The sequence below is a fragment of the Mustela nivalis genome (assembly GCF_964662115.1).
Source record: "Mustela nivalis genome assembly, chromosome: 10".
NCBI classification, from domain to species: Eukaryota; Metazoa; Chordata; class Mammalia; order Carnivora; family Mustelidae; genus Mustela; species Mustela nivalis.
The window spans coordinates 7,138,897-7,199,844 of record NC_139029.1 but is presented as its reverse complement, the minus strand read 5'-3'; the positions used below and the strand labels follow the sequence as shown (position 1 = coordinate 7,199,844).

General features: G+C 50.2%; 3 protein-coding genes and 1 long non-coding RNA gene across 15 annotated transcripts; 3 read left to right on the top strand and 1 right to left on the bottom strand.

Annotated features, from left to right (window-relative positions):
- Window positions 1-293: 293 nt before the first annotated feature.
- SRM (spermidine synthase) lies at window positions 294-6,525 on the top strand. The gene is made up of 8 exons (XM_082687600.1): window positions 294-560; window positions 1,131-1,251; window positions 1,770-1,862; window positions 2,677-2,830; window positions 3,467-3,550; window positions 3,671-3,816; window positions 3,924-4,046; window positions 4,157-6,525. Exons 1-8 carry the CDS (start codon window positions 394-396, stop codon window positions 4,175-4,177), a joined length of 909 nt encoding a protein of 302 aa, XP_082543726.1. The 5' UTR covers window positions 294-393; the 3' UTR covers window positions 4,178-6,525.
- Window positions 6,526-10,216: 3,691 nt separating this feature from the next.
- MASP2 (MBL associated serine protease 2) lies at window positions 10,217-27,015 on the top strand. 5 transcript variants are annotated; one of them, XM_082686312.1, is made up of 11 exons: window positions 10,217-10,328; window positions 10,419-10,647; window positions 10,788-10,965; window positions 11,783-11,914; window positions 13,775-13,971; window positions 14,045-14,192; window positions 17,303-17,421; window positions 18,834-18,912; window positions 21,154-21,288; window positions 21,792-21,866; window positions 23,111-27,015. In XM_082686312.1, the coding sequence occupies exons 1-11, from the start codon at window positions 10,282-10,284 to the stop codon at window positions 23,872-23,874; spliced, it is 2,103 nt and encodes a 700-aa protein (XP_082542438.1). In that variant the 5' UTR covers window positions 10,217-10,281; the 3' UTR covers window positions 23,875-27,015. The 5 variants fall into 5 exon arrangements, 4 of the variants coding, with proteins under 4 accessions (XP_082542438.1, XP_082542439.1, XP_082542440.1 ...); XR_014299603.1 differs by lacking the exons at window positions 18,834-18,912; window positions 23,111-27,015; XM_082686313.1 differs by lacking the exons at window positions 13,775-13,971; window positions 14,045-14,192; window positions 17,303-17,421; ... (2 more) ...; window positions 21,792-21,866; window positions 23,111-27,015 and adding an exon at window positions 12,242-12,517.
- On the bottom strand, window positions 25,138-34,758 carry TARDBP (TAR DNA binding protein). 8 transcript variants are annotated; one of them, XR_014299606.1, is made up of 9 exons: window positions 34,423-34,757; window positions 33,179-33,430; window positions 31,322-31,485; window positions 29,788-29,928; window positions 28,903-29,073; window positions 28,408-28,534; window positions 27,325-27,464; window positions 26,304-26,593; window positions 25,138-25,527 (listed from the first exon to the last, which is right to left on the bottom strand). XR_014299606.1 is itself a non-coding variant. In XM_082686318.1 (7 exons), exons 2-7 carry the CDS (start codon window positions 33,414-33,416, stop codon window positions 27,409-27,411), a joined length of 897 nt encoding a protein of 298 aa, XP_082542444.1. In that variant the 5' UTR covers window positions 33,417-33,430; window positions 34,423-34,757; the 3' UTR covers window positions 26,614-27,408. The 8 variants fall into 8 exon arrangements, 4 of the variants coding, with proteins under 4 accessions (XP_082542444.1, XP_082542445.1, XP_082542443.1 ...); XR_014299604.1 differs by having other exon boundaries at window positions 25,138-26,593; window positions 33,179-33,426; window positions 34,423-34,758; XR_014299605.1 differs by having other exon boundaries at window positions 25,138-26,593.
- Window positions 34,759-36,231: 1,473 nt separating this feature from the next.
- Window positions 36,232-39,931, top strand: LOC309843202. Its single transcript, XR_014300006.1, has 2 exons — window positions 36,232-36,382; window positions 39,812-39,931. It is a non-coding gene; the product is annotated as an uncharacterized lncRNA (long non-coding RNA).
- Window positions 39,932-60,948: the final 21,017 nt, after the last annotated feature.

The window sequence follows — 60,948 nt, the reverse complement described above, 5'->3', positions numbered from 1 at the left end:
TCCCCTCCGCCGATCCCGCCCGCCCCTAGCCGGAACCCGGGCCGGGCCGCCCGGCCCCGGCCCCGGCCCCCACGTGGCCCCTCGGAGCGAGCCGCACTACCCTGCTGCCGCCGACGGACGGTCCGCCCCAGCCACTGGGCACCGCGCTCTGCACCGGCAGCCAATGAGCGCGCTCCGACTGCCGGCGGGGGCGGGGCCTCGGGGGTCGCCGCGCGCCCGCGCTCGCGCCTCCATTGGCTGGGCTGGGTCCCGCCCCCTACGAATGGGCCCCGCCCCGCCGGCCGCGTTAGGTTGCCGCACGGGCGGCGGGCGGAGCTGGTCCCGTTGTGCTGCGGCTCCGCGCGGCCTGCAGTCCCGGGCCCGCGCCCCGCGCCGCCCGCCCGCCCGCCCGCCATGGAACCCGGCCCCGACGGCCCCGCCGCCTTCGGCCCCGCTGACATCCACGAGGGCTGGTTCCGCGAGACGTGCAGCCTGTGGCCCGGCCAGGCCCTGTCGCTGCAGGTGGAGCAGCTGCTACACCATCAGCGCTCGCGGTACCAGGATATCCTTGTCTTCCGCAGGTACCACCGCCGGCCCCGGCCCCCGAGCGCCTGCGGCGGCCCTCGGCCCAGACCGCGCGCTGCCCGCCGCCCCGGAGCCAGCCGGGACTCTTCCTGCCCCGGTCTCAGCCCCGGGCTGAGCCCCTCTTCCTGCCGGACCCCTTTACCTCCGGGCGCCCCCCGGGCCGTCTCTGTCCCCGCCCCTCCCCCTGCAAAACTGTCAGAAGTTCTGAGGAACTAGGCCCGGCCCCTCCCGGGACCCCCTCCCCACCCTGCATCCCGTCTCTCCGGGCAGGGGGCCCGCGTTTCGGGCGGTCCTCTCCGGCGGGGCGGGAGCCGGAGTCTGCGCCGGCCCCACGCGCCGAGCTCCACGTGTCAGTCCGGGACACGTCAGAGCCGGGACCCTGAGTCCACCCCCACCCCCCACCCAGCGGGCCTGCCTGCCGGTCCTCGCCACGTGTCATCCCCCAGCACTTACTCCTGGGACCCCTTGGCAGGTTGGGGGAGATTCTTCTCACGGAGTGGGGGGAGTGGGGGCCCATTGCCCCCACTCCAGGGACCCAGGTCCCTGACTGTCACTCCCGCCTTCAGTAAGAGCTACGGCAACGTGCTGGTGTTGGACGGCGTCATCCAGTGCACGGAGCGGGACGAGTTCTCCTACCAGGAGATGATAGCCAACCTGCCCCTTTGCAGCCACCCCAACCCTCGCAAGGTACCCCGGCTCCCACCAAGATGCAGCCCCCAGCTTGGAACCGGGAAGCCCTACTCCTCAGTGTCCCGCGGAACAGGGCAGAAGGCCTCAGCTGTGCCCAACTCAGCCCCGGGGCTTCCTAAATGGTTGTCAGAAAGTGCTAGCAAGGACCGGGGAGGGAAGTGGGGCCCAGTGGCCCACTTCACAAGGGGTGGGGGCTGCCACAGCCTCTGGGAGCAAAGGGTTCTGGCTGAGGCCTGCTTCATCAGAAGGAGCAGCCCTGGGAGGAGTTTCCAGGAAAAGGGGACACCTCGTGCCAGGTTCCTGGGGCAGGAAAGCGTCTCTGAGAGTAGCAAATGAAGTAACGAGGTCTGTCTGTGCATCAGAGGAGTTGAGAAACCATCTGTTCGGGTTGTGTTGTGCGAGTGCCTCTGCCCTGTGCGCGCCCAGGCCCCCCCCCAGAGTCCTGCCGGAGCCTGTTTGGTGGGGCTGGTGCTCAGGCTTGGGGCTGTGTTTCTGAATAATGCTGCCACTCCTAGGTGCTGATCATCGGGGGTGGGGATGGAGGTGTCCTGCGGGAGGTGTTGAAGCATTCCTCTGTGGAGTCTGTGGTCCAGTGTGAGATTGACGAGGTGAGTGCCTGGCTCTGGGTTCAAATTTCTGTTCCGCCCTGAGTTGGCTGTGTACCCTTCGGCGCGTGGCTCAGCAGTGCTCTGTGTCTTTGTTCCTCTCAAAAATGTGTTGGAAGGATTCGGTAGGAAAACCAGGTAGAAAGGGCCTGGCAGGTAGTAGGTGTGCTGAGATGCTGGTTCTTAGATAAGACTTAGTTTTTCGTTCTTAGTTTTAGGACTACGCTGGTTTTCAGTCAAGTCCCAGGGGCATTGCAACTACTTGTGTGTCCACCCTTTTCGTTCAGCACGTTTTTAATGAGCACCTATTAAGTGGCAGCCAACGCTCTAGGTGCTGGGATAGAGTGGTGAACGGACAGCTCCAGTCCGTGCCCCCTGAATTGATATTCTAGCGAGGAGGAGACCTCAGAGGCACGGTGGGGAGCAGAGTGTGGGAGAAAAAGACGGGCTCAAGAGATTAGAAGTGAAGGCTTGGTCGGTACTTGCCTGGAGGAGATGGGTTTCAGCCGAGGCCTGGATGAGAAGCAGTTCGCCATGTGGGGGCAAGGGAAGGCCCTCCTGGCAGAGGCTGAACTCCCCTTCCTCTGACCCAGCAAAAAAGTCACTCAGATGGGACAGTCTGGTCCAGGGACAGAGAACGGGTATAGTGGGAGGCAAGTTCAGGAGGCAGGAGCCAGCCCCCCATGATGGCGGGGGAGGCAGCAGGATACCGGGTCTCCGCAAAATGAAGGGCTTGCCCAAGTGACCAGACTATCTAAGGGAGCACTGGCGGGCCCCTAGCCCCCACGTCCCAGCCGGATCCCTCCTCCTTCCCCAGGATGTCATCCAGGTCTCTAAGAAGTTCCTGCCGGGCATGGCTGTGGGCTACTCTAGCTCCAAGCTGACCCTACACGTGGGCGACGGTTTCGAGTTCATGAAACAGAACCAGGATGCCTTCGATGTCATCATCACTGACTCCTCAGACCCTATGGGTAAGCAAGGGATGGGCCTTGGGCCTGCTGGCAGCCACGGTCCAGTGGCTCCAGCCCTCCCTCTGTGCCCACAGCTGATTTGCAGAGTGGAAGACAGAGGGGTCCAGAGCTCGAGCTGCACCGTTCCCTTCTTGGTCGCTCCCTCCCCCACCCCAGACCTGGCTCCCCAGAGAAGGGAGAGCACACTGCTGCCCAAAGTTCCAAGGGCATTGGGAGCCTGGAGGAGAGCAGGGCGCTGGCCTCGGCCCGCAGAGGCCCGAGCTTCCTCTTCAGTCTGCTCTCTGCTCTTAATAGGCCAGCATCGGGGCGGGGGATGGGCTCTAGTCTCAACCCCAGGCCCAGGGTATAGCGTCCCCTGACACAGTGGCAGTGAGAACCCCTCCCCCAACACCTAGGAACAGGATGGAAACGTGGAGCCCCCTCAGATACTAAGGCAGCGGGTCCCTGCACTCCTCCAAAGCACCCTCTTCATGGTTGGTTTCAGAGTCCACAGACCGGGGCTCAAATCCTGGCCCTACCCCCTTGGCAGCTGTGTAGGTCTGTAGTGGGGCAGTCGCGGTGCTCACCAGCCCCCAGAGCTGCGTCAGGAGGTCTCAGCCAGAAGGTGCTCATTGTCCCTTGTCCCCGCCTCTGTAGGCCCTGCAGAGAGTCTCTTCAAGGAGTCCTATTACCAGCTCATGAAGACGGCCCTCAAGGACAATGGTGTCCTCTGCTGCCAGGGTGAGCGGAGGGGGCCGCTGGGGGACTCGGGGCGGGCAAGGGCCGGAGGGGCAGCCCTCCGCTGTGGGCCGGGGAGCAGGCCTGCCCGCTGGGGCTGATGCCCCGCTGCTGCCCGCGCAGGCGAGTGTCAGTGGCTGCACCTGGACCTCATCAAGCAGATGCGGCAGTTCTGCAAGTCGCTGTTCCCTGTGGTGGCCTACGCCTACTGCACCATCCCCACCTACCCCAGCGGCCAGATAGGCTTCATGCTGTGCAGCAAAAATCCTGTGAGCTTCGAGCCCTTCTGCGGTGGGGGCCCGGGGCGGGGGGGCGGGGTGTGGGTGTTGCCGGGGGGCTGGAGAGCACTTCCTGATGCCCGTGCCCCTGGCCCCAGAGCACCGACTTCCGGAAGCCCGTGCAGCAGCTGACGCAGAAACAGGTGGAGCAGATGCAGCTGAAGTACTACAACTCCGACGTGCACCAGGCCGCCTTCGTCCTGCCTGAGTTTGCGCGCAAGGTGAGCCGCCTGCGGGCCGGGGAAGGGTGGGGGACGCGGGGCCTCCCGAGGGCGCACCTGAGCCCCGGCGGGACCCAGCGTCCTCCTGAGCAGGCCTTCTGTCCCACCAGGCCCTGAATGATGTGAGCTGAGCCCAGGCGCTGCCACCGCTGCCCAGGACCTCAGGCCGGGGAGCCCCCGGGGCGCCTGGGCGCAGCAAGCCCTGGATGAGAACCCCCCGCCCCGCCGGTGTGCCCACCAAGCAAGTGTTACAGGCCCCAGAATGCTGCCCGGGCTGCCCCGCCGGGCGGACTGTCTGTCTCTCTGTCGGCGTGGCGTCCGGCCTCCAAGCCTCCACCAGCTGTGTACAGCGCCTTCACCTTCTGTCCCCTCACTCACCAAACACGTGTATTTATAACAAATTCCGAACCATGTGTCCCCAGACCTTGAATGGGCCCAGGCAGGTTCCCCCGGCAGCTCTTGTGGGGCGCTCCCATGTATGGGGCCCGGCCTCCGGGTGTCTGCCACGTGTCGGTGAACAGGAAGACCTGGCCCTCCTGTGTCCCCTGGGACCGGCCCCCTGGCCTCTGGTACTAGGGGGCACCACAGTTACCAGACCGGACCCAAGTCTGTCCAGAGACACTGCCGTGGTCAGTCCTTCACCAGGCCCCACAGAGAGCAGAGGTGACAGACCCCCCGGGGCCAGGGCTGTGGGGTTGAGAAGATCATGGCAGGGCCGCTCTGGGACTTTGCTGTCTCAAGAACAAGGGTCATTCCCAGGGTTGTCTGGGCCACTCCCAAGGCAGTGGGCAGGTACGAGGTTGGGGTCCAGTTGTTGGGCCTGTTTAAGCATATCAGGTGCCCTGACTCAGGATTCAGACTTAGGTTGGAATCCCACCTGCCAACCCAGGAGTGCGCTCTGGTGAATTCCCAGAAGTACCACCCCTCCCCCCGCAAAGTGTCCAGAGGTTGAGAAAGCAAGTGTGGGTGGCCTTCCCAGGACTCTGTGGGTGCAGGACTGTCCCCTCTCCAAGGTCCTGAATCTCCCTCCTCTTCCCCAGGCACCTCACCCTTCCTACCAGCCAGGACTGAGGCCCTCCTAGGAGGAGAGTAGCCACATAATGGGGTGCAGATTGGGGGAGGGATGCCTCCAGCCTGCTTCTGTCTCAGGATCTGCAGGAAAGGGCCCTGCTCTTTGGAAAAGCTGATCTCACCAACCCCTTTCTCTACCTTGGGCAGAAGCATGGCCAGAGGATGGGTCGACCTGGAAGACCTGGCAGGAAGGGGACAAGGGAGTGGCTCTGGCAGGGAGGTGGGGCACCAGAACACCCCCGACCTGCACCTGCCACGGGCAGCTACCTTGGACGTGGCAGTTTCTGGCGGGACTGGAACTGCACTCATCATAGGGGAAGGGAACAAGCCTCTAGCTGCACAGCCAACTTCTAGAAAGACACTTGCCCTCTCTGGGCTCCACGCACCCCCATCCCCTTTGAACATGTGATCACAAGCTAACTTTGCCATCCCACCACCCCCTAACCCTAGAACAATCAAAACCAGGCCTCGTGGTGGAATGGTTTGCCCAGGACTCCCTACTCCCAGTGAGGCCAGGTGGGGGCATGACATGAGCCACAAGGCAGAGTGTCTGTTAAAGGAAGATGACAGTGGCTAATTATGAAGGTCTGACCCAACCCAGGTCTCCTTAAACCCTGCAGCTGCCCATGAGGAAGGTGCTTTAACTGCACAGGAGAGGTAGATGACCTGCCCAAGGCCACACACCTAGCAAGCACACGGAGGACACCAGGCAACTGGCCTTCGGAGAGCCACTCCACTCTATTTGACCTGCCCTGTGTGCCTCCTCTGCATCCCAGCGCACCCCAACAGGGACATCCCCAGATGTTCACTCCTCTCCTAGCTCATCTTACCGAACTCCAGGAAGGTCCATAACCAGGGTGACCCTGGAAGGCTGCTGGCAAGGGCTCTGGATCTCGGTCTGAATCTCAACTCCGTCCCCTGTTGGCTCAGTGGCATGAACTGCTCAGCCCCCAGCTTGCTTGCCCTGTTGGCAAAGTCATTAAGGGCAACGTTCCTCACCTGTGACAAGCTCGGCTAAGAAGCGTGGGTCATGCAGTGCTTGCAGAACTCTCGGGAATCAGGACTGCCCATCGGGTCAGAGGAAGGAAAGAGGGGGCCCCAAATTGTAGAAAGAGTTGGGGTCCTTGGGGAATCAAGAATGCCTGACCGGTACATTGAAGTTGTCTGCAATGGAAGTCCTTCCACTTCCCCAGCTTTTGGTAAAGCCTCCTTGAAGGGGTGCACGGGAAAGACTAGCGCTGGACCCCACGTCTAGACAGAAGGGATGGGAGACAGGGACTGATGGCCCAAAGCAGAAGCAGGACATTCGGTGCAGACGAGGCCCAAGCCCTGAGGTCCCAGAAACCCCGAGAGAGCCATGAACAGGCCCCGCCTGTGACATCGAGGATAAAATTGATCCTGTCCAGAACTTTTTGGGTTTTGTCGTTATTTTAAGTAAACTTTATACTCAACATGGGGCTCGAACTCAACCCCAAGATCAAGAGTCACATGCTCTGCTGACCGGGCAGCCAGGCCTCCTCCCCACTGCCGCCATCTAGTTGTGAAGTTTAGTTATTTATCAAAACTAAGCCTGCCCGGGTTTAAGGACTCCAGTATTTGCAAGAGGATCATTGGAAGGAAAATGGCAGCCCTCCCCGGCCACTTGGCTTCCAGCAGGACGAGCCACATGGACCGCTCCCAGCAGATGGTTCTGGTATTTACCTGCATGTCTGTATCCTCTTGTCTTACTGCCTTCCAGCTCATTGGTTTCAATCATCATCTGATGGCTTTCCACTAGGGAAGCTATGGATTTAGTTCTTTCCTTCCCTGACCCAACCACACCCTCAATAACCAAACGACCACCTCGGTCAGCGCCATGTCCCATGTTGGTGCCATCACAGCTCACGAAACACAGCTCTCGGCTGGGACGGAACACTGAGTCCATCCCCCGCGCTGCTGCTGCTTGCCCCTGGAGGTGTTTGGCATTTGCTTAATCATTAATAAATTCATCACCAGTTTAGCTAAGAAGTTTTTACCAAATCTTGAAGATTTGGTAAAAGATCTTTATTTTTATTTATTTATTTCTTTTAAAGATCTCTGGACTTAATACATATCGTGAGGATCTGGACAGAATGCTGATCAGCTTTTTTGGCCATGAGGTCTTAGTATCTGCTCCATTACGATTTATAGTTAGTTCATGATCACATTGAATGGAATTTTCACTAACAGGAAATACTAATATATGTAATATGCATTTCTCCTTTATAATTTTTTAAAAGATTTTATTTATTTATCAGAGGGGGGGGGAGAGAGCGAGCACAGGCAGACAGAATGGCAGGCAGAGGCAGAGGGAGAAGCAGGCTCCCTGCTGAGCAAGGAGCCTGATGTGGGACTCGATCCCAGGACACTGGGATCATGACCTGAGCCGAAGGCAGCTGTTTCTTGGACTCCAAACCTTCCTGTTTCTTGGTTTACTCCCTTGTCTGGGTGAAGTGTTTTCTATAGGAGCTTTCTGAGGAAGGGGACAAGAGACACAAAGTTTTAAGACTCTGACAGCCATGAAATGTCTTTGTTCCAACTTCGTGCTTTATTGATGGGTATAGAGCAGGATGGGGGCTAGAATTCTATATTGAAATCATCTTCCTTTAGCATTTTGAGATTTACCCTTTGCCATTTGTGTCAATGGTCTACCGCTGTGTTGAAGATTAGCCCAAACATAGCAGAGTGATGTCTTTTCTGTGGGTCAGGATTTGGAGAGTAGTGACTTAGCGACCTGGTCCAGCCTGGAGTCATTCATAAAGTTGGAGTAAAGCTGCCAGCCACGGCCACAGTCACCCGATCTTAACTGGAGCTAGAGGGTCAGCTTCCCAGACGGTTCCCCACGTGACCAGCAAATCACAGCGGCGGTGACTAGGAGGCCTCCGTTCCTCCCCACGTGGACCTCTCCATAGGGACACTGAGCGTCCTCATAATGTGGTGGCTGGCTTCCCAGAGCAACGGATCCCGAACAGAGCCAGATGGAAGGTCAAGGTCTTATAGGGCCAAACTCCAGAGTAACACACTGCTTCAGCCATAATCTGCCCACAAGGCTTGCTCTGTTTGGGAGGGGTGAGGACACCAAAGCAAGAATCTTTTTTTTTTTTTTTTTTTGACAGAGGGAGAGAGAGATCACAAGTAGTGAAAGAGGCAGACAGAGAGAGAGGGGGAAGCAGGCTCCCCGCTGAGCAAAGAGCCCAATGCGGGGCTTGATCCCAGGACCCTGAGACCATGACCTGAGCCGAAGGCAGAGGCTTAACCCACTGAGCCACCCAGGTGCCCCCAAAGCAGGAGCCTTTGAAGGCCATCTCGGTCGGATGCTGGCTGCTAGCTTCCGGTGTTGTTTTGGGAGCTCTAGAGTAATTCTTTCCCTGATATTTTGTATGCAGTTTGTTGTTTCTTCTCTCCTTCTCTCTCAGTGCGTAGAAAATCATTTTTCTCTCCAGCCTTTTGAGCTATCACACATAAAGTTTAGTCAACAAACTCATGTTCTTCTGTTTGGGGACATTTCTTTGCATTTCTTTTCTTTATAATTCCCTGTCCTCTCTTTCCTTCATTTCCGTCTGGAATTCCTCTTATTCAGCCTGTGACATGCGGTACAAATCTGTTAATGTTCTCATCATTACTATTTTTCATTTCTTTCCTGCTCTATTTCCTGGAAGATTTCTTTCATCTTATCTTCCAAATATTCGATGGAGCTTTTCATTGCTATCATACTTTTTATTTCCCAAAATTATTTTTTGTTCTCTGAATGCTCTTTTTCTTTTAAATTTTATTTATTTGTTTGTCAGAGAATGAGAGAGAGGGAGAGAGCAGCAGGCGGAGGGAGAGGCACACTCCCCGCTGAGCAGGGAGCCCAATGTGGGGCTCGATCCCAAGACCCTGAGAACACGACCTGAGCTGAAGGCAGAGGCTTAACTAACTGCGCCACCCAGGCATCCTGAATGTTCTTCTTAAATAGTTTCCTGTTCTTTTTGTTCTTGTGTCTGAGGTTTTCCTTGACTGTTCTGCTCATATGTAAGAGTGGGGACTAAAAAGATATTTGGAGTCTCTAAGCACATGACTGGGTTTCCACCAAAGGGGGGGGGTGGCTGAGCCATTTGCTGGGGAACCTTCCAAGTCAGTGTCCTGGCGTCTTTCCTCCTGGACTGGCCACGCTGTCCAGGAACAAGAGAGAAGCCTGCCCGGGGCGCTGCCTGGTTCTAGAAGCTGGATCAGGAAAAAGGCTAGGGCTGTCAACGTTCAGTCTGTCTGCTCAATCGCCCTGTTTTCTGGACATCCCTCCCTGCTCGGGGGCCCGGGACCCCCCTTCTATTCCCTCTTGTTTCCGCTGGGGCCAGGGGATGGGAAACCGGATTGGTCGGTCTCTTAATGCTTCCAGAAGGACCGTGGGGCCGTCCATTCCCAAGCCAGTTCCCAATCCCAATGCCAGTGCCAACTTAGAGCTACTTTCTTGAGGGCAGGTCTCGCCTGTCCATCTGCTTTTCCAGCTTTCTTTTTTTTTTTTTTAAAGACAATTTTTTTTTAAGATTTTATTTATTTATTTGACAGCCAGAGATCACAAGTAGGCAGAGAGGTAGGCAGAGAGAGACGGAGAAGCAGGCTCCCTGCTGAGCAGAGAACCTGATGTGGGACTCGATCCCAGGACCCTGGGATCATGACCTGAGCCGAAGACAGAGGCTTTAACCCACTGAGCCACCCAGGCGCCCCTTTGCCGGCTTTCAAACTAGAGACGTGCGTTCTCTCCCAAATTCCCCCCAACTCGTGCACGCATGTGTTTTTAAAATTCCTCTTCCCCATCGTGCATAGGGAAAAAAGTAGACGTAGGAGGGAGGCAGCCAAGGTAGACGCATCCCCATCTCTCCCTAGAAGCCATCATCGTCTTGATCATTGTCATGGAGGTCCCCGCTGGCCCTCAGAAGTCGCACACCAAGAGGAGAACATGGATATTCAGGGTGAAGGACGGAGCCGGGATTTATTCCAGGGTTATCTGTAATCCAGGTCCAGCTCCTGGCTCCCAGAGCGGCCTCTCCTCCCCGCCTGAAACTCGGGACAAGCCAGAGTCCTGGGGTCAACTCCCAGAATCCCAGGGTCAGGGAGGCAGGAGGCAGGCCCAGGCACTGGACAAACAGATCAAAGGTGAGGCACGATGCGGCTCCAGACCGGGCCTGGCCAGGGGGACGGGTTCACAATGAGGTGAGTGGGAGCCCCCCCACGGTCTCCCCAGCAGGGACGGGGCGGGGGTCAAAACAGGGCCTTCACCCACCCCTCTGCTGCTGCCCTCAGGCTGCTGGTCTTCCTGGGCTTGCTGTGGGGCTTGGCCGCCGCACCCCCGGGCCCGCAGTGGCCTGAGCCCGTGTTTGGGCGCCTGGTGTCCCCTGGCTTCCCCGGGGAGTACGCCAACAACCAGGAGCGGCGCTGGACCCTGACCGCGCCCCCCGGCTACCGTCTGCGCCTCTACTTCACCCACTTCCACCTGGAGCTCTCCTACCTCTGCGAGTATGACTACGTCAAGGTGCCGCCAGCAGCGGGGAGACCGGGACCTTATCGAGGGCAGGGGGACGGGGACCTCTGGGAGCAGGGTCTGGCCTCGGGGGCGTGGGGGGAGGCGGGCCTTGGGTCTCGCCCTCCCTTCCTGTGACTCCAACCCTACAGCTGAGCTCAGGGAGCCAGGAGCTGGCCACGCTGTGCGGGCAGGAGAGCACGGACACGGAGCGCGCCCCAGGCAATGACACCTTCTACTCGCCGGCCTCCAGCCTAGACGTGACCTTCCGCTCCGACTACTCCAACGAGAAGCCGTTCACGGGCTTTGAGGCCTTCTATGCAGCAGAGGGTGAGGCGAGAGGAGGCCGGGGTGGGGAGACACGACATGGCCCGTCTGCCCGTGGGAGTGACTCAGTCTTAGGTCAGGCCAACTCTCCCTTCGGCCCCACACCTCCCTGAGGCTGGGCTCCCGCCAAACTAGTGGGCAAGGAGTCCACACCTCCGTCCAACACCAGCCCCAGGGCAAATATCAGTAATGGCCATGAGCGCCCCCGCCTGCGGCTGAGCCCGACGGTGTGCGGAGGTGCTGAGCTGGGGACGGGCTAAGCCCGGCATGTCCTCCTAGGGCGCCCCCCGACTCCCATGACGCTAGGGCCCACTGAGTCCACCTCTGGATGGGAAGGGCAGCCCACCCGCCTGAGCCCCACTGAGAACCTGCAGCCTGGTGTCCCCCATGCGTGGTGCTCCCCATACACGGGCTTCCAGTAGAACACCTGACGTCAGATAGGGGTTCCTGCAGGGACCAGCTGTGTGACCTTGGGCAGGTGGCCGCACCTCTCTGTGCTCCTCAGGAGTCAGCAGCAGGGTTTGCTGGAACATGGGTCACAGCCCTGCTTGCTGGGCTCGACAGCTGGCTGCACCAGCCGGGAGACTTTGAGCAGGACGCTTAACCCGTCACTCATTCGAAAAAGGGGTTAGTGACATCTACCTCCAGGCATTCTGAGGAGGTTATCATGACCCTAGACCTGCCCAATACTCGGCCGGGGCCCAGCCACCTCCAAACATGGGGCTCCTCTTGGGTCAGCCGCGAGGCTGTCGGCTCCCAGGCCCCCAGACGGCTTCGTCTCCCGCCCTCTGACCACCTGCCTGGCCCGCGTCTCCCCCAGACATTGACGAGTGCCAGGTGGCCCCGGGACAGGCCGCTCCCTGCGACCACCACTGCCACAACCACCTGGGCGGCTTCTACTGCTCCTGCCGCCGGGGCTACGTCCTCCACGAGAACAAGCGCACCTGCTCAGGTGAGCGGGGCCGGGGAAGGTACGGGGCAGACACCGTGCCCAGCCCAGCACCCCCTTGGCCCAGAATACAGCCAGCTCCTAAAAGCCGCAAGCGCTCTGCCCAGGGGTTGGAGGGACGACCCTGGGCCTACTGGGCCCCGCCCCTCCTGCCATCTGTCCACCCCTGCATATTCCTTTCTCCCTCCCCCTCCCCCGTTCCATCCTGGGCTCCCTCTCTCCGGTCTTCAGCCCATCACTTGGATCACCTGTGCTGGGCCCCCACTATGTACCTCCCTGCCTGGGCTCTGGGCGCCTGCTACAGGCATCTTGTCCTCTTGGGGCTCCCAGGTTGGAGGAACGGGGGACATAGGCCCAGCTCACACAGGCGTCCCTGCATGAAACTTCCCGGCAGGGGGCAGGCGTGCTCCGAGTGGCTGGACCCCAGCAGGCCGACCCCTTTGGCCGGTACTTCCCGCCTCCTCTGAGCTCCTGCCAGGTGCCAAGTACCCAGATGGGAAACCCAAGGGTGCCCTGGGGAGTGGGCAGCCCCAAGGCTCGGTGCTGCCCCTGCCTCCCCCTGCCCGGCATCTCTCCCCCAGTGGCTCTCTCTGTCTCTCTGTTCTCTCTTCCAGAGCAGAGCCCCTAGCTTCACCTCTGGCTCCGGTCTGGGTCAGGCCGAGACGGCCGCTGCCTGCCACCCCCGGTCCACCCCATCCGCCCCTCCGTGGACCTAACAATAAATCTGCCTCCACCTCCACCTCCGGCTTCGTGTCTCTTGGGTGGCACGTGGGGGGAGGGCCGCGCTGTGCCCCTCCCCCCTGGCCTCCTCCCCGCCTCCCTCCCTCATCACAGCCCGGATGAACCCTCGCCAGTGGGAATCCCCTCCATGGGGCCACTGGTTGCCAAAAAGGCTTGCCCACCACGCCCCATCCGTTCTGAAGACGGGGGACTGAGACCCAGAGAGGGACGAGGGCTTCCCCGGGGTCACACAGGGAGACCGAGCTCTCTCACCCCCCCCACCGGGCCCCCAGGGGCTGAGTTGGGAACACTGGACAAGTTCCTGTTCAGGGGACCACTCATGTCCCAGGTGGGCTGGGCTGGAGGAGCCTGACCCGGAGTCGAGAGGCCCAGGGAGACAGCCGTTGATGGGCCTGCTGGTGCCCCACATCCGGGGGCCGTTCCCTCTGCCCCGTGGGAAGCAGCACACGGAGGAAGGCAGGCTGTGCCAGGACCCCTCACTTCTGGAAGCCTCCCAGCTCAAATGCCCTCTGCAGCCTGGGGAGGGGATGGGCCGATGCCTCCCGGGGCTGATGCGGAAGCTCGCTCTGCAAGGGCACGACCAGCTGGCCTGGCGGGGAATGAGGGCACCAGACATGCTTTTGATAAGTGTGAACTTGAATTTCCCTCGACTAACCCCCAGGGCAGTGCCCAGACCCAGGGTAAAAGGGAAAGTGGACCAAGGGAGGCCCCTCTGCTCCCCATGGAGACCCAGGGAAGCCTGGACTGCTCCCAGCTGGTGTGGGTGGGAGCCCCGTGGGGGATGAATGTGGGAGTTGTCAGGGTCCAGGCTGGCTGAGGGACCCCTTGTCTCCTTCCCCCTCGGCAGAATCTAACCTTGCTCACTTCATCACCCCCAGAGTCCTGACTCTGGCCCAGAATTCCCCAGGTCCAGGAGCCCCTGGGAGTGTGGGTGGGGCCTGGAGGCTGTGTGCCCAAGTGCCACCTGTTTCAGCCAAAGCCAGGAAGCCCAAGAACCTCTAGATTGTTCCTTCAGCCCTGAGGTGGGGTGTTCCATCTGACTGGGCCAGAGGGCAGGGAGGGCAGCCAGGGGGCGGAGCCAGGCTGCTGGGCCCCCACTCACAGTGACCCGTCCTCTCTTAGCCCTGTGTTCAGGTCAGGTCTTCGCCGACCGGTCGGGGGTGCTCAGCAGCCCTGAATACCCACAGCCGTACCCCAAACTCTCAAGTTGCACCTACGGCATCCACCTGGAGGAAGGGTTCAGCATCATCCTGGACTTTGTGGGGTCCTTTGATGTGGAGGCGCACCCGGACACCCAGTGCCCCTACGACTCTCTCAAGGTCTGGTTCCTGGGATCTAGACCTCCTCTGGCTCTGGCGGGTCCTGAGGTGACAGGGCACCTTCTGCTTTCAGATTCAAACAGACAAGGAGGAATATGGCCCATTTTGTGGGACAACGTTGCCCCCTAGGATTGAAACTAAAAGCAATGCCGTGACCATCCTCTTTGTCACTGACGAGTCGGGGGACCACACAGGCTGGAAGATCCACTACACCAGCACAGGTGAGCGCCAGTAGGTCTTGGATCCTGACCAGAAGCTCCTCCTGGAGTGCCAAGGAGTTACACAGGATGGGACTCTGCCTGGCGACGCCCGGGAAGTGTAGGGGAGGAGAAAATTTCCTTAGCCCTCTAGGTTTCCTGGCTGAGGCTGAAAAGTAAACTGACAAAGACAGATCAACAGGAGAAAATCAGGGGTGCCTGGGTGGCTCAGTGGGTAAAGCCTCTGCCTTCGGCTCAGGTCATGATCCCAGAGTCCTGGGATCGAGCCCCACATCAGGCTCTCTGCTCAGCAGGGAGCGTGTTTCCCTCCCTCTCTCTCTGCCTGCCTCTCTGCCTACTTGTGATCTCTGTCTGTCAAATAAATAAATAAAATCCTAAAAAAAAAAAACCAGGAGAAAATCACCCATACTTATGTAATGTGAGGTCTACATGGCATGGGAGACTTCAAAAGGAAGGAAAGACCCAGAGGAACAGTTAGGCTTGTGTGGGGTTTTGCAGAAGAGGTGACAGTCATGGGGGAGAAGACAGGTTAAAGCCAGTGTTATAAATGGGGGGAACTTAGCAAAGCCTCTTTGGCTTCTTCTTGGCTCCCTTTGTCTTTGGAGATAAGGACGCTCCTTCCCTCCAGGGATAGGGAGGGCACCTGTCACGTGGCCGCACACGAGGGTCTTCTGACCGTGATGGGGAAGCAGGGTGAGGGAGCGGGTGGAGGTCCGAGGGACCCTTGTTTCTGTTTTCTCAGACTCCTTCAGCTTAACATGTTCACCATGGCCAGGTGCCATGTTTAGGGGTCGTGTGTCCTGAACTCCTTCAGAAGACATACGAGGTTTGAGTGGGGGTGGATGTGAGACAGTGGTCCCCAGGGGGAAATGCCACCCCACCCACCCCCATCCCTCTCCCCACCCCGCTTCCCTCCCCCCCCCCATCTTGCGCGCACCCATCCGCTCAGCCGCTCTCCTCCGTCTGCAGGAGAGGAACAAACAATTCTCCCTCGGCCTCCTCAGTCCTTGGCTAGGACCAAGGGACAGATTGACAGGAGATAAACAAGCACGTTCGTTAAGGTGTATGTCTCCGGCGTGCATGGGCGAGTACCCACAGGAGAATGAGAGCTTAGAACTCAAGACATCAGTACCATCTTCAGTTAAATACAAAAGAGAGGAGGGCCTGGGGGAAGGCAGCATGGGGCTGAGGAAGCTACGGTAAGCAAAATAAGGTTTGTTATACAGATAAAAGACATGCTTTCTCCAGGGACGAGTTTCTAGTGATTTTGTTGTCCGTCTCCTGGAACAGAGAGGGAGGCACTCTTAATGGACATTTCTTTTGTGAATATAAAGTTCTCTTACAGAAGGAAAACTTCTACTCTGCTTTCAGAGCTTCTCCTTTGTCTATTTCTTTTCTTTTCTTTTTTAAGATTTTATTTACTTAGTTGACAGAGATCGTAAGTAGGCAAAGAGAGAGGGGGAAGCAGGCTCCCTGCCAAGCAGAAAGGCTGATGTGGGGCTCCATCCCAGAACCGTGGAATCATGACCTGAGCCAAAGGCAGAGGCTTTAACACACTGAGCCACCCAGGCACCACCTTTGTCTGCTATTTTTTCTCTTTTTTTTTTGACAGAGAGAAAGATCACAAGTAGGCAGAGAGGCAGGCAGAGAGGTGGGGCCGGGGGGAAGCAGGCTCCCTGCTGAGCAGAGAGCCCGATGCGGGACTCGATCCCAGGACCCTGAGATCATGACCTGAGCCGAGGGCAGAGGCTTAACCCACTGACCAACCATCCATCCATCCAACCAACCATCCGTCCATCCTTCTCAACCATCTATCCAGGAAGCTCAGAGCTCAGGTTTGAATGTTGGACTGCCTAGGTCTATGCCTAGGCACAAACCTGTTTCCCGGCTCTGTGACACTGAACCTCTCACATAACTTTTCTGAACCCTAATGTCCCAATGATTCCAATTAAGGATAATGTCTCCTTCAAAAGGTGTCCATTCGTGGCCTAATGTAGGGAAAGCGTTGGGTGCAGGGTGTGGCATAGCGGAAGTGGTCATTGGATTATAGAGATGGGGGTAGTTTTTTAAATTAAAAAATTGGATTAGAAAAGATTAACCCTTGGGCCACCTCTGTTAGAAAAGTGGGAAGGGGCAAGACTGGTTGGGAGAAGGGAGCTCAGCACTATGAGAACAATTTGTCTCCCCTTCATTTTTGAAAGTCTTTCATTTTCCTGTAGGTCAAAGTCATAAAATTTGTGCCACATCGACTCAAAGGGGGGTCTCAGGTTTTCCAGGCTGGTGGGGGCAGGGCCGGGACAGAATGTGGAGGCTTGTGCGAGGGAGGGAGGGTGCCAGCCAGCAGCCAGGGCTTTCCCTGGAGGTGGGGACTTTGGGCTTGCAGGGGACACAGAGCCCAGCAGCTGGAGGGAGAAGGGAACTCAGCAGGAGACTGGCCCAGGCTGAGTGGCAGCAGTGGGGGGTGGGCTGAAGGCTTGGGGTGATGTCAGGCCAGGGTTTGAGGGCCGGGAGTGGAGGGCAGTCTCCCTGGAGGCCTAAGGCGGTGCCACAGGGCTGTCGTGGGCGGGGGGGCAGCGGGGGGGGGGGGGGTCACCTGTGCCCACTCTTGCCCAGCGCTCAGCCAAGCACCAGCCAAGCGCTTTACATCTGGTGTTCGGACAGCCCTGGAGGGTGAGTGGCTCTTCTCACCTCCCCATCTTAGCGGCGAGGAAACAGGCACAGAGAGCTGAAAATAACCGCTGGGAATGCGGTCTCGCTCTCCTCCTCCAACCGACGCCGTAGCTGGGTTTGCGGCAGCGCAGAGCAGACGCTGCCCTGCAGGGGGTGGCGGCCGCTCAGGCTCCCGGTGTGCCTGCCTTTCTGGTACCTTCGGTTGAGTGAGACCCAGGCCCCGGCTCCAAACCCTAATTTGTGCAATAAGCGGCCCAGTGCAATCTTGCCTTTGGTTTTAAATCTGACCAACTCCACCCGACTTGCGGCGAGCTCTTCCCCTGGGGTAAGGGTTCCGCGTGTAAATCAGGACCTTTCAGTGGCTAAACTCAGAGCGGCCTGCTGGAGACCGCATCAAAAGCCCTCGCTCAGCCCGGCCTCCCTCTCCGCCCCGCCCCCAACAGCGCAGCCCTGCCCTGGTCCCGTGGCGCCACCTAATGGCCACATCGCGCCGGTGCAAGCCGAGTACATCCTGAAGGACCGCTTCGCCGTCTTCTGCGAGACGGGTTACGAGCTGCTCCGAGTAAGTTCCCTACAGCACCGTGAGTACCGCAGGACCGCGGTCGGCCTGACGCGCACACGTAGTGCTAGCAGCAAAGGATTTATGTGCGAAAGTGGGGAAAGAGCTGGAGGCAGCACGCTGGTTTCTTTTGGCGGTGACTGAACAAAGCAAAGCAAATTCAGTGGAGAAGAGAGATGGCTAGGGAGAATTTTTTTTTTTTTTTCTTAAGAATCGCGCTTTTAAACAAAAAGCTTTAAAAAGGAACACTGAAAAGAAATTTAAAAATAAAAAAAATTTAAAAAGCTTTAAAAAGTCTTTTGACTGAAAGCTGGTGATTCAAACGGGCTTTTCCCTGTTCACACGTCACAGCAGCTCTCGAAAAGCGGCTGAAGCAAGCGAAGGAAGCATTTACCATCGTCCTGCTCTGTGAGACCGCCTGCGTTAGATCAGGCACGTCTCCCCGGCCACGGGATGACCTTTCCTGGCCACCACTCCTGGGCCCACAACAAAATTAAACGGCCCCGGGAAAGAGTATATTCTGCAAAGTTATAAATAGTGACCTCTGTTAAGGGAGAGGGAGGGTAATTTTTAAAAATGCTTCGTGTGTTGCTTTAGGGGCACAGGTAAGAGATTAACACGCCCTCTTTATGTTCTTCAAAATTGTCACTGAATCCCAGCGGTAAAAAGTAATAACATTGAAATGATAGCTAGCTATTCAATCCAGGCCTGTGGAGGGACAAATCAAAAGAAAAAAAAAAAAAAAAAGGCACTTTTAGCCCACCTTGCAGAATTCCCCGGGCAGGCTCTTTCCCCAGCTCCTGGGACTGCAAACCTCTGTTTCTGATCTGGGGCAGAAAAAAATCATCCTGCTCTCCTTGGAAGCATAAAGGCTTCTTTCTGCCAAAGTGATCTTTCATAAACTTCAGAAAAATATTTCTCCGCAAACACCACTAGCGATAAAAACTGAGAGCACACGTGTGAAACCTATCAAAGTGCTTTTAATAACCGGCCTGTGGTTAATGGCCCCGGGCTAGAAAAATCCAGGCCCACACGCTCCCTGTCGGAGCAGGTCGGTCTTACCCAGATTCCCACCACCACCCTTTGGCACTTTACATAAAGAACTGGTGGCAAATCGGCAGGAACCTGTGAGATTGGACGTGTTCTTGGCCTTAAAGGGAAAGCGAGACATATTCCTAATCTGCGGCAGAGGCGCACACGGGATTCCTGCGGAGCCAAATGCATCTTAAAAGAGGAGAGCTATCCCATAGGGGACAAATCCCACAGAGCTGTAGGGATGTGTCCTGTCAACGCGGGTGTGGCACCCCGCTCCGGGCACCCACCGCCACCCAGAGGAACCGCTGTAGGAGCACAGCCTTGGGGTGTGGCGTCCTGATGTAAACCAGGTAAGTAATATTTGCTGAATTCTTCTTTAGGGTGCTTTGCCCCTGAAATCCTTTGCTGCGGTCTGTCAGAAAGATGGATCTTGGGACCAGCCGATGCCCACGTGCAGCAGTAAGGCCACGTGACCACGGGTCCTGGGACCGCTTCGGCAGCTTTGCCTGGAGTGCTGCTTCTGGTGGTTTCCGAAGCGGTTCTCCTTAGCAGGGCCTGAACTCCAAATTTGCTTCTCTTCCCCAGCCTCTCCGTGCATTTAACGGGGTCAAAATGGAACCGAGCTACCAGCAAAATTATTTCCTTTGGAAGAGTGTCATCTTTTAAAAATATTTTTTCCAAGCGTAAAATATTCACTGAGGATGGGAAAGAGAGCACGAGACAGTTTAATACCCACAATCCTACTGTCCTCACATCCCTCCCGTCACACACCTGCCTCACACGTGCGTGAACACCATCTGGAGGGATGGGTGTCGCTATGTGTGAGCACTCCACACGAGACTGCGGTGAGGGGGTCACATTGCCATTTTGCAAGCATCACATCTTATTTTAAATATTTTTTTCAATTATAAAATACATGCTAATTAGAAAAAGTAAATTTACAAAAGCATAGTGAGGACCCCCTCCCCCGCCTCCTTGCCCAAATCCCCAAACTACGACTGAGGGCAGGGGCCCTTTCCTTCCTTCCGGTGCTGTATACACGATTTTACCATTATAAACTTTTCTAAAATTTATTTTTAAGATTTTAAAAAAATTTATTCATTAGACACAAAGAGAGCACAAGCAGGGGGAGGGCGGAGCAGCCCCTTCCCCCGCCCCTGCCACATGGGGCTCCATCCCAGGACCCTGGGATCGTGACCTGAGCCAAAGGCAGATGCTTAACAGACTATTTTATACTTTTTAACCAAAATGGGATGCTAAATCTGACGGCACTGTGCTTTTTGCCTCCGTATCGTCGGGATCTCTCTCCACAGCAGTCTGAGTATTAGCAGAGCCGCTCGCTCAGCCTTGTTAAGGACAGCACGGCGCGCCCACCGCCGTCTCCCAGATTTTCAGTCTCACATACCGCTGCAGCGAACACCCCTGGAAATGTATTTGCGCATACTTTGTGCAAGGGTTTCTACAGAATTCCTGGGGAATTTAAATATCGTTTCCTAAACTTACATTCTCTTCCACCAAGTGAGACTGTCAATCCTCAGTTCGAAAGCAGTCGAGCTGGGAGTGAGAGGTCTGGATCCGAACCTCACTTGGGGTGAGGCAGGTGTGGGCGCCTCCTCTACAGAGAGGTGGACAGACTCTTGCCACGGAACCACGCACGCAGCTATGAAGTCGCTGAAAACTACTTAAATGTAACCTTTTAAAATACCCAGAGAGGGGCGCCTGGGTGGCTCAGTGGGTTAGGCCGCTGCCTTCGGCTCAGGTCATGATCTCCGGGTCCTGGGATCGAGCCCCGCATCGGGCTCTCTGCTCAGCAGGGAGCCTGCTTCCTCCTCTCTCTCTGCCTGCCTCTCTGCCTGCTTGTCATCTCTGTCAAATAAATTAAAAAAAAAAAAAAAATCTTTAAAATACCCAGAGAAATCCATTTTGTTTTAGCTCTACTGTGGGAAGCAGGACTTCTAGACTCAGTCACTTGGGCTCCAAACTGGGCAAGTGTTTCACACGTTCTGACCTCACAGGTGTGCATTCTGACGCCAAGTCCAGGTATTAGGACTCCCGGGTCTCCTACACGTGGATGAAAAGGAGCTCAAGAAGCCAGGTCCTTCTTTGTATGGGTCTTTGACCTTTAAGGCCAACCGAACTGCAAACCGAGGACCACTTTCCGGGACCCAGGCCGGGCAGGCCCGTGCAGGCTGGGCCGGCAGCTGCTCCGCGACAGACCCTGAGGTTCAAAGTCAGGTGCTGGGCACCTGTGTGGCTCAGCCCGTTAACTACCTGCCTTCAGCTCCGGTCATGACCGCACGTCCCAGGACTGATTCCTACATCCGGCTCCCTGCTTCTCCCACTCCTGCTGCTTGTGCTCTCAAATACATGAAATCTTTAAAAAAAAAAAAAAGTCAAGGTGCTGAGGACTCCAGTGGTTTCAAATTCCCTTCCTTTGTGAAGGGAATCGCAGGCTCCTACCCACGGGCCTCACCTCACTCGAGCTGTTTAGTCGAGAACAGGCAGGAGGGTGAGGCTTTTAAATCACACTAAGGCGATTCCGTCCTTTTTGAGAGATGGAGGTCCACCCCGGCGGGGGGGCGGGGCGCGGGGCGGGGCGCGACCCGGATCCGGCTTGGAGCCACAGCACCCCAGCACCACCTGTCCATCCCGTCTTCTCGCCGTCCGTGCAACCGGCCTCCTCCTCCTCCTGTTTCCTAGTTGTTGACTGTGGCCCTCCTGACGACCTGCCCATGGGCCGAGTGGAGTACGTCACAGGCCCCGAAGTGACCACGTACAGAGCCGTGATTCAGTACCACTGTAACGAGGTCTTCTACACAATGACCCCTAACGACGGTAAGCAGACTCTGCCAAGTTGGGGGTGCGTGCTATCTGGAAAAGAAGGCCTCCCTCACGATCTGAAAATAAACTTGAGCCGACATCTTTGGCTAAGGCTACACAAAAGATTAAAAGGCACTTCTCCCGCCCGCTAAGTGAAATATTACAGCTGAAGTGACTTTAATGTCAATTTGCAGGAATCTGAAAACAGATCTTATCTAGTAAATGACTACTACAAACACACAATATATTCCAAATGGTTTAATTTAACAAGTCAAAACCTTATCATTAAGCACTTGAGATCTTGATACATATTCAAGTTACACATCTAAAAGGTTTCCACTTTGCAAGCAAACATGGTTAGTGCAGAGACCTCCTATTTATGAAATCATGTAAAATGGTTAGACACCTCTCTTTCCCACTGATGCTCAAGAATCAACATTTTTCAAGGGGGTATTCAAGCAAATGACAACCACCTTATACATGCAGTTAAACATTTTTGCTTTTCCAATGATTTGCAGGTAAATACGTGTGTGAGGCTGATGGATTCTGGACAAGCTCCAAAGGAGAAAAATCACTCCCCGTCTGTGAGCCTGGTAATGGATACATTTATACAAGAGATTCGTAATTGATGGAAAGTAGAACTGGGTGAGAGACAATCAGCAGGGCTTTAGCTGTGGTCGGCTGAAATGCAGCTTCAGCACTTGGCTCTTAAACCAAGTGGTTATTTCCAAATAATACGTTCTCATTATCCCCCTTCTGGATGGACGGAGAGGTTGCTGGGTGCTGACTGCATCAGCCACTTGGTTATTTCTGACCTTACAACTAGGCAAGCGTAAAAAATTAAATGATTTAAAAAATTATCTTGAAGCATTTATACATTTATAAACTCGAGTTCTGCTGTGGAGTTACTTTTCTTCCCTGTAAAACTGCTATTAAAACCCAAAGCTAATAACTTCATTATTTCCCTAAGCAATTGTTTTCAATGACATCTTAGTTTTTAAACATTAATGCAATTTGCCTTTTAATAGGACTTAAAAAAAATTTGTTTTTACCAGAATTGGCTCTGAGGATATGGTTGAGTACAGTGATTTAAAAAATCAGAAAGGTAGTAATATATTCATTACCCCTGTTATTTGGCTGAAATTGGTTAAAACAAAAACAAAAACAAAAAACCCCTACATCTTAGCTGACACAACATTCGTAGGTTTTAAAGCCAGTACTCTGCCGCAACAGGGAACACAGTCGCTGCGTTAATGAGCATATGCATTTAGCCACCGAGAATAAAATTAAGTTTGGAAGAATCAACTAGACGAAAAATAGTAATTTCTGTTCCTGAAGGTTCCTAGCTACAACTACAACTTTCTGATTTTTAAAACACTTAAAATGTTCAAAGGTGAAAAGAATTTTGCAAATCCTGGGATAGTGACCTTAGTTCCTGCTTTCCCAGCACTACATGGTAAACACCCCATCATCCAAGCAGGAAAACAGAAGCAACAAGAAGGTCATTTCCTTTCACTTTCTGATCACATCCCCCACTACACCAGCTCAATTTGTTTGCCCTATTAAGTAATCTTCCAAATTGTGGAGGCCAAATTATTTTAGCCAAACAAATCAGTTTCTTAATCTCTCCTCTCACCTCATTCTCTGAAGAGCTAATGCCAGGAGGTTTTATTGGGTCTCCGAACTGTGTTTTCAAAGCACCTGCTGGCTTGGGAGGAAGCCCAACCAACCCGACCTGACTTTTGGGTGACATCACACATCCCGAAGTGGTAACAACTGTGGGAAAACCCACCACCGGGTCTCTGTAAAGGCTGTGTGTGTCTGCTTCTTTCCCCAGTGTGCGGAGTATCAACTCGTACCACGGGAGGTCGTATATACGGAGGGCAGGCGGCACGGCTTGGGGACTTCCCCTGGCAAGTGCTGTTACTAGGCCAGACCACGGCAGCAGGCGCGCTCCTGCAGGACAGCTGGATCCTAACAGCGGCGCACGCTGTGTACGCGCAGAAGGAAGCTCCCTCCTCCTTGGACATCAGACTAGGTACCCTGAAGAGACTGTCGGCTCATTACACACCAGCCTGGGCCGAGGCCATTTTTATACATGAAGGTTACACTCATGGCGCTGGCTTTGATAACGACATAGCGCTGATTAAACTGAAGAACAGAGTTGCAATGAACAGCAACATCCTGCCCATCTGCTTGCCAGGAAAGGAGGCCGAATCCTTCATGAGGACAGATGACATTGGAACTGCATCAGGATGGGGGTTAACCCAGAGGGGTTTTCTTGCCAGAAATCTAATGTTTGTTGACATACCAATTGTCGACCATCAGAAATGCACCACTGCGTACGAGAAGCTGGCCTTTCCGGGGGGGAGGGTGACAGAGAACATGCTCTGCGCTGGCTTAGAAGGTGGGGGCAAGGACAGCTGCAGAGGGGACAGCGGGGGGGCGTTAGTGTTTCTGGATAATGAGACACAGAAATGGTTTGTGGGAGGAATAGTGTCCTGGGGTTCCATTAATTGTGGGGAAGCAAATCAGTATGGAGTCTACACCAAAGTTATTAACTACATTCCCTGGATCAAGAACATAATTAGTAATTTTTAATTTGTAGGTCTTCAACGATTCCCCTGCAAAAGCTCTTAGTAGCCATGTGGCCCGAGAGCCACGAACGTGGCAGTTGTCGCCCTAACCCCAAACTGCTGCCACACCCCGGATCAGCCCGCCCTTCCCGGCACTTCTCACTCGCCAGTTTTTCACCCCTTACTCTTTGATTCAAGGGGACACAGATGATTAGGTGGGATCACCTTTGCCAATCCAACAGAAACTCACTGGTTAAATATGCATTTAATTACTTAAAAGTCTAGTATCTTTGTACTGTTTATCCACATTTCTACAGATTGCCTGTTCATGTTCTCTAATTTTCTACCGTTTGGGGGCTTGTTCTTATTGATTTCTAACAGAGCTTTATATATTATAGCAAAGCTGGTTCACGGATAGCCTTGAATCATGATTTTTTTTTTTTTTGTAAATAAACTGGACACATGGATACTTTGGCTTAGATGCTGACTCCCATGTTTAAAAACCAACAGCACAAATGATGAGATAGAATTTTTCACTTATTCAAATTGGCAGACAAAAAGGAACATGGAATAGCACTATTTCACACTGTTGAAGACAATATACATTTTCTAAAGGACAATTTGGAAATATCTGAAAAGCCCTGACAGCATGCATATAGTCTTTGACCTAGTAATTCCAATGTTAAGAATTTAATTTAGCTGTGAGGATGTTCTGGCACTTGGAAATAACCTGAATATAATATTCACATATAGAAAACAGCTGAATCAAATGTGGCATTTCCTTAAGAAGAAATACGTCAGAATCAAGTGGTGGTTTAACAGATAAATCTATAGTTGGTTTTTTCCTTCTTACAATGAACATGGAAATACTTGGGCATGCTTAACAAACAACAGATCACATACCATACAATAGCTAAGTATAGAACTCATACACAATTAAGAGCTACTCACCTAGTACTCAACAACAAATTATTCTAATTATCATGTACATCTTCTTTTTCCAAAGGACACAATTTAAGCCGATTTAACCTTAAAGATCTAATGCCGTTTTCACTGGCTGTTCCTCCTTAAGAAGTTCTAATAGGTTAACATTTAACAAAGGGTTTCATTCTAGCCAAATAACTACCACTCATGTAAAAATTCACTGTTGACTTTTGGCCCAATTTCTCTTGTGCTCATTAAAGGGGGGGAACTTCTTGAGACTCACTTTTGAATGGTAACTTTCCATCGCCTTTGTCACATATAAAAAAGAAACTGTATTTTTCCAGTAAGACTCCAGACACTAAACTGTGGTGACAACAAATTTTTTATTCAACTGGTTCAAAAAGTTTTGAGAATGAATGCATTGAGATGACCAAATAGACTTTTAAAAACAAATCTTTGCCAAATAGTTTACTTCTAGACTTCATTTTCTTTTTTTCTCTTTTTTCTAGGGTAGAATTAAATACCCACAGCTACTGGTACCACAAACATGTTAACAGAAGGCTGCTCCACATTGAAAGCCTTCTAAGACTGGTAACTAGATTTACAACAAGTGTAAAAAAGGGATTAAAACCATGCCATTGACAAGTGAACTTACCCCTGGGCTCCTTGGAGGCTTGTCAGTTTAGTCTTTGGAGGTCCCCGAATACCATTTTAAGTGTTACCATGTTACTGCTGCTGAGTAATAGTGCAAGTGCTAAAATGCAAAATTCAGATGGTACAGGGTTTGGAAATCATGCAATTTAGATGCAGAAAAAAAAATTCAAACAACGCAAGATCCTTTTACAGAGGAAACTGAATAACGAAACAACGTGGCGATCACAAGTCTAAAGGACGACTTCATTTCTAAAAGTTTCAAACACGCAACGTGCAAAATGACAAACCTATTTATCATCATCTACCAGGTAAGGGCATCAGGTAGAACTACCGACACAAACCCGTTCACATTCTTCCATCAGAAAACAAGCTCGACTCTCACAGCAGTTACATAAAAAGTACAACAGAGAATCAGTAATTATTGCTTTTACATACTTCACAATGCATTGTGAGAGTCTAATCTGAGTTTGTAAACGATTTTATTCAACGTTACTCTAGTCCCCCACTTGTGGGGGACAAAGCCCATTTCACTTAACACTTCCAGACAGACACCCCACCCTGCTAGTTCTTAAAGCTATCAGGCTCTGTAATGGATTTCAGGCACAAGATAATTTGTGGTTTCTTCTACTTTATCCCTACTGCAATTAATTCCACTTTTCAAATCCCAAGCTAGGAAGGTGCTGATATGCCCTTCTTTTCGACTGCTATGCTTTGCTACAAAGCATTTGAAAATAATTAACAGAGTTCTTCCCACTCCCCCAAATAAGAATAGTTTTAGAAGGCAAGAGTCCCAATGGAGATTTATACAGGCCATGTAAATAGAACATCACCCAAACGCACAGAGGCACTAGTAAAAAGCCGGAGGGCGCTGCTTACCATTTTAGGTGCGGTCACCCAGACTTATTAAAAACTAGATTTAAAAAGAAAAAACAAAAAAACAAAAAAACAAAAAACTTTCACTTTGGACAATGCAAGAACAAATAGCAATTAAGTCTGGGTATCAGGTGTCAATGCATGACAGGTGAGGAATCCATCTGACTTGAGACAACTTTTCAAATAAGTTTATTTGAAGCAAAATAAACTACTGCCAAGAAACTTTATGAAAGTTCCATCTCAAAAGGGTCAAAAAAGGGGAATTAACTGCTATGAATTCTTTGCATTCAGGGCTGCAAAACAAAGACACATATTATTTAAATCAGTTTTATTTAAGAATTTCCAACATTGACAACTCTTATAAAAAGCATCCAAGCACAGGACACAGAACTGCATCAAACAGCATTCTTATGGGTAGCTAACAGACATGAGAACTTCCACCCTTCTTTGCGACACCCCGAGCTCACTGGTGAACTCTGCTTCCAAGTACTCCTGCAAAGCACACCACAAGCTCGTCCATGTTCTCACCCCACCAGCTTCAGTTCACGTGACCACACTTACAGATCAGTAACAGAAGAGAACACACACCATACAGCATTCACAGCAGTTGACAAAGGGGTGGGGGGAGTACAAGTCATCGTTTCACTTAACACATTCAGCTAACGTGGGTTATCTAGGAACAAAACTCACTTAGTCTTCCAACAGATGTGGATGTCCTTTGAATGCAAAAAACATTCGTACATTATTTGCTATCATTGCTCTCTGCACACTCTCTCACCAAAGCCACAGGATTGAGAGACACATCTCGCCAAGTTAAAAAATATCCATTATGCACCACCAAGTCTCTGCACGCGCTCTCTCCTGGCCTCGCTCATACTAGCCTTTCATGCCTCGGCACCACCATCAATCCCACACAAGGTTTCAAAGTTCAAACAGCCTTCTGGATCCATATCACAGCCTTGCGTTCACAGCGTTGATACGACTCCATGAAATAAAGAGTAGCGGATAAAAATGGGACACCCACCGTCAAAGACGCAGCCTGTGCAGCGTGCTGACGAGTTCTTGAATGAGAAAGCGTGCAGACAGAAGTATTCCTATGGCAGAACATTTACAGCACTACTTTCAATGAAGTGCTTCTTCCATAAACATTTGAAATGAGATGAACTGCAGAGATTAAATGAAGGCTTCGTATTGTACTTGTGCATGTGAAGGGAGACAAGCGTTAAAAAAACAAGAACAAAACCAGAAAGAACCAAACACTGTGACACCGTCATCTCCGAGAAGGAGATCTTCCTAAGAGAAAAATCCATATGGTGGGGTTCAAATTAAAACAAGGAGAAAAGAATGTAGTTCTAACCAATGGTTTCCATTTGAACATGCAAAGAATTCACTTGACAAGTCCAGGGATAAAAGAGTACAGGAGAAACCTTTTGATATCAATTGTAGTGTGTTGGTTTTTACCCATCAGGCAAACAGCAGTTCACTTTCAAACACTCAATATTTCAACCCTTTATGTAACAAAACTTATAAAATTCCTTTAGCTTTTCCTCTTTTTCTAAAGAAAAATGTCAAAAATACTGCTGAATATACTCCACACTGAACAAACCAATTTTGAAAATTCTTAGTACATATGTATCTTACAATATACTTACCATGTGTTTAGAAAAATTTGAATTCCCACCAGTCTCTACCACGCCCACTCTCTACATCCCCCAGCCAGAAGACTTAGAATCCATGCTTGAGCCAAAGCCTCCATTAAAGCCGCTGCCTGACCCTGCATTCGATGCGGATCCCCAACCAATGGCTGCACCTGAATTAGAACCGCTATAGGAGTTATTTCCAGAACCAAAGGCCTGATTTGGCTCCCGCTGCATGTTGCCTTGGCTTTGGTTGTTACCTGACGGGCCCGACTGGTTCTGCTGACTGGCCAGCATTCCCATCATGCCCCAGCTGCTCTGCAGCGCGGCCTGGGCCGCGGCCATCATCGCTGGATTAATGCTGAAAGCACCAAAGTTCATCCCTCCGCCCATATTACTTCCTTGATTGTTCCCCAGGCCAGCCCCACCCCCTCTACTGTTACCAAACCCACCCTGATTCCCAAAGCCACCTGGATTACCACCGAATCTTCCACTTCTTTCTAACTGTCTATTGCTATTGTGCTTAGGTTCAGCATTGGATATGTGGACGCTGATTCCTTTAATGATCAAGTCCTCTCCACAAAGAGACTGGGCAACCTGTAAGAAACAAGGGGCGCAGATAAGGGAGATTAAACCACTGTGTCACGCATCAAGGTAGCGATAACACTCCGATGTCAAGCCTCGGTCTAAGCTGGAGGACAAATAAGCAACGACCGCTCATTTCTTTCAAAGCCATAAAACCGCCTTTAGCTCCTGGAAGGCAGCAGGGATCTGTCAGCTTATTCTCAACAAACAGAGTTCTTTGAGTTAACTGCCTCACACTGAAAACGTATCGCAAGGGTTTATCATGACCATCTAGACCCACCTAGCCCACAGCTCAGCTAAGGACGGCAACTAGCGGCGCGGGAGAAGTTCAAGACAATTCTCTAACAGAGCTGGGACAAAATTGTTAAAGAGAAAAATACCTGATCGTCTGCAAACGTAACAAAGGCAAAGGCCCTGAACGGTTTGGGAATGAAGACGTCTACCACTTCCCCATACTGGCAGAAGAACTGGCGCAGCTCGTCGGCGGTCATGTCCTCCGTGCAGCGCCCGACGAACACCTTCCTGCTTCTCAGAGGCTCGTCCGGGCTTTGCTAGGCAAGTCAAAAGAAAAGAGAACTATGAGAAATATTCTACGAGCCAAGAAAAGAGGATCGAACAAAAGTTACCTGCCTTTCCTCTTAGTCATTACGAAGTAGGTACATTCTTAGTTTTCCGCACCAGCACGTCTTTTGAAAACTTCGGTGAGGAAAAACATTTTATTTTTTAAAAAACTGAATTTTTAAGTTTTCTTTGCACCCAGCACGGGACCTGAATTCACAACTCTTGAGATCAAGAGTCACACACACTCTACCAACTGAGCCTGCCAGTGGCCCCCACATTTTAAAGTTTAAAGTTCACGACTAGCTATTTGGATTAAGGAAAGCCAATGACAGAAATGCCCTGGCAAAGACGCTAACTCTCCGAGTCAGTCCTGCTTGCCTGAAACCTAGTCAGGCCCTTGTGATAAGATTCATGTATTCTGACCGCCCTTGCATTTTACTGTGTATCTACGTAAGAAACTGTTCACGCACTAAAAATAACAAGAATAAAACAAAAAAACTTTTAGAGGGGTAATAAACTAAAGATTTCAAACAAACAAAATATTCAGCACACATGCAGGTACTAAGGCTTTAACAAAGCAAAAGGTTTCAGGAATCCACCAGCCACCACCTTTTCCAAGTGCATTTTATGTGTCATTTTACAATGTCTTCTAAGGGAGTTTGTCAGCAAAAAGTCCCAAAGCACAGGAAAAAAGAGCAAAGTACCTTAGAATTAGGAAGTTTACAGTCACACCACCGTCCATCTATCATATGCCGCTGTGACATTACTTTAACCTGGGTTTCATATTCCGTAAAACGAACAAAGCCAAACCCCTTTGAATGACCAGTTTTAATATCCTTCTTGACCTAGGGAGAAAAACAAAAACAAAAACAAAAACCAATGAAATTTACTAGACACCCCCCCACCCCCAAATCAGGTCCTTGGTAATTTGAATGCATTCACTTTGACTGGAGTTGCTCAATTAAAATTTAAACCAAGTCGTTCAAGTGTCTGCCTTCAGCTCAGGTCATGATGGAACTGAGCCCCAGGTTGGGCTCCCTACTCAGCAGGAGGCTGTTTCTCTCTCTCCCACTCCCCCTGCTTGTGTTCCCTCCTATCAAATGACTAAATAAAAATCTTAAAAAATAATAATAATAAATAAATAAAACAAAGTAAAACTTACCCCAAGTTATTCTTGAGGTAAAAAAGAGGAGGGTAAATATTGATCTAGACCATGTTAATAGTTAAACATGGGGGCACCTGGGTGGCTCAGTGGGTTAAAGCCTCTGCCTTTGGCTCAGGTCATGATCCCAGGGTCCTGGGATGGAGCCCCACATCGGGCTCTCTGCTCAGCAGGGAGCGGCTTCCTCCTCTCTCTCTACCTGCCTCTCCACCTAACTTGTGATCTCTGTCAAATAAATAAATAAAATCTTAAAAAAAAAAATAATCATGTCGCAAAACAGAATTTTAACAAAATGTTTTAGAATGCAAAGAGATATTAGATCTAATATTTACAAATCCTAAGTGGGAAAAGCAGAAAAAAAGTATTTTTCTTTTTAGAGTTTATTTTAGTAATCTCTCTACAATGTGGGCTTCCATCTCACAACCTTGAGGTCAAGAGTTACATGCACCCCCAAATGAACCAGCCAAGTCCCCCCACCTTTAAAAATAAGTGCTTTTTGATTTCCCAGCAATGTAAGTTACAAAGAAATAGGCTATGGACACCTGGGTGGCTCAGTCAGTTAAGCACCTGTCTTCAGCCCAGGTTATAATTTCAGGGTTGTGGGATCAAGCCCCGCACTGGGCTCCCTGCTCAGTGGGGAGTCTGCTTCTCCCTCTCCCCTTGTTGCTACCCTCACTCTTGCGCATGCTCTGTCTCAAAAAAATAAAATCTTAAAAAAAGAAAAACAGGCCCTTAAGCCTTTATGCAGCTGGATTTTATAACATCAAAGGCAAAAATATAGGCTATATGCATAATGGGAAATAGTATAACCCAAGTTTGGTTTTTGTTTAAGTAGGCTCTAGGCCCAACATGGGGCTTGAACTCACAACCCTGAGATCAAGAGTTGCGTACTCTACCCACTGAGCCCGCCAGGCACCCCACCCCATATTTCTTTTCAGCCTCCCTTATGTATGCATGTAATAAACACAAAAATACCGTCTGCTGGGCATGAAGGGCCAGCAGTGTCACCAAACTACAGGAATTCTGGATGTTCATTCATGGGGAGAGAAAAATCGTTCTATGAAATCAAAGTTTACCTGAACCATGAGAACTTCTCCAAAGGTACTAAAATATTCTTTTAGATCCTGTTCAGTCGTTTTCCATGGAAGACCCAACACTATTAAATCAGACGTTTTCTGGACAGCTCTTTTCACTTTCACTGCTGATGAAGCATCTGTCTCATCCATTTTTCTTTTGTTATCTAAACAAAATGAGCAGAAACCTTTCAGAACTCCTCACTTAACATGTCTTAAAACACATCAGCTCCTACACCTAACAACAATAAGCAAAAAGATTCTAAGAATCTAAGATATTGAAAACTTTTCGCAGAGTGAGGTCAGCTCTCACAGACAGACGGAGGGAGTAGGGAAGTGGCTGAGGGGCTCTGCTGGTGCGAAGGCACGAACTCCCACCTCTGGTTTCGGGTGATCTGAAGATGATGATGGTTTGTTCTCCCCACTCAAAAGGCACAGCGAAACAAAAATAATCCTACTTCACTCTGACTCTAAAAACATAGTAAGGGGGAAAAAAACAGGCTAAAAGGCATGCTACACTTTGTGCCTATTAAATGGAGTTGCTTAATTTAATGCCTGTAATTTAAAAAGTTGTATACCAAAAAACAATCCAACTTTTATCTCCAGCCGTATATTCAAGAGTGACTTCAATTTTCTTTTTCTTTCTTTTCTAAACGTTCAACCATGAACTCATGTTGATTTCATAATAGAAAAGTCTTGGGTTATTTTTAAAAAAACAGTATTCAGAAGGGAAGTGGAAGAACTGAATGAATTTTAAGAAACAGACTACCTTTAATTTTACAAATTTTTCATTTTCATTTATTTTGAGAGTGAGCGAGTGCACACGCGCACAATGGTGAGTGAGAGGGAGAAGCAGATTCCCCAGTGAACAGAGAGCATGATGCTGGGCTCCATCCCAGGACCCCAAGATCACAACTTGAGCTGAAGACAGACACCCAACAGATTGAGCCACCCAGGCAACCCTAGACTTTATTTTTTAGAGCAGTTTTAAGTCCACAGCAAAGTGGAGAGGAAGGCAGAGATCTCCCACATCTCCCCTCTCACCTCCACAGGTGCACAACTTCCCCCACTATCATATTCCTGCCCCATCCAAGACCTTTCATTTGTTACGAATGATGAACCCACAGGGACCTATCTGGATCTAAACAACATTTCAGATTTGGGTAACAGCATACTAAAGAAAAACTAACTTGATACTGTTAAAAATGTTCTCAAAGTGGAAGGCAAAGTCTTGCATACTAACCAGACAGGATACTTTTTGCAACATCAAGTTATAATAAAAGTAACACAGCAAAAGTAACTAAAGCAAATTCTTACCACTAAAATGTACCTGTTTCCTCCACAAACTTAATGCCTTTTTTTTTTTTTTTAAAGATTTAGAACACCAGTGATAAGTGGCAGTGAGAATAAGACCCAAACCCCAAATTATAAGTGCACTAATTCAAGATTTGGGTTCCTGCAACTGATTATCATTTAAGGAGGGAAAAATCAGATTAACTGAACCAATAATACAAGCTTGCAAGAACAAAAACCAGAACTAAGTATCAGGGCACTTTGAAAGATTCTACTGACAAAAGACTGATCTTCACAAAACAGTCTTAGTTTCCTTTAAATTCAGCATTAACTTGGCATACTTGTCCAGATAATTAAATACATAGCTTTCTCTTTAGAAAAACATTCTCTATCTCCAATTTTCACTAATTTAGACTAGAGACGCTCCAAACCAGTCTAGTCTATTAGTAAAGTTTAAATAAATACTGGGGTTACAGGAGAGGTTTCACCGTGACATGAGGCGCTGCACCAACTCAGAGGAGATACAAACACCACAGTTTAGAATTGCAAAAGCAAATGGCAACAAACCTTTGGGATAGTTGACAACGTACACCAGGTTCCCCCAGCCAGCATCGGGGGCATGCAGAATTCCTTCCACCAGCCGGACACCTCTCATACACTGCGACACTGGATTCCTGTAGCGCAGTCCACAGGCGCCGGGAAACTGGGCTGTAACTGTGGACAGCAGCACTGTCCCGTCGTCTTCTGATGGTATTTCAATGGGCTCGTCATTCTCATCTTCAGTCACCCGAATATACTCGGACATCTTTTCTTATCTTTCTTAAAGGGAAAAGACATGTTAATGACACTCACTCAGGTGGAAGAAACTGTTTCCTTAAAAATCACCCGAACACACACTTCCGCCCCAACGTTCTAAGACTTCTAGAAGAACTTTAGGGTTTGGGTTCTTATACGTGTCGGTGATCACTGAAACGAGGCCAAGGCAAGGACAGTGCCTTGTGAGTTCATTCCTGCCATAGACACGTGCCCAGTGCCCACTACGCATCAGATGCTGCACTGGGAACCCGTCAGTCCCCCGGAGCACGCTGGTGACAAGGGGCGTGGCGGGGAGGAAGGGGACACAGAGATGACAGCAAACAAGCTATTCATTTATTACAGCTGTGCTATACGCCACCAGAAAGAAGTCAATCATCCTGGGGGGCCGAGGAGAACCTACGCTGAGCCGTGTGTGGGGGATCAGGGCACATGTCCCTGAGAACACGATGCAGAAGCCGTGTCGAGGAGGCACGCGAGCAGTGAGCAGGGGGAGAGAGCAGGAAAAAGTTCCTCCCTGTTCCTCACTGGGGGACTTCCGGGGGGAGCTCCCCAAACTTGAGCCAAGGACAGCGACGACAGGTCCTTAGCGACGCGGGCCGCCACCTCCCAGAAGCCAGTGCGTGGGGGCCGAGGGAGGAGTTTTTAAGCGCGGCCCGAGGTACAGAGGCGGGGAACCAGGGCCTAGGCTGCCGGGGTCCCCCAGCGGGCCGGGTGCTGGAGGCCCAGGGCACGGCTCGGGCCCGAGGCTAGGCCAAAGCTCCGCCTCGGGCTGCACGGCACCGCGGGCCAATTGTCCCTGCTCCGGCGCCGGCTGCCACCCCGCGCCGGGCCCTAACGACGCGCCCGCGCGAGGCCGCTCAGGCAGGACGAGGCAGGCCCGGCCCCACGGCTCCCTTCCCGGGGCGAGGGCAAAACCCGCTGCGTCCGCCTCGGGCCGCGCAGCGCCGGAGCCGAGACGCCCCGGGTGTCCTCAGTGAGAAGCGTTCGCGACTCACCCGCTAGGCCGCTGCTAGGAAGCCCGACAGGGAAACCGAAGCAGCGAGGGATCCAGGAGCAGCCCAGCTACCGCTTCGCTCCCACAAAATGGCGCTAGGGCCGCCTCCTCCCCCCGCCGGCCGTCGTCCTCTCCCACCGGCTCCGCGTCGGGAGGGGAAGGACGCCGCACGGAGGCACAATGACCTTCTCCCCAGAGAGGCAGCGCTCCCTGCAGAGAGGCTGAGCAAACGGGGCGGACTTAAACGCTAGAATATGGCCAAAAATCTGGAGGAGAAAACCCCAAAATTGAAAAAACAAGAAAGCCTAGACTGTTGGCTCCCCCCACGTAGCGTAACAGATGGCTTCGCCGGACCAACCGTCGGCCCCCGGTCCCGGCCCGAGCTCGCGCACTCTGAAAGTGCGCGAGACTAGCTCAGGGGCAGGGCTAGGAGAGACAGGGCGGGGCCAGGTGAGGTGGGGCGGGGAGGGGCGGGGCCAGACGGGGGCGGGACCAGACGGGGGCGGGGAGCCGGGTCCTGGGTCTTCCTGACTTTCGAGAAGCTGGAGAGAGCAGGGAAGTCAAGCAACCTTTGGTTAAAAAGCCAGCCGGGTGCATCCTCTCCCCACTCCCCTAGGCAAGCTCCACACCTGGAAAGAATGACTTTATTTCAAATAAACAAATGATAGCGCCTACCATCTAACTCGATAGCCTCGTGTACGAAAGGTACTATTGATAAAATTCTCATGTACAGGTGAGGAGGAAACTGAGGCACACAGAGGTTAAGTATCTTGCATGAGGTTACCCAGGCAGTAAATGGCGGACCTGGGATTTGAACCCTAACTCTAATGGTAACATACTCCAGCTCCAGGCCTCTAATAATAACACTGTGCTTTTCCTGTAATAGGACAGGCCCTGTCCAACCTCACAGGGCCAGTCAATGGTGGGACTGGGATTTGAACCCAGGCAGTCTGACTCCGGAGTGGAGGAGCTCCATGGCCTCCCGGACAGCCTCCTAGGGAATAAACACTAAGACGGGCAAGGCTAAGTCCTGGTGGGTGCTGTTTCTGCTAACCAGATAGCGGCTGAGTCAATTTGCAGAGATAAGGGAAGAGAGCGTGGAGGAAGACAGATTGCGGATCTTTTACCGGCTTTGGGGGCGCCTCAGCACACAGAGGATGGCAGAGTTTGGGCACATGGGCCCCTATGGTCAGTAACATTTTGAAGCACCGGATGAAGCATGGAGGCTTCGGTCATCTGAACTAATCCACTCAACCATTTTGGGGGGAGAAATTCGTTTTATGGGGCACCTGTGTGGCTCAGTGGGTTGAAGCCTCTGCCTTTGGCTCAGGTCCTGATCCCAGGCTCCTGGGATTGAGCCCTTATCTGGCTCTCCGCTCCGCAGGGAGCCTGCTTCCCTTACTTTCTCTCTGCCTGCCTCTGCCTACCTGTGATCTCTGTCTATCAAATAAATAAAATCTTTAAAAACAAAAGAAAAAAAAGAAAAAATATATATATATATATAAAAAGAAGTTCATTTTATTATCTCTCCACTCTGCAGAAAAAACTGAGGCTCAGAGGCTGTGAGATTCGCCTGAGGTCAAACAGATCCCCAAATGCGTCACCCAGCTATAATTTCCTCTCCCAGGTCTATCTGTCCCTGAAGCTGTGTTCCTGGGCCACATGTTCTCTGCGCCATGATTGAGACTGAGGCATTCGGTGTGGGCAGCTCTGTGGGCCTTGGAGGCCAGCCATAGGTGGGAGGAGCAGGGTATGCAGAAACTGGAGAAAAATCAAACAGGACAAAACCACAAAAGCTGTCCCTTCCCCCAGAAGTTTCAGGCCAGCAAACACAGTCTTGAAGAGAACAAACACTCCTTCGGGAAGAGAATCAATGATAAGGTCAGAGGGAGGCTGAACAGTGGAGTCCTCCTGCTCTAGCTGAAGCTCATCTCTGGGTTTCAGCCCTGCAGTCATGATTGGTAAACGTTCTGCTTGCTTAAAATGTGTTTTGTAAGTTCTCCGGGTTTGTTTGTTTCTTTGTTCATAGCTCTTAGACGTTAAGCTTGAGGATTGTTAGAAAGCCAAATGTGTCTGTTCCTACCCATCTCTTCTCTTCTGAGCATTTATTTATTTATTTATTTGACACAGAGAAAGAGATCACAAGTAGGCAGAGAGGCAGGCAGAGAGAGAGGGGGGAGCAGGCCCCCTGCGGAGCAGAGAGCCCGATGTGGGGCTTGATGCCAGGACTCTGAGATCCTGACCTGAGCCAAAGGCAGAGGCTTAACCCACTGAGTCACCCAGACGCCCCTCTTCTGAGCATTTATTAAGTGCTTTCTGAAGACGATAGGTCAGAAAAGATAGACGGAGCTCTCATGCCTCATCTAGCATTGTGCCAAAACTACAGTGTAAAAGACACACAAGAAAAATGAAGGCCAGGAGCGCCTGGGTGGCTCAGTGGGTTAAAGCCTCTGCCTTCGGCTCAGGTCATGATCCCAGGATCCTGGAGTCTAGCCCCTCATCAGGCTCTGTGCTCAGTGGGGAGCCTGCTTCCCCGCCCCTCCCCGCCACCGACACCTGCCTCTCTGCCTACTTGTGATCTCTCTCTCTCTGTCAAATAAATAATTTAAAAATCTTAAAAAAAAAAAAAAAAGAAAAGAAAAGAAAAGAAAAATGAAGGCCAGCCACTGTGGGCATGGAGTGGTCTAGAATCCAGGGAGAGAGTTAATTAGAAGATGATCCCGGGAGACCTAAAGCACATGGATGCCAGTGCTAGGAAGATGCTAGGGGACTAAGGGGCTCCCTAATAGCTCTTTTGGGGTGGTGGCTTCCCGTATAAGGATGAGGATTCTCAACTGGAAGGAAAGGACACTGGGCAGAGAACCAGAGTACCTGGGAACGGGCCTCAGTTCTCACTCCAGTTACTAGTCCACGCCGCCTCACCTCCCCGTCCCCCCTCAGATTCCCAGCTCTGCCAGCTTCAGAAAGTGTACAGAACGGAACTCTAAATGCATTCTTGAACACTACAAGAAATACCAAGATAATGAAAGTATTTAAATAAGAGTAACTTCAAGATTTACTTTTCTCTTAGTCTCAGTGTTTTTTGGTTCCGCCGACATTAGAAACTGCCTCTCCAACTGGTCTAGGTCTGACATAGATTTCTCTAAAAAAATTTTTTAAAGATTTTGTTTATTTATTTGACAGACAGAGACCACAAGTAGGCAGAGAGGCAGGCAGAGAGAGGAAGGGAAGCAGGCTCCCCACTGAGCAGAGAGCCAGATGCAGCGCTCGATCCTAGGACCCTGAAATCATGACCTGAGCCAAAGCAGAGGCTTTAACCTACTGAGCCACCCAGGCGCCCCTCCCTTAGTCATTTTAAATCTAGAAGAATCTCCCCCTCTAGGATACTGACTTTTTAAAGACATCTGACTTTAAAATAAAGATATTTTTAAAATATTTAAAATGTTGTACATTTTAGATTCATTTGGTTGGCTCCTCCTGGCATTATTTAGCTCATTCCTCTCTCCCCTATTTTTCCTGCATACAGGAAGTTAGGTTTAAAGACATGATCACATTTAGAATGGCGAGAATATTTTGTGAGTAAAGCCATGTCTGTTTCATTGCATCCGGTCAGGAACACATAATGGCTGGTTGTCTAACTCTCAGTGATGCTAAGTTAGATTTTTGGTTAAGACTGTGACCACCAGGGGTGCCTGGGTGGCTCAGTGGCTTAAAGCCTCTGCCTTCACCTGGGGTCATGATCTTGGGGTCCTGGGATTGAGCCCCACATTGGGCTCTCTGCTCAGTGGGGAGTCTGCTTCCCTTCCTCTCTCTGCCTGCCTCTCTGCCTACTTGAGTTCTCTGTCTGTCAAATAAATAAATAAAATCTTAAAAAAAAAAATGACTGTGACCACCAGATCTCTCCAGAAAAAGCGTATTTTCCCTCTCTGCAATTTGCAAGTAATCTCTGGGTGATACCTGGGCACAGGCCAATATCCCATTGACCTACAACCTTTCCCTTAATGGATTTGGCATCCACTGATGATATTTGCCTGGTTCAGTAACTTCACGGGGTTGCAAAATGGCAAATTTTAAAATGCTATCATTCCCTCTACATTCCTTTGTAAAGAAGAACTTTCCTTCACCAGCTGGGGATGAACTACAATGCCTTCTAAATACTTACTTTTTATCAATTTCAGAATAGGTTGATGTAATAATTACCTCCAGTGTTAACACAAGAATTTTGTTTTCTCTCTCTCCTTTTTTTTTTAAATTAAAAAAAATTTTTTCAAGTAGGCTCCAAACCCAGTATGGAGCCTAACATGGGGCTTGAACTCATGACCCTGATACCCAGACCTGAGCCGAGATCAAGAGTCAGATGCTTAACTGACTGAGCCACCCAGGTACCCCAAAGATTTTATTTAAGTAATCTCTACACCCAACATGGGGCTTGAACTTACAATCCTGACGTCAAGAGTTGGATGGCTCAGTTGGTTAAGCCACTGCCTTCGGCTCAGGTCATGATCCCAGAGTGCTGGGATCGAGTCCCACATCGGGCTCCCAGCTCCGCGGTGAGTCTGCTTCTCCCTCTGACCTTCTCCCCTCTCATGTTCCCTCTTACTCTTTCTCTCCTTCTCAAATAAATAAATAAATAAATAAAATCTTTAAAAAAGAGAGAGAGAGAGTTGGATGCTTCACTGACTGAGTTAGCCAGACACCAACCCCCTCTCTTTTTTTGATAGTCATTATGAACTCTTGGATTTTATTTATTCAATGTTTTACAATAGGTTACAGTCATTAGTGTTTTTAATGATCAAATTGTCCTAATGGTGGCCTGGGGAGCCCTTTAAACTAACTTTGGGTCATTTTAATGTGTCCCTATTAGTTTCTGACCATGTTCTTGCTTTCTGGCACAAAAAGTTCACCTTATACATTCCCTGCACCAGCCCTGGAATCTGCCATTCCTCTAAAGAGCTCTGATTCCTTTTAGTCAGGAAAGGCATTTACAAACAAGAATTTGGGCGTTAGTTGTCCTCATTGCTACTGTAGGGTTATCACAGCATTTTTGAAAAGTAAAAGCACATAATACCAAGGCAAGGTATTTTTATCTCATCACAATTTACTTTCTTTTAATTTAAGTGCCTCAGAACCTGCCAAAGTTACGATACGCTTCCCGGTTTGGTCTAGGTCTTCTTTTTTTTTTTAATTATCTTTTTAAACAACCAATTAGTGCAAAAATACCAACAACAAAAAACTGCAGTCCCTTATTCTCCTCATCTATATACTTACATATATTTAAATAATAAATCTATTCTGCAAAATTTTGATTCATTCATTTTAGAGATTATCTGTTGATGACATATTATAAGTGAAGGCTTTCATCTCAAACATTCCTGTATCATGTCCTCCAGGACCCCGGGATCATGACCTGAGCCGAAAGCAGAGGCTTTAACCCGCAGAGTCACCCAGGCACTCCTCAATGTTTTCATTATTATAACTAAATAAATTTTATTCAATACTGACCCAAGAAATATCCTTTCTTGTGCAACTTTTTCTTTTTCCTGGAGTTAGTAATTGCCTTGTTTTTTCCCCTTGTTTTTTCTCCTTGAACATCCAAATCTACATCCTCAAAAAGCTGTATGAACCTCTCAAAGTTTTCCTTATAGTCAACTCTGTCAACAGTCGATATCCTTCATGTTTGAAAAAGGCTTTATTCAATGATCACACTTGACTGACAGTCTGGTTGCATATAGAATTTTAGGTTGAAAATCATTTTTTTCTCAACACTTTGAAGATATTTTCCCATTACCCTCTAGCTTCTCTTGCTGCTTTTGGGAAGCCTAATTGCTTTCTTGGTCATTTGTATAATCTGCGTGTTATTCCTGAAACATTTATGATCACCTTATCACTCGCAGCCTGAAATTAAAGATGATGATTTCGTTTTCCCGAAGATCTTTTTTGTTGTTGTTCATTGTCCCAGGCATATGATAATCTTTTCACTCTAGATGTCCTTGTTCTTCAGCTCTGGAAAAGTTTGTTGTAGTATTACTTTAACAATCGCTTCTCTAGTGTTTTTTTTTATTAGCTAGCTGTTGCTGCCATGAGCCACCATTAAAGAGAAAAAACCAACTCTCTTCTGTTGTGCAAATTTTCCTTTTCATTCTACTTTCTGTGGAACTTCTCCAACTTTTACCTTCAATCTTTTTATTGGCTTTTTAAAAACATCTGTATTTTTATTTTCCCAGAGATCTTTCTTATTTGTTGATTTCTCCTCAATTATAGCCACGGTTCTTTTTGCACAGTAGTAATATTTTATTTAACTCTCTGAGGACATTAATGATAGTTTCCTTGATTTTTTTTGCACACAACATTATGTCTGTTCCATCAGGATAATTATTTTCTGTTTGTTTATTGTGGTTTTGTCTTTCATCTTAGAGGTTTTCTGAACAGAATTTTTGCTCAGAATCCACAGCCCACCTCCTGGGACTTTTCGGAGTATTTCGCAGGGGGTTTTTGTTCTGACTCCTTTTGTTACTTTTCCTGGGGCAGAAATTGTGGGTCCAGAGTGGTAACATACTAATTTATTTGAGTAGTTATATACAAGGCTCTGTTTTGAATAATTCTTACCTCAAACCTATGAGGCAAGCAGGACTATTATTAGCACTTCCCAGCTAAGGAAACTGAAGCACAGAGAGACCATGTAACCTGGCCAAGGTCACACAGCCTGTACATGGCAGAGCTGGTGTTCTTGACTCCAGAACCTGTCCTCTTAATCACCTCTAATCAATCAGTTGGTCTAATCAATCAATCAATCATCCTGCCTTATTTGGAACCCTGGGGAAAAACTGCTTTTATTTGCGTTTAGCTGACACAAAATGTTACCTGAGTTTCAGGTATACAGCATAGTGATTCAACAACTCTGCATTTTCCTGTGCTCACCACGAGTGTGACTACCATCTGACACCATGTAGCACTATTAAACACCATTGACTATATTCTCTATGCTGTGCTTTTCATCCCCATGACTTATCATTCCATCACTGGAAGCCCGTGTCTCCCACTCCCCTTCACCCATTTGCCCACCCGCTCCCCAAACATGTCTTTTTCTATTCTTTTTTTTTTTTTTAACATTTTATCTATTTATTTGACAGAGATCACAAGTAGGCAGAGAGGCAGGCAGAGAGAGGGGGGAAGCAGGCGCCCCACTGAGCAGAGAGCCCGATGCGGGGCTCGATCCCAGACCCTGAGATCATGACCTGAGCTGAAGGCAGAGGCTTAACCCACTGAGCCACCCAGGCGCCCCTCTTTTTCTATTCTTTATAGAAAACAATCACAACATTTTCAGATTTATTGACCATTTACAAAGTGCCAGACACTGTTCCAAGCACTTTACATGGATGCGTTCGTGTAATTCTAACAATGGCTCTATAAAGTAGGTACTGTGTTTGGTTGCATTGTACAAAGACCCTTTGAGAGGTTAACTTGCTCAAGATCCCCAGATAGTGAGGACAGCACGGGATTTCAAATCAAGGCTTTCCAGCGTCAGGACCTTCCTTTCTTGGACTCTGTCTTTGTCTTTGTCTTTTCCTTTCTGGGCCTTGGAAATGGTGTTGAGTTTATCGCCCCCCGCACATCATGACCCACTATCCTCTTCCATTTGAGCCAAGTCTCTCTTATTTCACTATTTCCCCCACTTATTCCTAATCCCTATCCACTTCCATCTTCCCCCGGACCCTCACACAGGTATTTGCTATCTGTCCTTAAGTTTGCCCCTGGCTTTGCAAAGCAGGCGCGGTTGTTCAGTGCATGTACTCAGCAAAACCAGACATTTATGCCGTGCTTGCCATGTGCCAGGTGGTATCCCCGACCAAGGATCAACAAACAACAGCCCGTTGCCCGATTTTGTACGACACACAAGCTAAAATCGGTTTTTACATACTTAGTTGAAACAAAATCAAAAGAAGAATATTTCGTGATATGTGAAATTCGAATTTCAGCGTCCATCAGGTTTAGGGGCACACGGCCACGTTCACCCATTTATATATTGTCCTCATGCCGCATCAGCTTTATGGCATGAGACCTGAAGTATTTACTATCTGGTCCTTTACAGGAAAATGATTTCTGAGCCCTGCTCTAGATGTTGGAGTACAGTAGTGAGCATATGTTTTAAATTTATATAAAAAAAGTGACGGTCTAATGGGGTGGAGGGGTGCATATATTCATCACCCCATCTGGGACTTTTTTTTTTTTTTAAGATTTTATTTATTTATTTGTCAGAGAGAGAGAGAGCGCGCGCACACACAAGCAGGCAGAGTGGCAGGCAGAGGCAGAGAGAGAAGCAGGCTCCCCTCGGAGCAAGGAGCCTGATGATCCTAGCCGAAGGCAGTGGCCCAACCAACTAAGCCACCCAGGTGTCCCCCCATCTGGGACTTTTGAGAATGAAAGAGACGTGGGACAGCTTAGTGCAAACTGTCTGTCTGTCCCTGGAAAACTAGGATATGTGGTCAACTCTGAATTGTCATCCTGCCTGAGATCACCAGCTTTGTAGTGTTTTTAGAATTTTTCATGTTATGAACACACATCTAGAACAGGGCTCAACCCACTAGGGCCAGATCTGGGCCACCACAGTTTCTGTACAGCCAAGTTGTACAGTTTCTGTGGAATCAAAGATTTTCAAATGGTTGGGGAGAAAAAAGATCAAAAGAAGAATAATATTTTGTGACACATGCAAATCATATGAAATTCAAATTTCAACGTCCATAGTTTCATTTAAAACAGCCCCGCCCACTCATTTGCATATCATCTAAGGCTGCCACAGAGACCCTATAGTCCCAAAAGTCTAAAATATTTACTCTCTGTTTTTTTTTTTAAAGATTATATGTTTTAATTTATTTTAGAGAGAGTGTAGGTGAGTGCGGGTGATGAGCAGATGGGAAGGGATAGAGAATCTGAAGTAGACTCGTGCTGAGCTCAGAGCCTGATGTGGGGCTCGATCCCACAACCCTGAGATCATGACCTGAGCTGAAATCAAGAGTCGGATGCTTAACTGACTGAGCCACCGAGGTATCCCATACTATCTGGCCTTTTATTTTTTATTACTTTCTTTCTTTCTTGAAAGATTGTATTTATTTCTCTGAGAGAGAGAGGGAGTGAGCCCAAGCCAGGCGGAGAGGCAGAGGCAGAGGGAGAAGCAGACTCCCCGTGGAGCAGGGAGCCTGACCTGGGGCTCCATCCCAGAACTCTGAAATCAGGACCTGAGCTGACGGCAGACATTTACTGATTGTGTCACCTTCCAGCACCCCACTATCTGGCCTTTTATAAAAAGGTGTGCTGAGCTGTGCTCTGGGTGACGGCTTCCTTTTTTTAAATAATTTTGTATTTTTTTTTTTAAGATTTTATTTATTTATTTGACAGAGATCACAAGTAGGCAGAGAGGCAGGCAGAGGCGGGGAAGCAGGCTCCCTGCAGAGCAGAGAGCCTGATGTGGGGCTCGATCCCAGGACCTCGAGACCATGACCTGAGCCAAAGGCAGAGGCCCAACCCACTGAGCCACCCAGGCGCCCCTTAAATAATTTTTTTAAAAGATTATTTATTTATTTGAGAGAGTGTGTGTTTGCGGCGGCAGGGGGATGGCGGGAGGAGGGGCAGAGGGAGATGGAGAGGGAGAGAGAGAATCTCAAGCAGACTCCACAGGAGTGCGGACCCTGAGGCAGGGCTTGGTCTCGCCACCCCACGCTCCTGACCCGAACCAAACATCAATCGTCCGACACCCAACTGACTGCTCCACCCAGGCATCCCTGGGTGACTGCATCTGACTACGGTGATGTGCTATTGTGTGACTCCCTCGTTTTAACCGCTCATTCCCCTGCAAATATCCAGCTTGCCCCCGGTTTACCTGTTATGAACCAGAGGAAGGACCTCTCTGAGCCACATCGTAGTGAGACAGCTGGCTCAGGCAGCGGAAACACGCTTGACTTTCCTTCCTTCCGAGATTTCCCCCCCATTTTTTTCCCCCACTATTTGAACATTCTATCCAGCAGGCGCTGAGAGCTTTCCTCTCCGTGTACCATTCGCAAACGCATCATTTATTCAACAAATATTGATCGAGCACTTGACTTACAGAGAGGTCGATTATCCTGGGCACGGGGGGACACAACCAATGAGCAGAGAAAAGTCTTTGCCCGCTGGGAGCTTCCAGGGGGCGGTGCTGTGTTCATGGAACCCTTGCTGAACTCGGGTGTCCTTCCCAGTACCTAGTGTCAGCTGCGGTTGGAACCCTCACAACGATCCTGCGAAGTAGGTAATGTCATCTCTGTTTGCCAGAGAAGACCAGCTCTGGAAGGCAGGGGTGTGTGTGCGAGTGTGTGTGTGTGTGTGCGCGCGCGCGCGCGCGTGTGTGCGTGTGTGTGTGTGTGTGTGTGTGTGTGAGCTCCACCCCCAACCTGTTGTGGCTTCTGGATTCTCAGCATCTCGATCTCTCCTGCCTGTCTGCTGTGTTGCCACCACTCTACCCTCTCTTCTCCACCTTCTTAATTTTTGCCAGTTTGATGAGTGTAAAATGCTCTCTCCTGATGTGGTTGTAATTTGCATTTCTCCGATCTCTAGTGAATTTGAGTATTTCTAGAATCTGGGCTCTTGACTCTTAATTTGCTTCTTGAAATCTAACTAGCCCATTTTCCAAACAAGGGGGAATAAAGAAGTTTTCGCAGAGAAAATCACATTTAGGAGTCACTGCTGGGTTATAAGATGTCTTCATTCCCTGCACGGCCTCTCTGGGAAGGCACCGGATGCCCATTAAAATCAGAGTCTAAGTCATCTCAGAGAAAGGGAAGTCATACCATGCAGGTGGGCTTTGGAGCCTGACTGAGCAGGGCGTGAATCCTAGCTGGGCAACCTCAGGCAAGTGTTTTAACTTCTCTGAGCCCATCTTTCTAATGTCTGTCTCACCGGGTTTCTTCATCTTTTGTGTGTTATTCATGGTGGTTGAAGAAGCCTATGGACCCCTTCTCTAAATAACGTTTTGAGAAGCATGTCATAAGGTGCCTGGGTGGCTCAGTTGGTTAAGCTTCTGCCTTTGGCTCAGGTCATGATCCCAGGGTCCTGGGATCAAGTCTCACATCGGGTTCCCTGCTCAGTAAGGAGCCTGTTTCTCCCTCTCCCTGACGCTCCCTCTGCTTTTGTTCCTTCTCTCATTATCTCTCTGTCAAATAAATAAATAAAATTAAAAAAAAAAAGAAGTTAGTGGAAATTTTTTCCCCCATCCAAATTCAAGGACCCCCAGATTCTATTCAGGCCTTGGGGTGGACCCTAGGTCAGGATCTCCAGATGAGATGCTCTGAGCCCTGGAATTGGGTCTGGCTCTAGAGGCACACCAGAGCCAGGCTCCCCTCTCGGAGGCAAGGAGAGACAAAGATTTGCGTTCTGTTCCAGGGGGTCAAGGAACTGGTCCCTAGAATCGATTAAATTGCTCATCACAAAGCAAAGAAGAAAGTCATGTTTCTATATCACAACTAGTTGACTATTCATTTCTTGGTTCCCAGCCTGTGTGTGTTTTATAATTGACTCACTGGGGAGTTTTTCAGCAGGCCTGATCATTGTTTGGTTAAATGTTGGTTTCCACATCTATAAAGTGGTAATGATGGTGCCAGATCTCACCGAGATGGGCATGTTTAAAATGCCTTGGAAGCTTGGCAATGGAGTTAAGTCTATTTTATTAATCCTTGACCTCTAAATATCAAAAGAAACCCGTCAGTGGGTCAGTGGTTTCTGCTTTTTGGAAAAACCGGCTCAGTCGGTAGAAGAGCCCTCAGTTTAAAAAGGATTTCGCAATTTCTCATTTGCAAGAGAGGGAGGGTGTTCATAAATAAAACCACGGTGAAGCCGCACAGAGCCTTGGGATCAGCCAGTTCCTGGGGCTTCCAATCTGTGGAGCAAAGGCAGTTTTGAAAGTGTGATTTTTTCCCCTGAATAGAGAGAGGAAATTTGAGCCCAGCTGAAAGATCGGAGTGAAACTGTGTCCTCCAAGAATATCCAAGACAGGAGCCCTTCCTGTGTGTTTGTGTGGGTCAGGGTGCGTGTGAAGCCCTAGAGTCCGGGTGTGTGGAAGGGTGTGTGGAGGGGGTGTGTATAGGAGGAATGGGGTTTAAGTTGTCAATATTGGCAAGAAAATCTGCTTTTCAATTCCCATCTCTTCTTCTCTTTGTAAAGCTTCCACAAGCCCTCAGGGGTGGTCCCCTGTAGCGTCTCCCAGCGAGTTGTGTACTTGGCCTTGGCATTCCTGAGTGGGGCCTTCTGGGCCTTCTAGTCCCTGGGAAGGTTTAAGTCGCTGTGGGTTCTGCCCTAGTTTGCTTCTGCTGAATGTTGTCTGTGCGTGGACAGACCCAGCCAGCACCCAGGCTCCACACAGCGCGCTGGGTCCCTACTCCCAACCCCACGTCTGCTCAGGAGGCTCTTGATAAGTCCGCAGCACCGTGGGATTCAGGAATGGTGGTGAGAGCTGCGTTAAAAGGAGAGAGAATCCAACACGGATGGAGCAGCAGGTCAACAATCCAAGGGGAATCTAGGCAGGGATACGGACGAGAGTTCATTGGACACATTGACTTTCCTGTATGTTAAAAATTAGCATAAGGAGGGGTGCCTGGGTGGCTCAGTGGGTTAAGCCTCTGCCTTCGGCTCAGGTCATGATCTCAGGGTCCTGGGAATCAAACCCTGCATTGGGCTCTCTGCTCAGTGGGGAGCCTGCTTCCCCCTCTCTTCCTGCTGCCTCTCTGCCTACTTGTGATCTCTGTCTGTCAAATGAATAAATAAAATCTTTTTAAAAATTAGCATAAGGAAATTCTGGGTAAGGGGAGAGATCCAATTTTTTTTTTTTAAATGTATTATCCCAAGCACCCCCCACCCCCGTTTTGATGTAGCCGGGATGACGTTCTTCTGGCTCATTTGAAAAAGGAGCTCCAGGTGCCTGGCTGGCTTAGTCTGTAGAGCACATGATGCTTGATCTCAGGGTTGTGAGTTCCAAGGACTGTAACCAAGGACCACAGACCAGGCGGCCTAAACCACAGAAATTTATGGTCTCACAGTCTAGAGGCTGGAAGTCCAAGATCAAGGTGTCTGCAGGGTACATTTCCTCTGAGGCCCGTCTCCTGGGCTTGTGGATGGTTGTCTTCTCCGTGTCCTTACAACTTCCGTTGGCATGTGTTTGGATCCTAACTCCTCTTATAAGGACACTGGTCAGACTAGCTCAGGACCCAATTATCTCCATAAAGGTCAGGATGGGTCTCCCAGCTTCTGGTCTGGTTCTTCTTCCCAGTCTTATTGGGAGCTTGGCTTTGTGGGACTAAAGTACCACATGCTTAAATATATCCCTCAAGAAGATCCAGGCACACACATTGTTAGTCCCGGAAAGCTCCGAGAATGCTCACGTGGAGTCTTGCCATGTGTAGGGAGGGTCGGGTGGGGGAGCGGGGGGCAGACTGCACAAGGCAGGCCTGGAAGGCTGGAGGGGCCATGTACGTGCAGGAGACACGTGTCTCCTGGATGGATGGAGGGAGCTGGCTCTCAGCTGCTTTCCTGACCTCTTCCCTCACCCCTTCCAAGCCATTCTCAACCCAGCAGCCACAGTGACCCTTCAAAAACCTCAAGTCTGTTCATTTCCCTCCTGTGTTCGTGATGTCTCTCACCACGGCTGCTTCATTCAGAAATTCTCCATTCATTCTCCCAGAAACCCTCCAAGCCTCAGCTGGCTGATGTGGCTGCTCTCAGCAACCTCCACCAGGAGGGTCCCCGGGGAGGTTTTTGGGAAGTTGGGTCAAGAGAACATGACTGTTCCTCAAGTTAAACTTGGCTTTTGAGCTTCTTTTTCTGGCTCAGACACAGCCCACAGGGTCAGGACACGCTCCCTTAAAACGGCGCACTTTGGTATATTAAAATTGTAAAGCTGAAGGAGTTTGAGAACATGGCAAGTACAGGTGGCTCTTCCATCTTCCCTAAAGCAGGTCACAGAAACTTTCTGGGAGAAGGGACCTCCTCCTAGACTTGGAGGAAAGGAGCATCCTTATCCCCAGGACTGAGGGACACTGGGAGGGATCCAAGCAACAGGCCTTGCCAGGTCTCCCCGAGTTTGCTACCCTGCACGTGCACCCTTTGCCCTGTCATATCTGTCCACTCTTTGTCAAACTAGCATGAAAATAGTCAGGTTTAGCCATTTTTTCAGGTCTCCATTTTTTTAAAGATTTTATTTATTTATTTGACAGACAGAGATCACAAGTAGGCAAAGAGGCAGGCAGAGGGAGAGAGGGGGAAGCAGGCTCCCTGTTGAACAGAGAGCCCGATGCAGGGCTCGATCCCAGGACCGTGGGATCATGACCTGAGCCGAAGGCAGAGGCTTAATCCACTGAGCCACCCAGGTGCCCCCAGGTCTCTATTTGTTTAGGAAGGCTCCCATATCTCATAAAACTCATATTAAATTAATGTGTGTGTTTATCTCCTATAATCTGTCTTTGTTGGGTTGATTTGCAGACCCTAGTGTTGCCAGGGACCCTAAGAAGTGGAGGAACTTTTTCTCTTCCCTACAGAACTTTCTCCTTCAAGCTGAGGGAGGGGCCTTGCCTTTCCAGGGCGTCTGTCTCTTGTCACCCTCCTGGGCATCCATTCTTCCTTGGAGCTCCCAGGGCTGAAACAGCTAATCTCATAAGAGTAGGGGACCACTGGGGGGGCTGCTGAGAGATGGTGGTATCCACCTGTGCTTTCTGACACCACAGTGCCCCTTGAGACCTGCGCTGGAGGGGAAGGAAAGAGGCTGACCTTTCCTTTGTGCTCTTGGTTCTGCTTCTAGATACATTTGTCCGGGGCAGGAGAGAGCAGCCAAGCTCAAGGATGTGGGGGTCCCCAGCAGCTGTCTGCTAAGGGTCCCTTACCTAAGCCATCCAGAAAGGCCTTACCTGGTCACTGTGGAGTTGGGAGAACCCTGTGGAGCTCTGCACCTCCCCACACACACTTGGGAGCTGAGACCAGATATTTTCCATTGGAAGCCCGAAACCTCACATCTCTGTGGTGTTAAAAAAAAAAAAAAAATTCATCCTCATAAATCTGAAGGTCAAATTGGCTTCATGTGGGGGTTCGCGAGTCTGCAGCACCCATCTGGCGAATGGAAGGGAGCGCCGTGGAACAGAAGGAATGGAAAAGCTTGTAAGGCCAAGAGGGAACAGAAAAGAGGAAATCATTAGCAGGGAACGCACTTAGGCAAGGCCCACGTCTTGAGGGGAACGGAGGGTCTGCGGGTCATTTCCGAGGGCTGGCCAGGAAACTCCGGGCTGGCTGGTTGAAGGTCGCCCTTCTGAGGGAGGTTGTGCCTGGAGTCAGGGGAGGCGTTACGTCTTGCTTTGCTGCTACGGGGCGTCACGCAAATGGCTCTACCTGGGGTCTGTGGTCTCCTTTCTCATAGTGGGAAGGGGGGGCCCAAATGTGTGAGGCTGGACCGGGTCTGGGGCTGCCTTGAGGGGGCGGGCTTTCTTGGGGCGCCTGCTTCCCAGATCTCGAGTTCTCCAGAACACAGAAGAAACAGCACCCTCTTTGTGTTTCTTGGAGGGGTTCTTAAGACAAATGAAGGCTCAAGCTGACCAAAAGATGCTTGATTTCAAGGAGGTTTCAAATGATGGGGTTGTGGTCATGGGCTACTGAATGGCGAGGGTACAGAGACAATCTCATTCTTCTTTGCATCAGGACTACTGCCTGTCCTCTCCAGTGGACAGCCACTTTGAAGCAAGACTTGGAATGGCTCCTTCCAGGGACTCGGGAGGGAGGCCTCCAAAGACTTGAATGTCAACAATACCTGTCTTCCACCGCTGGGGGTGGGGCGGGGGAAGTTCAGAGGTAGCCTGCGTGTGGTCCCCTTCCTTCCTTCCCACTCCTCAAGGATGCCCAACAAGGGGGTTCAGCTTTGGGATGGAGTGTGGTCCCCACCCCAAGGCTGGGTTGGGCAACTTCATGGGGCTGCCTCAGCTGGGTTGCAGAAGCGAGGGGGCAAAACCCCAAACCCACATCTTTCTCCCAACCACATGTCAATCTTCACCAGGGTCAGAAGCTCAGGAGGAGTTTTGGAGAAGCTACAGAAGGAGGGGTGGCCTTCTGCCACTTCACCCGTGTCCCTGGCCTCTTGCAAGGTCGGATTTTATGCAGCTTTCCTTAATGTGAAGCCAGACGTGGGAATGTCCCCGCGAGGATGGTGCTATATGTCAGGGGCAGCCTCTTCTCCTTCCCTGGTTTATTTCTCTGCTCCAGTTTCAGATTTACTCGCCCTCTGAGGACCTTGCTTCAAGCTGGTCCTCGGTTGGAGCTTCCAGTTGCTCCAACCAGGTCTTTGTTTTGTGAATTAATCAAATAATAATAGCACTTCCCCCAGCATCCTCAGGCCAGCCAGCAGAATGGCCTGGTGGTGGGGGGAGCCCACCTTCTAGAAGACGGGCTCCACACTTTTGAGTTCAATGAATGACATTAGGCTGCCGGAAGCCTAGCCGTTGGCTCCTCTAGCTCAGATTCCAGCCCGGGGACATGCCCCTGTCATTCTTTGCCAACCCACTCTTGGCAGTTGGCCTGGCCCCGTCCCACCCAAGTACTGAAGGGCCTGATGATAGCAGCCTCACATAGAGCTGGGGTGACCTTTCCTGACCTTTTGAATGTAACTTTTTAAAAAAAGTTTTTATTTATTTGACAGACAGAGATCACAAGTAGGCAGACAGTCAGGCAGAGAGAGGAAGGGAAGCAGTCTCCCTGCTGAGCAGAGAGCCCGGCGTGGGCCTCGATCTCAGGACCCTGGGATCATGACCTGAGCTGAAGGCAGAGGCTTTAACCCACTGAGCCACCCAGGTGCCCCTTGAATGTAACTTTTTTTTTTTTTAAAGATTTTATTTATTTATTTGTCAGAGAGAGAGAGAAAGAGAAAGGCAGGGAGAGGGAGAAGCAGCCCTCCCCACTGAGCAGGGAGCCCAATGTGGGACTCGATCCCAGGGCTCTGGGATCATGACTGAGCCTAAGGCAGGTGCTTAATGGACTGAGCCTTCCAGACATTCCTGAATTTAACTTTTTTAATTAACTTTTTTTAAACGGAAGTCTAACGTTCACACAGGAAAACACAGATTTTGTGAAAGGAGAAAGTTTTTCAAAGGGTATCAGCACGACTTTCCTGCACATATAAAATGAAAGTGTTTCAGGGATTTTATTGGCCTCATTCTCTAAAGAGGGAGCCGGTACCGTGTTACCATGGGGGTGGCAGGCAGCCAGGAACGCTGGAATGGAATAGCTTTGTAGATACAACATTGGTCGATGTCCAGAGGTCTGTAGCCAACTGCAACTCTGCTAGACGCCATATGTATTTTTTGGGACAAGAGTCATTTGCATAATTTCCAAAGCTCAACAATGTAGAGAGTTGTCTATTTTTTTTAAACAACTGAGTTGTAAAATAGCTCAGATGATGGAAAGTGCATAGACTAAAACAATCCTGAAGGGGGCGCTAGACAACACCCAGTTTTCTGCTGAAGAAACCGTGCACTTGAGGGTTCCACTCCTAAGAATTTCACATTTTTTCTCTTCAGCTCTGTGGTTGCTGAATTCATTTCATTGTACAATTCAACGGAACATTTTTGTACAATTGCACAAGTTCTGTACAATTTTGTGCAATTGTACAATTCATTGTACATTTTATTGAACAATTCAAGTCATTGCTCTGAGGACCACCGCCCAGGACAAGAAATAGAAGATTCACTCCTTGGAGGCCCTTCTTGGGTTCCTCCCAACCGTTCAGTACTCTTGCTTTCCTCCCTGAAGGTCGCCACTGTCCAGATTTCCAAACCCAAGGGCTGGTTTTGTCTATTCTGGAACTCCTGCTACATGTAACCAGTGAGTGCGTATGCTTCTGTGTTGGGTTCCTTTCGCTCAGCAAAGTGTTTCGGAGGCTCATCTGTGGTGCCCCCCTACATCTGTCTCAGCTCACAGGAACCCACTGGGTGAAGAGAGCATTCGAATAGTTCCCAGTTTCAGGAAAATGCCGTGGCGAACGCTCTCGCCCATGTGTTCAAGCGCCCACGTGTTTGCGTTTCTGTTGGAGCAAGAATCGGTCACTGCAGGTCAGAGGATGGACACGGGTCAGGGTAAGCAGGTTCGACCAGGTTCCCAGAGTGGCTGAAGCCACGTGATTCCCATCAGGAGGAAGGCGATTTCTCCCTGCTCCTACCCTCCGATTTCTGCCACTGTTGTCCATCCCTCTTTCCAGTTTCTGGCTCCGAGATTGCCTCCTGAACTCCCTAAAAGAAATTTCTTCCCGAGAAGTTCAGACTCTTGTCTCCAGTCCTTTTGCAATAGCTACTTTCTTAGTGGCCAAAAAAGATTCTTTGACAACGTAAGGGAGATCCTATTCCTGGCTCGCTCAGAATTCTCTCGGGTTTCCCTTCATTCTGAATGAAGGCTCAGTCTGGGCTCTGTGGCTCTGGTCCCTTCCTGGTCTTCCCGCCTGGTGCCCACCATTCGGCTCCTGGTCACTGGCTCCAGTCCCACTGAGCTTTCCTTAAACACACCAAAGTCGTTCCCTGCCCCACAATCTTCACCCCCTGTTCACTGTTCTCTGCGCTGGGGGCAGCCCCTCCCCAAATCTCTGCCTGGAACTTCTTGGCACACCATCTCGACTCACCTGTCATTTCCCAGCGATGTTTGCTACCTGACAAGAAAAATTGGAATAAACAACAGCAAAAAAAAAAAAAAAAAAAGGCTACTGCATGCGTCCAGTGGAAAACTGCATTGTTTATAGGACACTTTCGCTGCTGTCTCACTCCTCGGGTCCCGTTGCCTTGGAGCTATTTTATGGTGTGATAAGTTGTAGATATCCCACGGCAATGTGAATGATTCTCGTCTCTGGACTGGCAAAATAAATTGCATCGGGGCGGTTCAATGGACTTCCACCCCCTTCTGCGGAATAAGGAAGAAGCCAGTTTTGAATCTATTTGCAAATTCATTTTAACATTCCTCATCTAGAAATGTATCTGTTCTTTGATTTCTCCTTTGAACTGGTTGTAACATCTGCCTGGTTCCCTCATTAATAATGTGTTAAATAAAGTCTTTAACATGGGTTCTTTTTTTTTTTTTTTTGATCTGCATGAGAGTCACGATGTTCCCTTTTTTGAAAATTATCTTTTAACCCTGACCTTGCACAGCCCAAACCCTTCACGTCTCGTTGCTGTTTTACTTCCTTCAGACCTGGACCATCATCTGAGATGATTTTGTTCGTTTATTTCTTGACTCATTTTTCTAGGGGAGGTGACCCCGCCTTGGTCACTGCCCGGGGTGGGTGTTCCAAATAAACCTCAAGGACTGAATGACAGTAGGAGGGTCCGCAGCGGCCGTAGACCACCGCTCACTCCCTTCCCCGGCCCCTTCTCTCCTGTAGGGCCGGCTGTCTGTCTTGTTTGTGTTCAACCCATGTTGTTCCCACAGATCTTCCCTTTTGGGCTAAACAAGGCCAGGCCAAGCCCTGCACTTGACGTCTCTGACGGGTAAATAAATCATGTGTTTAGAGCTTGCGTCGGGCTTTGGACATTTTCCCACAGAGCATTCTGCTGAGTAACCTGGTGAGACTGGGTAACTTTGCCAGTGAGTGAGAAAGCCCTCGGCAGAAGCGCGGATTTCAGTCTCCTCCTCCCGACAAGGAACTGGGGTTCCCTGAGGTCAAGTGCTGGGGGTCAACTGCCGGAAAGAGGGTTGGAGCCCGGATCCTGACGCAGAGTTTAGCAGTGCTGGTATAATAAAATCCCGCACAGGGAACATGGGATGCTCCAGGTCTGCTTCTAGAATTTTGTGTCCCCAAGCTCATTCTTAGGACAGCATGACTCTTAGGGGAGGGAACTGAGGTCCAGAGGAGCGAGGGATGAATCCCGGATCCCACGGCAGTGAGGGGGAGAGCCAGGACCTTGGCCCAGGCAGCTCTTCAGAGTCTCTGCACGTGGCCACCAGACCATCTAGAAGATTCTAGGAGGAGGAACATGTACCTGTTGGACACACATTCCAGGCCAGGCCCCGAGCTAAGGGTTTCACGTGCACAGTCTCATTTCATTTCCTTGCTACCCAGCGGGGGAGGTGCTGGTGTTGTCCTGAAAGGTTCCAGAGTCCCCAGGACCACCCTTGCTTTTGACACCAACTTCAAAATTCAGGGGTCCTCGAGACCTCGCTTAGTTTCTGCCATTCACAAAGGATTTGGAGAATCCAGAAAAGTCACCATACTCCCTGTTAAGGCTCATTACAGCCAAAGGATACGGATTAAGATCAGCCAAAGAAAGAGGGGCACAGGGCCGAATCTGGGAGACATGCGGGTCCCAGCTTCTGCTTGTCCTTCTCCCGGGGAAGTGAGCAAGCAGTGCTAATTTCTAGCAACAATGTGTGACATAGATGCAGAGAATCGCCAACCAGAGAGGCTTACTCGGTGTCCAGAGTTTTGACTAGAGGTCAGTCACGTGGCCGTGGCTGACCATCTTCCTGGCTGGCCTTCGTCTCTAGCCCTCCAAAGGTTGAGATGACATGACATAAGTCACACCGTTAGGCCATCTGGTGTGGCCCAAGGCCTCCAGGGAAACAAAGATACTTATCAGGAGAAATATTTTCCAAGGGCCTAGAATGTGCCTCCTGAGATCTAGGGGGTCAAGGGCCAACCCTTTCCATAGGCAAGGTTAGTTCTTTACTGGACATGCCTCCATTTTGCAGAAGAGGAAGTAGAGTCTGGGAGATGCTAACGGATTTGCCTGGGCCATGTAGCTAGATCTAGAGTCTGAGTCCTGACATCCCAGCTCTGGGAGCCCGTGCATCTCATATTCTTCCTGGCAGCTTTAATGTCTCTGTTGAGAGAGACATTAACCCAGGAGATGAGATTTTTTTCCAACTGCCCATCTCTCCAGTTGTCAGAGAAGTCTAGAGTACACTGAGTTTAAGGTCTCTATCAGCTCTGTACCAGTAAGGAGGCATGGGTAGGGACCTGTTTGGGAATCTGTCACAGCCAACAAGATTCTACTTACTGTGGCCAAGCTATCATACTTGATATTGTTGCTTCGGTCTTCTTACAGGAAACTGCAGCACACTTGGGGTGAAAACACATATTTAACACGTCTTTATCAGGAATCCATGGACCCCAGGCCCAGGGCAAGGCATTGGGGGTGCGATGGTGAGTGAGTGAGACATAGCTGTGCCTTTCCATGGAGCTCATTGGTTATGTGTTTTGGGAAGAAGGGAAATAGAAGAAATCCCCCCAAAATTCCTTCCAGCATTCCTCTTTTCTTGGGCATGCTAAGATCCAGGCAGAGCCATTCCCTGGTCCAATATTTACTGAGCAGCTACTGTGTCCCAGGCACAGGTCAATGGAAGAGGCTTGGAGCGGAGTATGGACAGATAGATATGGTCCCTGCCCTCCTAGAGCTCATCCTCACTTGAGTGGGAGACAAACGTCTTTGCACTTCTCTGACCTCAAGTGGGAGAAATATACAGAAATCTTTGTAAGCCACCGGATAACAGAGCTCCCAACAGTGATGTGAGCCAGGAAGGAAATAAACACAAGGCCAGGGTAGAGAATAGATGGAGGTAGTCAGGGAGGGTACTCCATGGGGACAACCCTGAAGCTGAGATCTACTGCATGAAGAAGAACCAGCCATGTGAAGAATGAGGAACAGTGTTTAGGCAGGGGGAACAGCATGTGTGGAGGCCCTGAGGTAGAGAAAAGACCAGCTTGGCCAGAATGTGGTGATGGAAGGTTCAGAGAGGTGGGCAGGGCCATGGGGGTCATGCAAGTGTTCGGATTTTTCCAAGGGCATTGGGGGAGCTGTTGAAGCATCCTCAGAAGGGACTGGCATGATCTCACATTTTCAAGATTCTTCTTGGATGCCATCTGGAGGCTGGATTGGGATGGGGTGAGCAGAGGTTGGAGTGGGAGTTCCACCAGGACACTGTGTACTGCTTCTTTCCTCTAGCCTGTGCATGGGCTGTGCCTGCTACCTGGAGTCCTCAGCTGCACTGTGAAGCTCCAGGATGCCCTGGCCTGCTCCCACCCGACTTCTATGAGTCAAGTGACCAATAAGCACATTCCTACTCAGGCCTACTCATATCTTTTAAACTGCACTAGGGCTATCCTACATCTGTGCTGTGCAGATTCCACTCAGAATCCCCTTTCCCGCCACCAACTCTCCCAGACAATGGGAGGCTGTGTCTACAGTGATGATCCTGTGGCCTGCCAGAGGGCAGACTGGCCTCCCATCCCAGCAGAGGAACATTACGATGGGTAAAATGTGGATTCAGGGTCGTGTGTGCTCTAACATTTATTTGATTTCTGACACTCTAATTTGTTTGACTATGTGATGAGCCGGAAAATGACAGTGGGAATGCTTGGGCATCTGGTCCTACTGCTCTGTGACCATAGAGAAGTCCTTTTTTCTCTGGGTGACAGTAACTGCCAACATAAGAGCTGTCAGCTTTAGGTACCACTTTCTGGGATAACCACCCTCTAAAGACCATAGTATATACTCACTCAACTCTCACATCCACTTTACGAAGTCCAGTCATCACCATCATCACCACCATCACTGCCACCATCATCACCATCATTCCCACCATCATCACCACCATCGTCACTGTTGTCACCACCACCACCCCACCATCATCGTCACCATCACATCCACCATCATCACTTCCAACATCACTATCACCATCACCACCATCTTCCATATCGTCACCATCACCACCATCACTGCCACCATCATCACCATCATTCCCACCATCATCACCACCATCGTCACTGTTGTCACCACCACCACCCCACCATCATCGTCACCACGACCATCACATCCACCATCATCACTTCCATCATCACTATCACCATCACCACCGTCTTCCATATCGTCACCATCACCACCATCATCACCACCATCATCCGTATCATCACCATCACCAGCATCACCTCCACCATCATCACTATCATCATCACTCTCGTCATCTGTATCATCACCATCACCACCATTATCACCACTATTGCCACCATCACCACTATCATCATTATTGTCACCACCACCATCACTACCACCACGATCACCACCATCACCATCACTATCATCATCACCATCTTTTTTTTGGGGGGGGGAGTAAGGCAAAGGGGGAGGGAGAGAGAATCTCAAGCAGACTCCACACTGGGCACAGAGCCCAACGTGGGGCTTGATCTGATGACTCTGGGATCATGACCCGAGCCAAAATCAAAAGTCTGACACTCAACCGAGCCACACAGGCGCCCCAGTCATCGCTGTCATTGCCACCATCACCTCCACCATCATCATCACCATCTTTGCCATCACCACCATCATCACCACCATTGTCATCATACAACCAAATCACAGGAAGAAACTGTAACTGAGCCACCAGTACACACATACGCATATACACACAGAACAGAGGTATTCACACCCAGGTGCTCTGGCTTCAGTGTTCCAGTCTCACCATTAAGTCACGTCTCTCCTTGTCTCCCCCTGTAAAACCTAATGGTTGGATTTAATGACCTTCAGGACATCCCTATGTTAAGCCTGAGCCTCATCACCTGGGAGCATCATCATCTCTTGGGAGCTTGTTCGAGTCGCTGAATCTCAGGCCCTGCCTTGATTCTACTGAATCAGAATCTCTCTTTTAAAAATACCCCCAGGCGGGCGCCTGGGTGGCTCAGTGGGTTAAAGCCTCTGCCTACGGCTCAGGTCATGATCTCAGGGTCCTGGGATCGAGTCCCACATCGGGCTCTCTGCTCTGCAGAGCAGAGAGCCTGCTTCCTCCTCCTCTCTCTCTGCCTGCCTCTCTGCCTGCCTCTCTGCCTACTTGTGATCTCTGTCTGTCAAATAAATAAATAAAATCCCCAGGTGATTTGTAGGCACACTGAGGTTTGAGAAGTCCCACCCTAAGACAATTGTCCTCTAATAATCTATGAACTGTGACCTCTGCATGGAGTAACGTGTCCCTTCAGGGTTGAGAATATGACTCCTACGTGTCCCTTCCTATCCATTCCATTAAAGTAAGGCCGGGAGGAGAAATTCTTCCTTCATTCTCAGATGTGTCTTCTCATTCCACAGATAAGGTCAAGTGCTTTTTCCCTGTGGATTTCCTTGGAGCCATGTGGAGAGTTTGAGGACATGGCTGAGCAGAATTCTGCCCTTGCCAGGTAGGGAACGGCTGTTGGCTTGGTAGGCCTTCACTCGGGGAGAGATGCCTGTCTGTATACCTCACCCCAGGGCCTTTGTACTGCTTTTCCCCTGCCTGCAATGCTTCTCCCCCATTTCTCACTGCTGGTGTGTTTCTGTCTCTCACATCTCTGCTCAAAGGCCATCTTCCCAAGAAGCCTCTTGACTCTCCATCTAACGCAGTCCCCACCCACCCCAGTCACAACCTCAGCCCACTGGCTTCTTAGCACTCGCCGCTCCTTACAATGACCTTCTAGATCCTTTGTCGTCTGTGCTCCCCCCACAGAGGAGAGCGCCATGAGGGCAAGCCCCACATGTTCCTGGTTTACTGCTCTATCTCCAGAGCCAAGAACTCTATCTGGTACTTAGTAGACACTCAATAAACATTTGGTGAATGAACGAGCATCCTGAAACCCTAGAAGAAACGCCCATCCTTCAAAACCTAAATCACCCGGAAAAGTAAATGATGTGGGGCGATAGGGCTGCCTTTGACACACCTGAGGCGGGAAGCCATCCTGGGCTTGGTGAGAGGACTGCTTCCCTGACGCAGCAGAAAATGGGCCTTTCAGGTGTGGATTTGCCAACCGAAGTAGGAAAGGGGGTGGGTACCCCAGGTCATTCTGGAATCTTCTGGATGGTACAAGAGTAGAGAGTTGTGCAAATTGCCCCCTTCCCTCTGTGTCCTCCAGTGTGGGCACTGTAGAACAGGCCCTAGCAATTCCTCTTTTGCACAGAAAGAGAGATGGGGGAGAAGGTCTTTCCATCTCTCTCAGATGCTAGGAAAATCTCTCACGGCCCCCTTGCGGATTACTAAGGACATCCTTAAAGCACTTTCGGGGACTGGTGGAGCCTAAATCTGTCCTGGGAGCATCAGCTGCCCGATAGCCAGCCAACCCGCGAAGTCTCGGGAGTGACAATTCTCTATTAAAAGGCCCCTTTTCGGGGAGAAATGCTGTGGATACATTAAGCTGTCGCCTGTTCTTTGGAGAGCCATTATTAATGGAAAACAATAGATTAATAGTTTTAAAACGCTTGTTCAATAAGTAATTTTTATGGCTCTGGATAGAGCCCATTAAACATTTCTGTATGTTATTATAAAGAAGTTTTAAGCGTAAAATCATAAAGTCAATAATCAGAGAATTAGTCACAGCGGCCAGCCACAGGCCATTAGTTTTAGGCGCTGTCAGAGACACCTGTGGCTTTCGCCGAAGAGTTTTCTTCCGAAGGCAGCGCCAGCCAGGGCCAGGTGGAGACGGAGACATGACAGTGCCTGGTGCCTTCCATAAACTTGAGGGGACAGCAAGCAGGTGTGAGCAGCGGGACGCCAGGCAAATATTTACAAAGTGCAAACGTGAATGCAAAACTAAAACGATCCAGGTCAATTTGCACATCCAGGCTTAGACACTTTATTTCCCCAGTGATCTTCCTCCTCCCAGAGCCTACCTCTGCCAGAGGCACGGCCTTGATCTCTTGCTAAACATAGAGGTGGAAGCTGCGTGCTTTTAAAAGGAGCGCATGTCACCAGAGAAACCCCCCTACAAAGTCTTCTGGGGCTGTTTTCTGAAATAGCGTATTCATCTCCCACCACGGAGTCAAGGACTTGAGAGTGAAACGGTGAGCTTTTAAAAAGCGACTTGAAAACAAAATCATGACAAAAGCAATACAAGGTAATTACAGAAACTAGAGAAAATCCAAAGGAGATGATAAAGATCTCTCTGCCCAGAGCTCTCCCTCTTTCTACTTCCCTCATTCAACAAATATTTATTGTGAGCCCTCTACATGCCAAACGCTGCTCTCGATGCTAGGGATAGAGTGATGAACCAAACCAACACTCCCGGTCCATGGAGCCACATTTGGGTGTGGGGAGACAAGCACCAAGCATAATAGATAAGTCAATTAAGCTCATCAGGGTTCCAGAAAAAGGAAAGTGATTGTAGACTAAAGGCAAGAAGAGGGGAGACCTCGTTGAGAAGGTGACCTTTGCACAGAGACTTGAGGGAAGTGGGGCAGTGAGCCATGTGGGTACCTAAGAGAAGGCAGCTCCAGGCAGAAGATTTGGTCAGTGCAAAGGCCCTGAGGCAGGCGTGTGCCTGGCATGCTTGAGAAAGAGCAGGGAGGCCAGTGGGGAGCAGGAGGGAGGTAGGGAAGTGGAAATGGAGTTCAGGGAAGCGAGGGGCAAATCATGTGGGCCTTCTGGGACTTCGGCTTTTCCTCAGAGTGAGAAATGGGGAGGTTTGAGCAGAGGCCATGATATGATCTGACCTGGTGTGGACCAGGATCTGGATGGCTGCTGTGTGAGGTACAGACAATCAGGGGCT

Excerpts from the sequence above, each read along its gene's own strand:
- TARDBP (XM_082686317.1), bottom strand. The coding sequence starts at position 33,416 with ATGTCCGAGTATATTCGGGTGACTGAAGATGAGAATGACGAGCCCATT. Across the intron at positions 29,929-31,321 it reads GAGAAGTTCTCATGGTTCAG|GTCAAGAAGGATATTAAAAC; the intron begins GTAAACTTTGAT and ends TTTTCTCCCTAG. Across the intron at positions 29,074-29,787 it reads GTAAACTTCCTAATTCTAAG|CAAAGCCCGGACGAGCCTCT; the intron begins GTACTTTGCTCT and ends TGACTTGCCTAG.
- SRM (XM_082687600.1), top strand. The coding sequence starts at position 394 with ATGGAACCCGGCCCCGACGGCCCCGCCGCCTTCGGCCCCGCTGACATC. Across the intron at positions 1,252-1,769 it reads GCCACCCCAACCCTCGCAAG|GTGCTGATCATCGGGGGTGG; the intron begins GTACCCCGGCTC and ends TGCCACTCCTAG. Across the intron at positions 4,047-4,156 it reads TGCCTGAGTTTGCGCGCAAG|GCCCTGAATGATGTGAGCTG; the intron begins GTGAGCCGCCTG and ends CTGTCCCACCAG.
- MASP2 (XM_082686312.1), top strand. The coding sequence starts at position 10,282 with ATGCGGCTCCAGACCGGGCCTGGCCAGGGGGACGGGTTCACAATGAG. Across the intron at positions 10,648-10,787 it reads GCGAGTATGACTACGTCAAG|CTGAGCTCAGGGAGCCAGGA; the intron begins GTGCCGCCAGCA and ends CCAACCCTACAG. Across the intron at positions 14,193-17,302 it reads GATCCACTACACCAGCACAG|CGCAGCCCTGCCCTGGTCCC; the intron begins GTGAGCGCCAGT and ends CGCCCCCAACAG.